This window comes from Ipomoea nil, unplaced genomic scaffold (assembly GCF_001879475.1).
Source record: "Ipomoea nil cultivar Tokyo-kokei standard unplaced genomic scaffold, Asagao_1.1 scaffold0146, whole genome shotgun sequence".
NCBI lineage: Eukaryota > Viridiplantae > Streptophyta > Magnoliopsida > Solanales > Convolvulaceae > Ipomoea > Ipomoea nil.
The window spans coordinates 122,322-194,057 of record NW_017616574.1 but is presented as its reverse complement, the minus strand read 5'-3'; the positions used below and the strand labels follow the sequence as shown (position 1 = coordinate 194,057).

Below are 71,736 nucleotides of genomic sequence, written 5' to 3'. Positions count from 1 at the left end.
TCCCGGAAGTTGCGGACCTATTGAACACCCACAGCTACCTTTTCCCGGAAGAAACCACGCCGGCAGCTCCGGTCTCGTCCGCCTTAATTGCTCAACAGTCGCCGTCCAGGAACAATCATGACGGTGGACGTGGGCGCGGGCGTAATCACAGGGGGAGCCGTGGTCGTGGTCAGAGAGGGCGCGGTGGTGTTCGCTGCCAAATTTGTGACATACCGGGTCATACCGCCCTCACGTGTTACCGGAGGTTTGATGATGCAGGTAATCACCGTCCAGGACAAGCTCAGGGTGTTCGACCGTCTCATGCGCAAGCTCACATGGCGTATGCTCCGAATGACCATGCGCCCGCCCCCTTTTCGAACGTCTGGCTGCCGGACACAGGTGCGAATGCTCACGCTGCACCGACTGTCGATGGCCTTACTGGAGTAGAGCAGTATACTGGCGGGGATTCTTTGCAAGTGGGAGATGGAAATGGTCTTCCAATTGAAAACATAGGATCAATGTCTTTAAATTCCTCGTCTCGGTCTCTGTTTCTAAAGCACGTATTACACGTCCCTGAATTACGTGCATCTTTACTTTCGGTCCAAAAATTTACCCAGGACAATGATGTATATTTTGAGTTTCACCCTCTTTATTTTGTTGTGAAGGACCGTACTACTCAGCGCACTCTACTTAAGGGTCCTAGCTCGGGCGGGATGTACACACTAAATTTGTCTAATCCGGTTGCCTTCCTGTCATCTAAAGCCTCCCCGAAGACTTTGCATGAACGTCTTGGGCATCCCCATGATCGTGTCCTGAGGCAAATCCTTCCCGTTTGTCCAGTAGTAGGTTCAGTTAGTTCGTTGAATAAATCATGTACACCGTGTCAGATGGGCAAGTCTGCGCGCTTCCCGTTGACACGAGTTCAAAGTTCCAGTCGTTGTGTTTTAGATTTAATTTTTTCGGACATTTGGGGTCCATCTTCCGTTCCTATGGTCGATGGGCATAAATATTTCATTTTGTTTGTCGACGACTTCTCCCGGTTCATGTGGATTTATCCCATGCGCCTCAAGTCCGACATTTACTCTATATTCACCAAGTTTCGTACTCTGGTAGAAAAGCAGTTTTCCCGTTCGATTAAATGTATCCAATCGGATATGGGAGCTGAATATGTCAAATTAGGTACGGTTTTTGCAGCCGCAGGCATTCAACACAAGACATCCTGCCCGCATACACACGAACAAAATGGCCGTGTGGAGCGCAGGAATCGTCATGTCGTAGAAACGGGCCTTGCCTTGTTGGCTCGTGGTCAGGTTCCCAAAAAATACTGGTTCTACGCCTTTGAGGCGGCTACTCACCTTATCAATTGTCTACCATCTCCAGTGTCTAATGGCACAAGTCCCTATTTCCGTCTGTATCAACAACATCCAAACTATACGTTATTGCGTGTGTTTGGGTGTGAATGTTTCCCACACTTACGCCCTTACAACTCACACAAAATGGATTATAGGTCCAAGTCCTGTGTTTTTCTTGGATATCCTGAATCTGTTTATGGCTACAGGTGTCTGGACATTCAATCTGGCCGAGTTTATATTTCCAGACATGTCAGGTTCAATGAGATGGTGTTCCCGTTTTCTCAGGTGCAACCCAAGAATGATGTGCCATCGGCATCCACTCATCCGTGGGCGTCTGCCCAGCTACGACCTCAGGGCACCCGAGCAGAATCTGCCATGAGTCCACCAACAAGTGGAAATAATCCGACTGCCATGGTGCCAACCTCTTCCTCCACGGCGGCTCATGCATCCTCTTCATATCATCCCACAACGTCTACCTCGACTACAACAAGGCGGCGACGTAAACGTCCCACCGTCCGAACTCATGTCATGAGGTTGCGGACTACTACGGATGCACAAAGAAAGCGTCCTACCGCTATGATTGCGTCAGTTGATGACAATGAGCCGACATGCCATTCTCAGGCGATTCGCCAACCCCAGTGGCGTGAGGCTATGAATACGGAGTTCAATGCCCTAATCCAAAACCAGACATGGCGTCTCGTCCCGCAACGCAATGACATGAATGTCATTGGCTGCAAGTGGGTCTATCGTATCAAGAGGAAGTCAGATGGCACGATTGAGCGTTACAAGGCTCGTCTGGTAGCCAAGGGGTTCAACCAGATCCCAGGACAGGACTATCTTGACACATACAGTCCAGTGGTTAAACCCACTACCATTCGGCTTCTGCTAGCCTATGTCGTGTCTAACAAGTGGGTCATGCGTCAACTTGACGTTCATAACGCCTTCTTAAATGGGCGCATCAACGAAGACATCTATATGCGTCAGCCCCCGGGTTATGCAAACCCAAACTACCCGGATTACGTATGCAAGTTGCAGCGTTCGTTATACGGCCTCAAACAGGCCCCGCGTGCTTGGTTTACCCGGCTTCATGACTTCCTGATCCAAATTGGGTTCAGGTCCTCCAAAACCGACGTCTCACTTTTTATTTATGACCCCGGGTCTGTTCATATCTATCTACTTGTGTACGTAGATGACATCTTACTGATGGGCAATGATCCAACGGTGATTAAAACGGTGCTTGACCGGCTGTCTACCGTGTTCCGCATTCGTGATCTTGGTAAGCCAAAATTCTTTTTGGGGATTGAGGCTGTTGACACAGCGGAGTCGATAGTTCTTTCCCAGAGACAGTATATGACTGAGCTACTCCGTAGAGCAGGTATGGAATCTGCAAGCCATTAGCAACACCTGCTTCACCGTCCACACAAGCTGCACTGCAGGACTCCGATCTCCTCGAAAATCCGACACCTTATCGCCAGCTAGTTGGGTCACTAATGTACTTGCTGATAACTCGACCCGACCTAGCCTACTCAGTCAATAGGCTCTGTCAGTTTATGCATAACCCAACTCAGGGTCATTGGGGTGCACTCAAGCGGGTGCTTCGCTATGTCAAAGGGTCACTAGACATTGGGCTACGTATCACTCCATCCGTTGCACCAGTTCTACATGCCTTCTCTGACTCCGACTGGGCCGGATGCTCTGTAGATCGAAAGTCCACATGAGGCTATGTTGTGTTCTTGGGTCCCAATCTTCTATCCTTGGTGTCTAGGAAACAACGCACGGTTGCCCGCTCGTCTACGGAAGCAGAATACAAAGCCCTTGCAGACGTTGCAGCAGAAGTAACATGGATCCAGTCCCTTCTCCGCGATCTAGGCCTGCTTCCGGCGGCTGTACCTGTCTTATGGTGTGACAATCTCGGGGCTACATACCTCTGCTCCAACCCTGTTTTTCATGCCAGAACCAAACACGTTGAGGTGGACTATCACTTTGTCCGGGACAAGGTCTCAACAGGTGCCTTGAAGGTTAACTTCGTCTCCACTCACGACCAACTGGCTGATATCTTCACCAAACCGCTATCTGCAGCTAGGTTTGTCGAGCTACGACACAAGCTTGGCGTTGTGCCCTGCCCTCCGTCAGCTTGAGAGGGAGTATTAGATCAGCTATATTATTAGTGGTTGTTATTATGTTTCTGTTAGAGTCTTTAGTCTTCCTAAGCTGCTCCACCTATTTAGGTGGTAGACTCTTGTATATAAGCGTGTACTTCTTTGTTCACAGTCAATGAATTAATTCCTTCACAAACTATATTTGTTATCATTATCTCCCTAATATAATGCTTAAGATTCCAATTGAATTATATCCATAATTAAACATATATCTACAATTACTATTTAATCCTTTTGATTTAAATATATCCTTAATTACTTTCACAATCTCTTATAATCTCAACCATTTATGGAAAATGAATAAATGGATATCATGAGATCTCATGATCTCATTTAATATAGGGGTTGCACCAGATTCGAAGCCTATATATATATATATATATATATATATATATATATATATATATCAAATCTATTAAAATATAATGTGTAAAAACTGTCAACCACCCCACTAAGCAATTAAAACATATCAAATCATAGTCATCCGCAACACCAATATCAAAGGACAAATTTAATTCTCACATACGTAGTAATGGTAAGAATGGTATTCATTGATCACATATATGTGTGTGTGAACAATGACTTTTTTTATTTTTTTTTTCATTTTTCTCACTTTTTAAAGAAAATGGTCGAATAGGCCCTTGAACTTTAATTGGAAAGTCAATTAGTCCCTAAACTTTTTAAATGTGCAATTACACCTATCAACAACTTATTTTGGTGCAATGAAGCCCAAAAACAGGTTAATAACATGTTATTACAGGTCATTAAGGTTCCGGCTACTCTTGGTCGAAATTTACGAAAAAAAAAGTGATCGGCGATCGACGAACGGTTGCCGATTACGGAGAAGACACCAAGGTTGCCTTCTCCGTGGAAAAGGCGACCACTGGTTCGCCTTCTCCGGCGAGAAACGACCCAAATCTAGGTAGACAAAAGTTGACAAATTGTAAGGTTAATGAGTTTTGTAATTACTAAAGAATTTGAAATATTTTGAATCAAATTTTAAGATAGCAAAAGTAGACAAACAAATATAATAATGAGTATCAAAATTCATAATAAGGTGCAAAATTCCAAACCAAACACAACCTAAAACTTGACTCTATTTTACTCTTACATTCTATTCTAATTGACGCACACCATTTACTCAGTTTTGTGATGGGTTTAGTCTGCAAAATCACCATACCTCATTGAGAAAATATCATTAAAAAAAATAGAATCTCTCAAATATACGAAATATATTCTAAGAGAATTTGAATATTTAGTTTTCAAAAAAAGAATTAGAATATTTAAGTTTTTATTAATATTTTTTTATTGCTTTTATAGGGTGTTTGGTTGGAGGGAATGAAATGACAATAGAGAGAAAACACAAGAGAGAAAACAATTGAAGAGATTGTAATTTTTTTTATTTATTTTTTTTCATCCAAAGAGGCAGAAGCTGTAGCCATACGCGAATCTCTATCCTGACTTAAAATCATTCACAGTCAACAAGATCATTGTTGAGACCGATTCTCTTCAAGTCGTCCAGAGCATCAATTCGGATGTTGGAGAGTCATCCTTTCATCTCATCTTAGAGGATATTAAACACCTTATGAGTTTGTTTACTCAATGTAGTTTAATCTTTACCAAACGATCTGTAAACCAGGCGGCTCATCTGTTAGCTATCTGTTTCCTTGTCAGGTTGTTCGGAGTGGTTCATGAATCCTCCCACTATCATTTATAATACTCTTCCGTTAATTTGAATTAATGAATTACCTTTGTTTTCAAAAAAAATAAAAATAAAAATAAAAAATTGTGATGTAATTACAATGCATGTGAACCAAATGTTAGTGTTACTTTTTGTTTCCTTTGGCACCCATAAAGGCGAGCGGCGAGCGGGAAACAAGTAGGAATATCGAGTCCTCGCCCTGCCTGTGTTTACTCTCTATTGCCATTTTTCACTATCTCTTCATTCCCTTAAACCCTGCCCTACATAAATTTTCTCAATAATGACCGAAGTAGCTCTACATCATCTCATCGAGAGAGATGCGAAGCCTGGAGATGTAATGACCGTCAAGGTCTCGACAGATCCGTAATCGCTCCGCCAACCGACCTACACCGCTAATGCTACTGCCAAGGTATCGGAATCTCAAATCCGTGCTGGTTGTGAGCTTTGTATCGGAGTATTGTATGTCTGCTTCTCGTTTGAATTGAATTTTGTGGAAATTACTGGTGGTTTCAGGCACTGGACACTGCTTAGAATCATGCGATGTTCGCGGCCAATCAGAGAATTGGCTAAGTTGGAGGAGGCGGCGGTTCTCATGCCTCTTCGATAGAGACCGGCACAAGCAAATCTGGAAAACGGCGAGTCTAACGAGGATTTTGAGGTACACTTCTAAGTTTTAGTCATAATTTCTGATGATAATTCTTCTTTACGCGATGTTTGATCTATGATGTTATTATTTTTTTAAATAAAATGTTAAGGAACTTGTCATGAAGTAATTGAATTGGTATCTGAGGTTCAAAAGTCTTTTTATCTCATAGATAAGACTGTTGGAGCTCTACAAACATTTTAGCAGCAATCATTCTTTCAAAAAGTTGTGAGGATTTTCTCACGAATTTACTATTATTTTTTTTTACTTGTACTTATTTCGTCATCAATGTGGTTACTATCAATTGCAGCACAACCAACATTTCTAATCTTGTGCAGTGTTACTTGCATCCTAGGGCGTAACTGAGTCAATTTACTCATTAACTAGTTGGGTTTTGGTTTGAGTTTAAGCTCAAGTTCAAGTAACTCAAGTAATGAATCAAGTTGAATTTGAGGTATGACATCAATTTCTATGTGTAAAATAAAAGAATTAATTTGGAGCTTAATTTATATATGATTATTTCTTAATTAGTACGAAAATTGTAAAAGGTTACATTTGTTAGAGTAGTACGTTTGAGTTTTGAAGTTGGTGAGATACGAAATGCTATGGAGTCCATTATGGTGGGAGTTGGGAGAGGAAGAGGAAGATCGAAGGTATTCATGTCTGTAAAAGAAATGATTTCCCCAAGGGACCGTACAAGTTATTTTCTCACGCTGACAAGATGCTTTAACAACTGTCAAAAGGTGGTGACAGGATAATGGTGTTGGCATCTGACCCGGATCATCAACAGGGTATTTGACCCAGCACCACATGGAAATCTAACGGGCAGAATACCAACAGGTGGTAACTTTACTGCCATTTATTGCCACCATTGAAGGGAGAGAATTAAAAGCCTCAGCTCCCTATTTATGTCCCACCATGTTGTTTCTCTTAGGACCCAGTATAAGTAGAACTCCCTTTGAAGGGAGAGAATTAAAGGCCTCAGCTCCCCATTTATGTCCCACTATGTTGTTACCGTTAGGACCCAGTATAAGTAGAACTCCCCTCAGCTAGCAGGAGACACACTCACTATTTTGTACTGAAACACTTGCAATACAACAACTCATTATTCTCATATTATATTACCGGTAACATACTTACCGTCATTGATGCTTTCATTGAGAGTCTGAAACCAATACTCAGGCAGGCAAATACACACAACTTTCTCTTTCAGCAACAAGCTTGGAAGAATGGTATGTGCAGGATCCGGCAGCTCCCAGAGTTCCCGCAACTTGAACAACGGCAATGCTTCAGGTGATCTTTGGAACCAACTCTCCAACAACCGTGGAGGAGACCCCTGAGAACAACTCAATGGCGGGAGGGCTGGGGATCCCCGAGAGCAACTCAATAATGGAGTAACAAACCAAGTCGTGAACCTCCAGGCGACCGCCGAAGCCATTCAACAGGCGGCGACGACACTAACCCAGGCGGTGGCGATGGCGGGATTGCAAGGCCAAGTGCTCCCGCCGCGGCCCTAGGAAATAGAGGTGGAGTCCCCATGAAGGGTAGAAACCCAGCAGCAATGCGACACAACCCACGCGGCAAGGGACGCGGGACGTCACACCAGGATAGGGGGCCCAGAGGAGCGGACCGTCGAGACGACGACCAGGACTTTCTCGGTCTGCCCTCGAACGATTGGGACATAGGGTCCCCGTGCGGCAAAGATTGGGATCACAGGCTGAGGGATCTTCCACTAGAGGCCCTCACCGACACGAAAGTAGGGCCGCGGAGAGATCACCCACAGAAAAAATGGGCAAATCTGATGAGCCGGCTCCACGTCAGCATTTGGATGAGTGACGCGTTGACGAGCCGACACCGGGAGGAACAGCACATTGATGAGTCGGCCCCGTGTCGACAAGTTGATGAGTCGGCTCCACGCCGACGCAGTAATGAATCGGCCCCGCGCCGGCACCATGACGAGTCGGCCTTGGTCAAAAGGCTGCAGAGAAGAATCGAAGAGTTAGCAAAGAGGGTGGAAGCGCGGGAGCAATCGCCGGAATGACAGTAAGTATGTTACCTAATGGGGTGTGAACCCCGTGGGCTCGGGGCCTAAGAAAAAGAGAGATCTAGCCCAGAAGAAGAGAGACCCAAAAGAGATATGGGCCAAATCAAGGGGTCGGCTCGACCCCGAAGTCAGCACGAGCGTGAGGTTAGCACGAGTAGGAGGTCGGTCCGAAGGTAGCCGTTAAGCATTTAAGAGGCCTATTAAAAGGCTCAATCAACAGATCGTTGGGAGGCCCGGTAACGGTAGCCCAACGGCTTCAGGAGTTAATAAGCCAATTTATGGCCTTAAATGTATACTTTTGAATGACCCAAGGGACAACCCACTATAAAAGGAGGCCCCTTAGGAGTGTAAGCGGGAGGGCGAGAACAGGCCAAGAATACACATATACATACAGCTATCATCCTTTTCACTTCTATTTTTGAAAGTTGAATCCACCAACTAAGGTTGTGTTGGACCTCCCTGGGCCCAAAAACCCTAAAACCAACACTGACACCGTCTGTGGGGACGTAACGAAAGGTTACGTTCGTTCTCTGCATCGAGGAAGGAGTCAGAAAGTAAAGAGTCGAGTAGGCAGTAACGGAAGGCTTCCAAATTCTTTCCTGCTTCTAAACCATATACTTTACTTTTTTATCACAGGTCTCTCTCCAATATAAACCCTGTCCTCAAAGTAGTTTGAGCACCTCTCCATCGGCTTCTATCACTATTCTGTAAGTTTCGGCAATTCTTTATTATTATTTATATTTATATTTTTTTTATTTTTTCGAGGTGGTCGACTACCTCGGCTAACCTTGGGCTGAGGCGGCAGCCAGGTTTGGATGAGGCGTCGCCCTTTGCCGAATTTATTTATTTTTAACAATGAGTCATATTTTTTTTTGACAGGCAATTTTGTATCCGAGTGTCGCAAGCCTATCTGTAACCGAGGTTAGTGTCTTTTTGTTTCTAATGGACATCGCGCACTTGATTGATGTCGAAGAACTTAATTCTGACGATTGTGATGAGGAATATCTTCCTCACTATGACTCTCCCCTCTTTGGAAATTTTTCCCCTCTTCCTTTTGCCGTTGACTCACCAACACCTAAGCCTCGACCGAAAAAGAGTAAAAAGCGCGTGGCCTCACACTCCCCTCTTGATAACTCTCTCATACTGTTCACACGACCTCAATTGGGGTCGCAGGATTGGGAAGACATTGGAGATCTCCTTGGTCCTAGCGTTCTGAGTCTCCACCCTGATCCCCATGGTAGTATCGTCAATCCTCCCTCCGACAAGTACTTTGGGGTCCACCTTTTGTCACTATAGCTTGGATTCTGGTTTCACCTTTCGTAATTTCCTAATAGGCTTCATGAATTACTATGAGATAGCTCCCGTCCAACTCGTTCCTAACGGTCACCAGGCGATTGTTGACTTTCTTTCGATATGCTAAGAAAGAAAGATATAGCCCACGTTAGATCTTTTCCAGGCTCTTTTCATAGTTGGTAGGGCATCTGGGGAGGGTAAGGGATTTGTCATTGTTTATGGTAGACAGCGTTACAAGCTCTTTGAGGACCACCCTTCCTTTAACAAAGGTATGGAAACTCAAGTTCGTCTTTGTCTCACTTATGGGTTCTCCGTCTCCTTTTCGTGTTAAGTGGGGATCCCAACTACGTTGCCTTCCTCCTCTGGACATGAGTCCTTATATGCGCCGAGATGTAGATGAGTTAATGAAGGATGGCCTTTTGTCGATCGTCGATTACACCACCGAGTGGAAGCTCGCGGGCTTAAGTTTCGTGAGGACTCGACCTGTTGCTCTTACATCGACGGGTATCCTACTGTTACCACCTAGTTTTATTCATCAACCACTAACTCTAACTTGCTTTCTTTTGTTGCAGGTACTATGTCTGCGTCTTTAAGAACCGGTCGATACTTGTCGCGGTCGCAAGATCTCCCATCCAAGAAGAGCAAGGTGGAGAAAGGTAAGATCGAGGACTCTACGGGTAAAGGAAAAAATAGCCAAGCCGAGGCTGAGGAGGTGATGCCGCCCCCGCCGGCTCGCACGCCTACTCCATCCAAGGCCGCCGCTACTGAGGGGGTGATGCAGCCCCCACCAACTGGCACGCCTACTTCATCCAAGGTCGTCGCCTCTTCTCCTCAACCATCCGAGAAGCGGGGAGAAACTTCCACTGATCCGAGTCTTCTCATGGTCCGACACTCGAGCTCGGATCAGTGGAAGTTTCTCCCCGCTTCTCGGAGGGTTGGGGAGAAAGGGCGACGACCTTGGATGAAGTAGGCATGCGAGTTGGTGGGGGCTGCATCACCCCCCCCCCCCCCTCCCCGGTAGCGGCGACCTTGGATGGAGTAGGCGTGCGAGTCGGCAGGGGCGGCATCACCTCCTCAGCCGCAGCGTGGCTATTTTTTCCTTTACCTCGAAAGTCCTCGATCTTACCTTTCTCCACCTTGCTCTTCTTGGATGGGGGATCTTGCGACCGCGACAAGTATCGACCAGTTCTTGAAGACGCAGACATGGTACTTGCAACAAAAGGAGGCAAGTTAGAATTAGTAGTTGATGAATAAAACTAGGTGATAACAGTAGGATACCCGTCGATGTAAGAGCAACAGGTCGAGTCCTCACGAAACCTAAGCCCGCGAGCTTCCACTCAATGGTGTAATCGACAATCAACAAAAGGCCATCCCTCATCTACATCTCGGCGGATAGAATGACTCATGTCCAGAGGAGGAGGGCAACGTAGTTGGGATCCCCACTTCACACGAAAAGGAGATGGGGAACCCATAAGTGAGACAAAGACGAACTTGGGTTTCCATACCTTGTTAAAGGAGGGGCGGTCCTCAAAGAGCCTGCAACGCGGTCTACCAAAAACAATGACAAATCCCTTACCCTCCTCAGAGGCTCTACCAACAATGAAAAGAGCCTGGAAAAGATCTAACGTGGGCTCTATCTTTCTTTCTTGGCATATTGAAAGAAAGCCAGCAATCGCCTGGTGACCGTTAGGAACGAGTTTGTCGGGGGCTATCTCATAGTAATTCATGAAGTCTATTAGGAAATTATGAAGGGGAAATCGCAATCCAAGCTATAGTGACAAAAGGTGGACCCCAAACTACTTGTCGGAGGGAGGATTGGCGATACTACCATGGGGATCAAGGGGAGGCTCAGAACGCTAGGACCAAGGAGATCTCCAATGTCCTCCCAATCCTGCGACCCCAATTGAGGCCGTGTATACAGGATGAGAGAGTTATCAAGAGCGGAGTGTGAGGCCCGCGCATTTTACACTTTTCGATCGAGGCTTAGGTGTTGGTGAGTCAACGACAAAAGGAAGAGGGGGGAAATTTTCAAATAGGGGAGAGTAATAGTGAGGAAGGTACTCCTCATCACCATCGTCAGAATTAAGTTCCTCGACATCAATCAAGTGTGCTATGTCCATTAGAAACAGAAAGACACTAACCTCGGTTACAGATAGGCTTGCGACACTCGGGTACAAAATCGCCTGTCAAGAAAAAAATATGACACATTGTCAAAAAAAAATCGGCTGAGGCTCGCCACAACGGCCGAGGCGTACGCCTCGACCGCGGGCTGAGGCGCCGCCTCAGTCCAAGGTCGGCCGAGGTAGTCGGCCGCTTCAAAAAAAAAAATTGCTGAGGCACGTCACGACCGTTGGCCGAGGCAGTCGGCCGCCTCGAAAAAAAATAAAAAGAAAATTAAAAATAATAAATAATAAAGAATTGTCAAAACTTACAGAGTAGTGACAGAAGCCGATGGAGGGGGTGCTCAAACTACTCTGAGGACAGGGTTTATATTGGAGAGAGACTCTTTGATAAAAAAGTAAAGTATATGTTTTAGAAGCAGGAAAGGATTTTGAAGCCTAATCATGGGTGATTTGGAAGATAAAATTATATATTCGGGATCAACTGGGATTCTACACAATATTAACTGCATATCTAAATTTATTATTATTCTGCCAAAAATATTATGTAGCGGAAATTAATGCCGTTTATCGTGGAGAGTATATTTATTAAAATCAATTAAGGGTCTCTGTGTGAACCCATAGGCTACAAACTCGCTTCATACCTTATCACCTCGTTATTCTTGTTTTCCTTCCACACCATTTGTAACCTACATGGTTAATACCTCAATGGTGTACATAAGGAATATATTAGCGAGTTGAGCTGTATATGCCTTTAATTGCTCTCTTTATACGTTAATCAATCTAGGTGCTTCTGGCACCTAGTTCTGGCTCCAGATTGTCATATAATTTGAGCAATTTGAAGGCAATTGTGTTGTCGACAACTTATAACATTTTTCAAGAATTTCTCCCATATTTATAATTGTTCATTGCAATATTTAAGTCAACCAGATTCTAGACATTTTCCACAACTATTCAGATCACATCTGGTTGTCCCGCATCCCTAGTATTATGTTTGTGTGGTGCACCTATGAATTGACTAGGGTTTCTCATCATCTGGACGAGCGTCTCCAGGACTAAATTATTCAAGCCTTTCCAAGAGTGACAATATTTATTTACTAGATCTAGTATAATGATTCTTATTTCATACACTGATGGATCTCCAACACTTTTAGTGTCATAAAGAGTATCGGTAAATATATTTGGTCCTAGTTGGGGAAGGTACACAGGACCTAGTCACTCTTTTATGATCATTATGATGTATTTGGCAGATTTATTTGCTAATATTGCAAATAGACTATCTTATGAACTTCCAGTCCAGTCTTAACTAGTACATGGATTTAAATAATGAAGATATTTTCATTTTATGAAATTTTTTGGCATTCTATTAAATTTGAATTCTTATCTCCCCCTAATGCCAAGAAACGATCTTCATTAATTAAGTATGCAGTCAACGTACCTAAGGATATGTATTGATCTCCTATCATATGCTCTTGATATTAATTAATCAAGAGACAGAGGCTTCTTTGGTAGCCTTTTTAGAGGTACGCTGTGGTGGTGATATATTGAAATAGACTGCGCACTATAAATAATAACACAGATAGGGAAATGTTTATTTTGAAACCATGTACTAGGCAAATGTTTAGATTTGGATTTAAAACAAAAGTATATCCCCAAAACAAATAATTCGATAATTTATCCTTCACACATGCTCTATAAAATACTCATGTGGATAAGAAATTATAATATCTAACTCATTATTTTTTGCCCTAAGTGGCCCAATTGCTCATGCCATAATTAAAAAATGAGTCTCTAAAAAGTAAAGATTATCGCAACACAATAAGTTCTCAAAAGTATATGAAATTTACCACAAGTGACGTATAAAATTAGATAGGGCAAGCATACACATTGAACAAAATGAGTGGAACATTTGACAATCTTAGGGAGATTAAAACGCCAAAAGAAGTATAGATGTTGAAATATTATCAAATATTAACAATTTGTTTGCTTCAAGCAAACCAACATGATGTGACTCACTTTTGGCGGTTAAGCACATAGCATTTTTGCATAGTAGCATAGCATTAAAAAATAGGAGTTCAGACTTCATTCACGAGTCAGGAATCGTTAATCACGCAAAGATATATTCAGAGTCTTTCCGACCTTATTAAAAAATAGTCCATTGACCAAAACACATTGTCAAGTGGGGAAGATTTAAAACTCAAAGTTTATATTCCCACAAAAATTAAGTTTTTGATGTCTTTTAAAACAATGACATTCAAAATACTTAGTATAAGTTCGTCATGCATGTACTACTACTGGAGTACAAGATGACTAGTTTAGAAAACAATGTGCACTATGTACAAAGTGCTTATAAAGATTCACTTGCGTAACGATATTATATTGTACTAGTCACATTCAGAGACGAAATAAACATCCTAAATTTTTAAATTTGGTCAAAGGAGGATCATAACAATTGACCAAAGCAATCCTTCAGGGATTAATATAATATGAAATATGTGACATAGAAAAATGGACATTCACTATTAAGGTTTGGTCTAAGGAGTGAAATAGTAAAATTAGAGCTCTTAATTTACTTTATGGGTAAATATATATTCAAAATTGAGAGCTTTACTTTTGAAATCATAGGCATTAACAAAGATCACCACATTTAGGACATAACATTTAAGGTTTAGCAACGACAGGTGCACCTTAACAAAACTATGTCACTGTTTTATGGTACACAACCCAAGAATAAGTTACCACATACTCTGATATGCTCTTAACAATATTTTCTAGAATGTAACTCTGGGTTGTAATGATCATATATAAGAGCTAGATAAGTCTCAACATATATGGCCTATAACAAATAATCGTTACCATTTAGATAGAACTTAATTAAATGGTCAAAAAATTTGTCAAAAGATGCCAAGAGACAATGATGTCAATATGATGGCTCATATTCAGACTAACACTTCATATTTTTATTGCATTGGTGAAGGTATTGAAATTAGCACAGTTATAAAGGAATGCCCAGTGTTATTTAAGCATGAACATTAAGTAAAAATCCTCTAAAGCTAGATATGAAGTTAATCTATAACAATTGAATATATTAGCTGTATAAGCCAAAAAAAAAAAAAAAAAAAAAAAAAAACAGCAATGCACAGAAAATCTGCTGACCAATTAAAAGATCAAGACTTTGTGAATTTCTAGCAGATATATATACAAGTAGCATGTATAATATGCACATAACATGGCCTGAAAAGATATATCTCATTATTAGAATATAATATGAGGAAAGTACTGTTCACCGGCCATAGCATGTCACTTGATCAATACCTCATGGTGCAATTGAGCCTTTGTGTCTGCTCTTGTTTGTTCAGCGTCCTATCAGGATTTTGCAGTAAGTGTTCACATTTCCGGTGGTCAATTCTGATGGCCTGGTGTCCTTGTTATGGCAGGATGAGAAACGTAACTAACAAAACATCCAGAAGAAAAATGAAACGAAAACAACACCTTAAAGGCATTACCGCTGATCTTGGACGAATCATTGCACCAGTGGAACTGATTATCTATATATATATATATATATATATATATATATATATATATATATATATATATATATATATATATATATATATATATATATATATATATATATATATATATATATATATATATATATATATATATATGCTTAACGTAGGCTCAAACCTTTAGCACACTGAATGTAGGTAAAAGGAGCTATCTGCTTGATGCAAATAGCACACTGAATGTATGACAATATAGCAATATTGACCACGTACTTTACTACATATTCATTAAAATATAAATGCATTTAGCACAGAAGCATATATGTCTTTCTTGCATGTATAGCATTACATCAATATATATGTCTTTCTTGCATGAACAAAGAGTGGTAAAATTTGTGTCATAATGCACTTCTGGTGGATATGAGTGATTGGAGAATAATAATACAGTTAGACATTAACACTGGGCAGATTACTCAAGTGTATGATCAGCATTTCAGAGCAATTAACACAATCATATTTGTAGATGATAATAGGAGGTTTGTAGGTTAGTGAACATTAGTCTTTCCGAACTGGTCGAGTCGCCGGAGAAAATCGAGGACATGATTGTAATTGCAGAGGGGAAGTGGGACCGGCGGCCGCTGGATCTTCAAGTACAGCCCGAACTTGTTCCAGTCGCGGCGCTTCTGCGCCTCGTAGCGGCTGAGCTGAACCGGCGGATGAGGCGGCGCCACCGCCGGTCTCCAAGGCGACGACCCCTCCCCTAACTCCCTCCCTTGATGATCGCCGGATGACATCATGGTTGAAGTGGTTGTTAATGGCGGAGATCAAATTATTTTCTTTAGGAAGGTTGAAGTGGTTGTTAATGGCGGAGATCAAATTATTTTCTTCTTCCTTAATGAAATTGGTTGTATCTATTATGTTTTTTTTTTATGTTATCCTTTGCTTGAATTCGAGCAAATAATTGCCCAATTATCTGTGCAGTGTGCGTGCGATGCACGAATAATTTTTTTTTGTTATATATTTAGATAATAAAATTACGGTATTAGTTTTATAGATTTTAATTTTGGTAGAGCCTTATTTATTTATTCGAACGGAGCCACAAAAATCTAAAAGCCGGCCATGTTGCCATCAGATTGCGAACAGTACCGTTTAATTTCACAAATCAATTTCCTTTTTCTCTCACTATTGTTAACTGAGGTCTACTTCTTTTTATGGTAAATGACACTTTTTTCCTCTGAGTTATATACTTACAACATTTTTTCTCTTAGAATTATTTAAGTGGTTATTTTTCTCTTGAAATATTAAATGGATACATTTATCTTTAAAATAGATATTTCATTTATTTTTCTTCTCCAACAAATTATGACCACAATTTGATTCAAACCAAACAGACACTATAGCAACCAAATCAAAATATTCTAATTACAATTTAGAATCGAAACTTAATATTTAGAGTTTATTAAAATCGCGAATCGGGACGGTTGGTTCATGTTTGGAACTGAAAAAAATAAAATACTTTTATTGTTGAATTTAGACTATTCTAAAATTAAAAAAAAAAATAAAATGAAGACAGTTCAAAATCGCGAATCAGTTTTTTTGATTCATAATTTTAATAAATTGAAATTCAAATATTGAGTTCTGTATTTGAATCATAACCGGAAACTTTTAATTCAATTGCTATAGTGTACGGTTAAATTCGAATCGAACAGTAGTAATCCCTATGTACACGCACTAATTTGTTAGTGAATAAAAATAAATAAAATGTTTATTTTAAAGGTAGAAATGTCAATTTAAAACATCAGCGAGAAAAATCGACACTTTTAAAATAATTAAGGAAGCTAATGTGTTTACATGAATAATTCAGGGAAGAAAAGTGCTATAAGTATATAACTCGGGGGAAAAAAATGTCATTTTTCCCAGATATTATGCATTTTATGGATATATAGTTGACTAATTCTGAATTTATAGTTCATTAATTCTGAATATATAGTTCATTATTCTGAATATACAAACACATCGAACTGTCATAAGTCAAAACAAAGTACCAATAATTAGTGTGGAGATATAGTTCACTAATTTTGGATATATAATTCATTAATTCTGGATATATAATTCATTAATTCTGAATACACAGACGTAGCGAATTGCTATAAGCCAAAACAAAAAACCAATAACTGGTGTTGATATATAGTTTATTAATGCTGGATATATAGTTCAAATTATGTACAACATAACAACGTTAACGACAATCAAAAATAATTTTTTTTTAAGTCGAACCGTATCATTTTTAATCAAAACGACTGTTATATAACTATGTGCACCATACATGGTGTATACAGTTACACGGCATAATTTGCGATTAGACAAGCAATAGACTTATAGACCTCGTGTATACCGCTAATGAGAGTGGTGCTAGCAAATACTCCGTAGTATTCAATCCAGATAACATAATGATTCACGCTTAGTTAAGAAAAGTATTTAATAAAATTAATTGTTGAAAAGTTAACTAAAAATATTTAATAAAATTAATAAATTAATTGTTGAAAAGTTAACTAAAAGTATTTAATAAAATTAATCGTTGAAAAGTTAACTGAAAATATTTAATATTTATTGGAGTAGCAGATAAGTATATAAAGATATAAACAGATAAATTAAGATATTAAGATTTTGATTAATAAATGGTAGATAGTGTTATTTTTGTAAATTAATAAAGATAAAAGTTAAAAAATTATGAGTTCTAAAATAAATTCTACTAGGTTTTATTTTTTCAAAACAAATATAGGTTCTATTTAATAACATAGTTAATTTATTAATCAATTTTGACTTATTTGATCACTATTAACTGTTTGACTTGATTAAACAACTAATATAAGTGTTTGATTAATTAGTATTTTGTTATCTCTAAAATACTAAAATTTTATTAGCTTTTTGAAAAAATTATTTTGTATGTAATCTGTTAACAATTAATTTATCAAACATCTCTCTACAAGCAGCTAATACTATCAACTAGGCAAATTCAACAACACAATCAACTAAGTGACTAACTGTTGTAAAATCTAATTATGGACATTATTCTAACATTAATGATATGATGGTATGATCTTGTAATAGTTGTTATATATATATATTTATGTAGTGATGTACACAGGGCCGGATTTTAAGTTTTTGTGGCTCTGCTCTGGTAAATAACTGAGGCCCTCCAAAATCTTAATTTTTAAAACTAAGATATGCGAGTTTCGAACCTTTTTTAACCTCCAAGTTAAAATATAATAAATACACATTTTTACCATCTCTTCATACAACCTTTTAAGATTAATTGTAAACTTTTAATTTTTATTTCCAAACTAGCTAGGTAAATATTAAATATTAGGCCTCTAAAATTTGGGGCCCTCTAAAATTGGGGACCCTATGCGGTAGCCCAGCTTGCACAGCCTAAAATCTGGCTCTGGATGGCAATTGTGTACACCTGCATGGTGCACACTATTTATATTCACAATTATTGAGTTATATGTTCATAATTATAAAGTTATATATTCATAATTATTGAACTTTATATTCACAATTATAGAATTTTATGTTCATAATTTTCGATGTTCATATTTTCAATTGTTGAACTCTGTATTCACAAATCACATAACTATATTTGTTCATAATTTAATAACTATACAGTTACAAAATTATGAACTTACAACATAAAAATTATAAATTTACAGTATAAAAATTATAAATTTACTGTATTTAAATTATGAATTTAAAGTTTAAAAATTATAAATTTATAATATAAAGATTATGAATTGCACTTTGCATAGTGCAAGACCTAAGTTCCTTGTCTGATATGGATTTGTTTATTATGTCGGATTTAAACAGTGTACAAGGGTGGAGCTTCAGAAGGGCACATGGTGGTGGGGGAAGAGGAAAGCGCATTTCACGGAGGTTTAGGTTAGGTTATGAAGGTGGTAAGTGGTAACTAAATAATTCTTTCTTAAACTCAATAAAGGCAACGACAAATGAAATGAGCATGACACTGTCTTGGTTGATATATAGCATCAGATGATAAGGTGATATAAAGACAAGATACAATGTGACTTCAAAATTGTTTATCTATCTTTCTTTTAACTTATCCCTACTGGAGAAAATTAATCTTAATACCGAATAAAATAATGCCACAACGCACCACTTAATGAAGTTCCAGAAAGAAGATGGCCAGTACCATGGATATAGCAACCGGAAGAATATACTTATAAGGTGCCGTGGATATCGCCCAACCTGAACCAAACAATCAACTGCCTCAGTTTACCAGTACATACCAAATTTAACTTGTCAAAAAGGTCACTGAACTTTTAAACAATATGAATTGAACCATTGAACAAATAATTGTACCATTTGAATCAACCTCAACCTAGCACTTAGGCTGCCATATCTTATGTTGAAGAGTAAGATCTAAGCAAAAATTTATTGTTTGGGAGAATGGTACGGTTGGGAAAAAATATATTGATTTTTCATTTGTTACCAAATTTAAATGAATGACAAAAATGGTTTTTTTTCTTCTTTTAATTGTTTAAAAATTAAAACAATAAGTTGACATTATGACATCATATTTAAAGAATACTTGAAAGTAACCTATAAAAATTGTTATTTGCAAAATTTTAATAGTTCAATTGCACTTTTTTTTTCAATAGTTCAATTGAACAATGTGTAACAGTTTAGCAATCATTTAAGCTGCCAACCCATCAACAAATAAAATGATTTGAATTTTGAAAGATCACTCACAGGAAAAAGAAAATCTAGCGCATCCCATGCTGCGTGACGGACGGCTCTTGTTGGGTACATTGGAGCGCCCGGGCTGGTGAAGCTATACAAGCAAGTCCTTAGTCTTGTACTTGTTGTCATTCTCAATTCTAACCCTGTACACGCGAAGCTCCTTAATACAATTGCAACCTAACAAACATGATAGACTTAATCAAATCAATCCAGGCAGCTGCACTTACTGCTGAGTACTTTCACCTGGGAGAGGTAATGCAATAGTACAGGCTCAACTTTCAGTTTTTGAAGCTGATTGAAAACACCAAAGTGTCAACAAAGAAGTTGAAAAGATGCAAACCGACTCAAAGCTATATATAGTGGAATGTCCCTCACCTGATCAGCTACTTCAGTAACAAAAAAATCAGCCGGACCACCCATAAACACAGCATTTGGAAAATCAGGAAACTGACTTAAGAAGATTTCTAGCTTGTCAACTGAAAGTAAATGCAAGTAAGCACTTATAATAAACAAGTTCAATGTCTATATTATGCTGTATAGAGCTGAGATCTGCTCTGTGGCTCACCTAAGTCGTAAAAAAAGATGAACCGTGAAAGGAGGAGGAACAAATTCCGTTGGGCCTGTTTTAGGGTCAGAAAGAGTCAATAATACTCCATAGTAAAACACTCTTTAGGCATGCCCGCCTACTTTTTAATAAAAATAGAATACATATTGGCAGAGAAAATAGTAAGAATGATAAACCTGAAATGGTATCTTCTTTAACCGTTCTGGAACAAGTGAAACTTCCTCGAAGAGATACTTCAGTGGGTTGAAAAAGATAAGGAAATGTTAGAATATATACTTACATGTGACAAAAACATATATGTATTTTACTAGTTGTATCTCACCCTAAAGAGACTTTGAAAGCACTTTGTGTTTGAATGGACATCAATCCTGTAAAAAGGCATCGCCATAAAAAGTCATTTTCCAGCCCAATGGTAAATTTAGCATCACTAACAAAAGCTGTAAATGTGGCATGGGAAGTTACACAGCAGGTATTTATAGAGGCCATAAACCATAAAGGTGATTAAAACCCATACCAGAAAACATCGGTAGCACCTTGAACAAGGGCTGAAGAGTACCGAAGCAGAGATTCAGATTTGTCAAGCTCAACCTCAAATAGCTGCAAAAAAAGGATTGGTCAGAATTAGTGAATGGTAGAAGACAGACATATCAACTGGAGTTTGTTTCATCAAGTTCCAACTACATTCAATGGAATGTAAAAGTACATATGATGTATAATAGCTAATAGGCCATGAAATTGTAAAACCATCAAGTTGTGAGTTAAATGCAAGCTCACGTACCCACTTGTGAAACAAGAGGGAAAATATATGGCAAGCAAAGGACTGCTGGCTCCAAAGCTGAACAATTAAACTAAGGATTGGTTTCCCACTGTCGGCCACATGAACGAAATGATCAGCAAGCACATCAAAGTAACATATTGGGCCTTTGATCTTTTCCACACTGGCAGATCTCAAATTTTCACTGCTGAAAAGTATTTCTGTTCAATTTCAACAGATATATTGAACATGAGTGTCATAGATTAGCATATTCTAGAAACCACAGCAGTGACAGCACCTACTAAGATTTGTAAAAATTCTGAATAACACCAATTATTATGAGTATTTACTAACACACTAAAAGGAACATTAGTATAGGACTAAGAAGCAAAAATACATACTAGCAGCAGAATAGCCTTAAAAGACAAAAAAAAGAGCACAGAATCATCATCCACTGCAGTTTTGCAAAGCCAAATGACCTTGGGAGCTCATGCCAAAACCACCCAAACCAGAGGCCAAGAAGCTCAAGCCTAAAAACTAGATTGGCATCATAAAATTTGAATTCATCAAGAAATCTTACACTAAAAAGGGAGACATTAATGACAATGTAAAAATATCTGCAAAATTTCCAATTCTAAAGCACCTTCAAGGCCAGCATAGTAAAAATCAAAACCAATTACCGATGAACAGTTTACTATCAACATAGAAAACAAAAAACAAAAAAAAAAAATCAAAATCTATTGCAAAATGCGTACAAATCTAAACTCACAAAATCCGTTTCAAGTCTTAAAAGCAGTGTAGTCACCTTTCGCTCGATCGTCAACTTCTAAAGCTATATCAGCAAATAGCTCTTGCAACAAATCGCGCCTCTGCGTCGGCAGAGCTAATGCCTGTAATGAAATTTACACATTTTATCAACTTATGCTGAAACCGTAACCTCTTAACCAGAGAAAAAAAAATAGTAAAAACAAAAGCCGTATATGATGAGTCCGATGCATATATATCAAACACACAGAGAGACGCATACACGTTGAAGCTTTCTCTCGATTTCTAGCGTGAGAGCTGTAAGGTAAGCTGAGCTCGGAGGCGACGGCATTTCCAACGAAGCTAGATTTCTCCTCCTCTTCGAAATACTTGAATGCGCCCTAATTCCGTTTAAATCCAAACTGGAGTTTACATAGAGGGAGGGGGAATAGGAGACAAGGATAGGAGATATCTGAAATCTGAAAGAGGCAGTAGAAGATGAGAATCTAATGATGCATTTATTTATTATATTAGAAGAGAATTGAAAGCAAGTTCCACGAGGTGCTGTAATGGATAAATCATTTATAGAGAGTAGCCGACTAGGATACCCACCCATTTGCTACGTGGCGGTTTTGGGGGAATCACACCGCCCACCTGCTTAACCTCTCTTCTCCCACGTGGTGTTAATACCAGCAAAAGCCAACAAGGCAATTCAAGTTACAAGTTCGACTTTTCCGGCCAAGTTAATTAGGAAATCAAAGTTATGAGTTTGACCCCTCTAGTCAAATCCGTCAAACAATATGATTTGAACCCGTAAACTATGAACAATAATGCAATTAAAAGTACAATCCTTTCGACTAATCAAGTCAATCAGATAATCAAAAATAGAAGTTATATATAGTACAAAAGTACAATCTTTTCATCCAACCAAGTCACTCAGACAATCAATATTACAAGTTCAACCTAAACAAAAACAGTTTATAATTTAAATCAATCAGTTATTGATAATAGTGAGCAACTTATGAGTTGAGCCCATCACTTATGAAGAACATTGCATACTTGAGTAGTGACTACTAGTTTAAAAAAAAAAAAAAAAAAAAAAAAATTGCTTTGTCATATTTATATATCAATTAGTTTTAACTTCAAACTTTCAATGTTTTTAAAAATTTCGGAAGTATTGACTGAGACTTATGTTTGAAGAGTGGAAAAACGTCGACCGTACATAATTGATTAATTCAACCCAAATAGTATAGTGTGACCATAGGCCAATAGATATAGGAGAGATTAATGATAAAATCCCAAGAGTGCAGACCAAGAGCAAAAAGGTTCAAATCGAATGCAGGAAGGGAGGATAAAAATAACTTCAACAATTTTGCACTAACAGTGTACCAAAGATATAGAAGAGATTAAATGATAAAATCCCATCAAAAGCCAAAAAATGTATCTAGTTGCTATAAAACACTTGCCAAAAAGAGATGCTAACACAACATTAGGATCAGAGGATGAAAGCAATCAACAACCAATCTGAACAAATGCAAACAAGCAACATGAAAATCAAATCAAAACACATTGAACACAATCGAATTATACGCCCTAACGCAAAAACACCGCTTGAAACATCCATCCAATCACGCGTCATTGCATGAAAACTCTGCAATTAAATATATATAATCATATACTCTAAAAACTGGCTATCCAATTTAGAACGAAATTCAATTTTCATAGAGCAGATAACGTTGTATTGATTCACAAAATCAGAACAGAAGGTATTAGTGATGCTTTAACTGCAACAGGATATTACATTCACGAAACAAGCAGACAATCGCTACCTACAACCTAAAAACATAACTAAAAACTAAACGGAAATAGTCCAACAGATCTGCAATTACACAGACGAACATCCAATAGCGCATCCCAACATCCTAGCCTCCGAAACCGTACAGAGTCCTGCCCTGCCTCTTGAGGGCGTAGACGACGTCCATCGCCGTCACGGTCTTCCTCCGAGCGTGCTCAGTGTATGTCACGGCGTCTCTGATCACATTCTCGAGGAAGATCTTGAGGACTCCCCTGGTCTCCTCGTAGATGAGGCCGGAGATACGCTTCACGCCTCCTCTACGAGCCAGACGGCGAATGGCCGGCTTCGTGATCCCCTGGATGTTGTCGCGAAGCACCTTCCTGTGACGCTTGGCTCCTCCCTTGCCCAATCCCTTGCCTCCCTTTCCACGGCCGGACATTTTTGCAGAGAGAAAGAAGAAATCTAGGGTTTTGAATTGGTGGAGTGAGAGGTAAATTGGACAAGTAGATTTTGATTTGGAAGTGAGCTGGACGTGGGACGGGGTGCGCCATTTATTGTCCGAAATGTAGAATAGAATCAATCTTGACCGTTAGATTGAAATGGTTAATCGACGGTCGAAACTGGAGATCCGCGTGACTAGATGAAATTGAATGGGAATCGTTGATTAAAGATGAATCGACGGATGGTTGGGGTTTTTCTATGCTTAGTTGTGGATTGTGCTTTTTCTGTGAATACACGAAAAGTGTACTTTGGGCGCGGTCCCAAAATGAGCGGAAAGAGATTGAAATTTTAGAATTGGAGTGATATTTCGTTTATTCACTATTTTGATTTAAAATTTTAACAGAAAATTATACTTTTGTCCCTTCAATTATATGTCCATAGCATTCTTTTCTTCATAATTACTAGTATTTTCATTCATGCGTTGCACGCAATAAATTTATTGTAATATTTTAAAAATATTTGGATCGATATACAATTATATAAATTATAACATTGAATATTATATAGTGCAATTGAAGAACTGAGTTGGATTGATTATGTTTTATAATGTTACCATTGCTTGAATTCGAGTAAATAATTATCTGATTAATAGCTAACGTGAAGATATACGAATTCGATGCTGAAACTTTAGAGATTTTATATATCAGTATTTTGGATTTGTATTGATTGGGCTAATTAGCTCGTTGTCTAGCAACTTAGATATAGAAATTATTTGTACGGAAGATATATATTTTCTATGTATATCTATAGCAATTTTGCCATCTTTGTATAAAAAGAAAACATATTATCAATTGTTTGAATTACACATTATTGAAAACCTCTTTATAAACGACATTGGTAGTAGTAACAAAATTTTGTCCATCATCGTCTAGAGCTAAAACCTTTAGGCCATCATAATGGGTGACTCGGGAAAAAAGTCATGTACACCGAAGGGAAATCTAGTATAGAGATATTTGTGGGATAAGAAATTTGGTTCCTTGATGTGTCTCATTAACTACTATTCTTGCTTCAACAATGTGATTTGACAGTCTTGTGACAAGAGGCGCATACCATTGCAAAGATTAAGAGAGTGGTCTATGTTCCACAATAACATAACAGGTGGACCAACCTTTAATGTCAATGAATGATTAGGAAGTCCAGACAATCTCAAACTATTTAAGAATTCAGGAGTGTGTAGTTATGGTAGATTTTCCTGTCCAATTCTGCCTTACACAAAGAGTCACAACTTAAATATGTTCGATATTCCGTAATGTTCATGTCGCATATGTACTGATTAATTTGATCAACGACATCTAAAGCCAGTGAGATTATCGCTCGGCCTTCTAGGTGCGACTCATCAAGCATGTCATATCCTGCGCTTTGGAAGGTGCTTTCCACTATAGTTGCTATTAGATCGTGTCCACACTTCAACAGAAACCTGTCGGAAATCTCAGACAAATCGTCATTAACAACCCCTGTAATCCCATATTCAATGTCTGCAATCCATATTGAAAACCAATCAACCGCCTGTCTATCTTCCTCTGAAGCTAAGCTCTGTAGTCTCAAGTTATTCGTGAGCCTCAATACCTTGCAGTTTGTCCAGAGGTAGGAAGAATTAATAGTGGCTCCGACAACTATTGGCCGTGTTGCTTTCAAAATAATGGGAAGAATCTTTCTTAAATCGCCGTCCAAAACTAATGTTTTTCACCAAATGTCTTTTCAGCTCTACCCGATATGGCGAACTTCAATAGATCCCTCATGTTTTTCTCAAAAGCCTCAAAATAGTATTTGTAGTTCATCGGTGCTTCGTCCCATACTATCAATTTGCTCGTTATTATAAGCCCAGCAAGGTCATTGTCTTGCGATACATTGCACGTGGAATCTTCATTCAAAGAGAGTGGTATACCAAATCTGGAATGCCCCGCCCTGCCTCCCGGCAAGAGCAAAAATGTTATTTTACTTGAAGCAACGTTGAGAACAATATCATTGTGGCTCATATCTTTGACAATAACGTTCTCCACATGAATGTCTTGTGTGTTCCTCTGTAACCATACACAAAGAACATTACACCTCCATTAGAATCAATGTCATTCAATCATTCATCACAGAGTCGAAGACATTCTTTTGCTCGTCCGTCAATTGTGTTACCAACGTTTCATGCTCTGTCTTCAACGATTCCTTGTCATATGTCAACTCTTCGGCTGCCAACATGTTTTCCATCAAAACTCATGATATTTTCGTCTGGAATGACATTTCTAGAAAGTCCCTCATGTTCTTCCCCACAAATATAGTAACTTCTCCAACTCCACCAAAGGTAATTGTTTCTTATCCGAATCCGATAACACCAACTTTTATTAATAGTATAGATTAATTAATATTCATATTAGTTTGGTTGGAAAAAGTTGAGGAGTATTTTATTTTTATTAATAGTATAGGGTACATATTAATTAATATTCATATTAGTTTGGGCGGAAAAGTTGAAGAGGAGGATTTTACTTTTATTAATAGTATAGATAGAATGCTGTAAAATCAGTTTTTGAATTATTATTATTGTTGTAAATAATAATTAATAAATCATTATTGCCTTACAAAATTATATAATAATTAATAAATCATTATTTCCTTATAAAATTGCGTTATTACGCAGAATTGCAAAGAATATTACAAATTAATAGATATTAGTTAATTTTCATATACATTTTGTTACCAATTAAACTTTATTAATTTTTTTATTAATAAATTAATTAATTAATGTTAAGAAAATTTTGTACGGGGAAGTTGGAGAGGACGATTTTACTTTTATTCTTTCCATAAAGGTCTCATCACACCACCCTGGCATAAGGCTAGATGTAACAATCCAAAATTTCATTTTATAAATCCGGTATTTAGAAATCCCAAAATAGTCTTTTTCACTCCATTAAAAATTTTGCGATCAATCGGTGTTTTAATAAAATATTTTCGTCACATTTCAAATTAATTTGACACCAAAATTGATTCTATTTCAAAAATTCCTAAATTTTCGGGTACTTCGCGTACCAAGATTTTAATCGAGAAATTTATTTGAGTGAGACCAGGAGTGTCCAAAAAGATTTTAAACAAGGATTCATCTAAATAGCTTTTTGAGAAAATTCATTTTCAACCCCAAAGTATTTAAAATAGCATTTCTAGTCTATGGTTCATGTTGCAAGGTGGACCACAAAGAAATTTAACCTTGTCTGATCTTTGCTAGAACCACTCTAAATTACCATTTTGCCCTCATCCAATCATTGGCCTTCTACCTAGGGTTGTGGACCCTATATAAACTCCATGATTCCATCTTGATTCCCTGATCTCTTTCTTTGCCTCTCCACACAAATTATCTGCCAAGTAGAGCTGTCAAAACGGGCCAGCCCGACCCATATGGGCTGGCCCGTCTCGGGTTCAACTGGAAACGGGACGGGACGGGCCGTCCCGTTTTCCCAGGGGTTGGGAAAATCCCAACCCAACCCGTGTAGGACGGGCTAAACGGGCCAGCCCGTCAGCCCTTTTTTTTTTTTTTTTTAATAATTTACATGATTAAAATATTTATTATCGTATTGCTTAAAAATTGAACCCATGACCTCGAAGTTACTAACCAAGACTATTTTCAATCAACCACATTAACCATGGTGAAAAAATATGTATATTTATATATATACACATATAACATATACACATATATACATAGGACATATACACATGTGACATATACACATATAAAATTAGATTTTAGTTTTTAATATGTAATTATAATTTATTTAATTTATATTTAATAATAATATACTTTACATGTAATATTTTTTTATTTTGTAATTATAATATATACTATTAAGTTATAAAGTTTATAAAATATATAATTTATTACTTTATGTAGTTTATATAATAAATAAATTTTAAATTAATATCAATTAATTGAATTAATTAATATAGATATATATTTAATAATGCTTGTGAATGATGTAAATAGATATATAATTATATTAATATATTTAACATGTGTTTTTAGTGTAATTGGTTTCAATAGTAATAATTTGATAACTTAAGTAAAAGGTTAAGGGTACAAGTCTTGTTAGTAACAATATTTTTAAATATTAATAAAATACCCAATTATACAACACATTTGGAGATGGGTGGGGATACGGGTTATACGGGCCGGCCCGTGGGTCCGTATAACCCGTATCCCTCACGGGTTACACAGAACGGGTTGGAAACGGGACAGGCTGAAAATCTTCCAACCCAGCCCGTATAAAATACGGGTTAAATGGGCCCAACCCGACGGGTTGGGCCCGTTTTGACAGCTCTACTGCCAAGAGAAAGGGAGAAAACAACATCACAGTAAACTCTTTTCCCTCTTCAAACCTAGCCTTCATTTCTCTTCTAGTTTCTTCTAATCTTTGAGGTTCTACGCTAAGGTTGTAGGGTGTTTGGGATGTATGGTGGTGAAGGAGGCACAATCTAGATAGAGAGGAAGAAGAGATCCAAGCTAGAAGAAGGTCTACAAGAGGTATAACCTCATGGATTCCTCTTTAAAATTTGGCTCTGTGAAGCCTTAGCTTTGAGTATAAATGAGTAGAAACTATAAGATTTTGTTGTGTTTATGCTTAGAAGTGACTTAGTATTTGTTTGTGAATTGTTGAGATTGTTTTGGACTTGTTTGGATTGGATTTTGCATATGAGAAACCTTCTGGTGCACAACACAGTGTACACCAGATCAGAGTCACGGGCCTAGCCACGGTCCATCAAGAGGGCCGCCGGCTAGAGCCGTGCTTGCACGGGACCAGAGCACGGCCCTAGAGGAGGGCTGTCGCCTAGTCCCGGTGAAGTGACGGGATATAAGTCCCGCCGTAGAATTATAGTACGAATAAGATAGGAATTTTAATGTAGAATTATAGTATGAATCGAAAAGTATGAAACAATATATTCTATTATGAATATTACACTATTTTACAATATTAGAATAGGAATTTTAATGTAGAATTATAGTACGAATATTCCTACCAAAAAAAAAAAAAAATAGTACGAATAGGAAAGTAAAAAAAAAAATATTCTATTAGAAATTGTATTATACTATTTTATAATATTACGCAAATCTTAATAGTATAAGACTATTTTGGGCGAGAAATTAAAGTTGAGGATTTTGTTTTTTATATATAGTATAGATAGATTCGTGTATTCACATTATTTTTTTCTATTATTTTAAAAGTGATGATGTTCTCTAGCTTTATTAATTAGGCGTTTGGACTGTTAAAAATAATGACAAAAATAGATATTTAAAGCCACTCTCATTATCCAACAAATTATTACTTATGTATAATAATAATTAAAATAAATGTGAAAAATGACATACACTTACCGGTGATTAACTTTTTATGTTGCATAATGGGGAGCAATGGTACACACCCCTAATTTATTTTCCTTAAACTTTGTACCTCCTAACTTTGGGCTTTAAATTTTTAATTAGTAGTTGGTTAGCAAATTCATAAACACCCAATTATTATGAGCTACATAGGAAGTGATGGGGATTATACCCCGAAGTTACCGACCAGTACATACCAATCACATGATCGGACTCGACTCCATTCATTGTGAGGTCCTCTTCCCGACCAGGTCCGACATGTCGAGCATAGTATTGGGCTCTTCCTTTAGTTTAATCAGTTTCTACCATGAATCCTTTAGGCTTAATCGTTATGTTATGGAACCGTGTCCACCTTGCAAGGTGGACACGGTGTTCATAATTACTGAACTATGTGTTCATAATTATAAATCTATATATTCATAAATTTTTAACTTCATATTCATAATTATTGAACTCTATATTCACAATTACAGAACTCTATGTTCATAATTACTGAACTATATGTTCATAATTATAAAGCTATATATTCATAATTTTTGAACTTCATATTCACAATTATTGAATCTCTATATTTATAATTACAGAACTATATGTTCACAACTCTATGTTCATAATTATAGAACTATATGTTCATAATTTTTGAATTATATATTCCTAATTATGAATAGTTTTGAAACCGTGTCTACCTAGCAAGGTGGACACAGTTCCACAACATAATTTGCCCTTTAGGCTCGGCCCCGACCCCATATACTCGGTTTGGGGCCCGATCCCAAATGCCCGTACTTAAAGATGAATATATATAGTGACGTTCGAAACGAGTACAATAGCTATTGGTCAGTTAGATATATCTGCTACACGTATACACCCCTCATTGGCCGCCGAGACCGCTGAGTGCATGAATGACATGTAATAAGTTTTACTTACACATATTTAACATAATAGGATTTTTACTTACATATTCACAAAAGCTTTTGTTGGAAATATAGCATTAAAATGGCATTTTAAGTGGCTATTTTTTGGTACAATTATCAGTGGGGTCCACTTCCGATTTGGGTCGGGTCAAAGTGAATTCGGGTTCTTCGTAGTGAGACGAAGAGATTGATATATTGTACGCCAAAACGGATAATGGGTGAATGAGATATTGATTCTCAAAGTAGACCCACTTGAGTTGGAAAATGAAGGGAAAAAATGAGTTTTTTGTCCCACATTGGTTTGGAAAGAGGATTTGACCCCCCTTTTATACAAGAGCTCTTTTGGAGCTTTTAGAATTGTATAGCATAGAGGCTCTCTCGTGCGGGGGGGGGGGGGGGGGGGGTGCAAATCAAATTTCTAACCAGAAACGAGATCTGTTCGATTCAAGCCCGAGCTCGTGTGTGCGGGCACGAATGTCGGTATCAGTTTTCCAACACATTAGCCACTTGGGTTCGTCCGAGACCGGTAATTATGCCATGGAACCCGTGTTCACCATGGTGTTAATGCACCGTTATTTTTTTCCCCCTTAATTAATTGCGTAATTTTTTCTTCTTCATTTTCACATTTCGCGGTTTCACTTTAATTTGAGAACCCGTGTTCACCATGGTGTTAATGCAGCGTTATTTTTTTTCCCCCTTAATTAATTGCGTAATTTTTTCTTCTTCATTTTCACATTTCGCGGTTTCACTTTAATTTGAGGTGAGCAATGATTTCGGACATTCATAAATTATGAATCCATGCCTGCACATTCACTTTGGAACCATGCCTACACATTCACGTCCGAAACCATGGCTGCTCCTCTGTAGCGCAAGCTTCTTCAACATTCATAGATTATGAATTTTCTGTTATGAGATTATGAATTTTCTGTTATGAGATTATGAATTTTCTGTTATGAGATTATGAATTTTCTGTTATGAGATTATGAATTTTCTGTTATGAGATTATGAATTTTCTGTTATGAGATTATGAATTTTCTGTTATGAGATTATGAATTTTCAGTAAATTCATAATCTCATAACAGAAAATTCATAATTTAATAAATATTTTTCTTTTATGCGATTATGAATTTTCTGTTATGAGATTATGAATTTATAGTACATTCATAATCTCATAACAGAAAATTCATAATCTGACCAAACGCGCGCGTTAACACCAGATTCGCGATTTTTTTTAACGTAAAAACGGCGTCGTTTGGACCCGTGTTCACCATTCATGATGAATACGTTTCCAGGGCATAATTTGCCGACCGAGACGAGCTCGATCCAGGCCGAACTGAACCAACTTGGCAAAGCTGAAAGTTTCGGCCCTAGGCCGAAGACCAACAGTCCATTAACTCCAGTTTTGAATTTTGAATTTAATTCTGTTAATGGGAGGCCGAAACCTGGATAGTTTCGGCCAGACCGAAACAGAACGCAGCAATGTTTCGGCCTTGGGCCGAAACTTGGCAAAGCTGAATGTTTCGGCCTTGGGCCGAAACTTGGCAAAGCTGAAAGTTTCGGCCCTAGGTCGAAGACCAACAGTCCATTAACTCCAGTTTTGAATTTTAAATTTAATTCTGTTAATGGGGTTGCTGTTTCAGATGTTACACAACGTGTAATTAATGCCATGATGAATGCTATTAAGTACTCCCCCCTATATAAGAAGGGTTAGAAGGCAGAAGCTTTACACAACAAGAACAAGCACAAGAGCTCTACACGAAATTTTGTTTTCAAGCTTCAAAATACTTCTGCTTCTACTCCTTTCTTAAGCCTAACTGTGTTCAAGGCTTTGCTCTAGTTCGCCGGGTTCGTTCGTTTGGGTGCTTAAACGTCGAACCGTAGCGCGTTTTATCCTGGGAAACCTAGGTCACGACGCTCCTAGCACTTTTGGGAGGTGGCAAATAAGGTTTTAAGGAAAGAGTGGTCTCTTGACTCACGCTAAAAACCCTTACCCACACACGAGTCATCTTTCCTTCTTTCGGTTTTGGATTATGCTTCTAAGCAAAAATCCTTCTATCTATTTGATTTAGTTGTGGATTGGATTTATAATCTGAGGATTATTAGTTCCAATTTCGGTTGATATATATATTGGTATATCTTTTTCGTAGATATATATGTATATATAACCGTTGGTTCCGTTATATATATATATATATATTTGTGTGTATATATATATTTCGGATATATATCCAATAATATTTTATATATATTTCGTGTGTATATATATAAATATTATTTTAGGGATATTAAATCGATTTTGGTTCATTATCACCAACAACTTTGACATCAAGGGTGCACTCACATTTCAAAGGATCCAATACATACACGGTTCTTGAACGTGTGAAGATCACGATAAATAACCAATGATTACTACATTTACAAAATATACATATATTAAAATTCTAATATCAAACACTTCAAATAAAGTTATTAAGTTATATATATTAGCAAAGTAAAAGACTTACTCTTGATGATATAGTGCTAATATGATTTGTTGATCATTGTGTTCGTCTAGGACGTGAATGAGACATTATGTAACAGCAGGACAATTTATATTAATCATATATCCGCTGAAATTTGAGTTGGACAAGCAAACCCGATAGATGTGACTCCAAACTGTTTACACAACTTATTCAAATACCTAAAAATAACAAATAAGAAATTTCAATAAACATAAAAAAACAAATGTATATAAATCACAAGAGCAATTTGAAACTTACAGCATAAACACTCGTATAATTGAGACATTAACACAATTCATTGTCAACAAATCATGTATATTCCCCATTATCACATAAACTCCCTCACGTGTCCATGATGAAAGACTGTATAATCTATATCTAAATCAATATATTATTTATCAATAGGGAATGTTGTCAACAAATTGACCAACCACTTGCAATAATTCCCCAAGAGCATAAAGACATTATCTCCAACAATTTAAGGTCGTGTACTAATAGGAGATAACTCATCAAAATCAATATAAGTAATCGAAATACATAACTCATCAAAATACCATATCAAATTAATGAATCTAAAATCTAAAATATATAAATAACTATTTAATCAAGTACCTAAATCATCAAAATATGCATTTCATACAAAATTTATTATATCCCAAAAGTAAATATTTAACATATCAAAATTTGAAATAAAATAATAATAATTTTGTCTGATAGGTAAACACACATTAACTTTTAATCACAATAACTTCTATTAAATAACTACAAATCAACAAAAATTTCAAATAAAATAATAATATAGTACTAATTTTGTCCTATAGACATACACATATTAACTTTTAATCAGAATAAGTCTTCAACAAAATTATCAAAATTTGAAATTAAATAAAAATAAAAATAAAAATTCAAAAATCATTAGTATATAATATCAAAAAATAAACTTAAATTCATATACATATTCACCAACATTCATATTTTTATACATAATATACCACAAAAGTAACCACAAATCAACAAAGTTTTGAAATTAAATAAAACTAAAAATTCAAAAATAATCATAAATAAACATGTTAATATATTACAACAAAAATTTGAAATAAATAACCCAAAATTCGAAATAAATAACAACAATTCGAAATAAATAACCACAAATATGAAATAAATAAATAAACAATCAAAGTGAGACTTATCGGCAGTGGGGATGCTAACTGTGGCAGCGGCGGCAGGTCGAGGCGAAGCTCTATTCGCCAAGGGCGACATCGACGGTGGCATTTACTGCAGATCGCGACGGTGGCCGTGGCTGTTCGCGACGTCAGCATCGGAGGAGATGGCAGCGTCGGTGGCGGATGTGAGAAGATGGGGGCGTCGGAGGCCTTCGTCGTAGAGATGAGAGTGAAAGAGAGAAAATGAGATATGATCTACTGTTTGCGTTCCCTCCCGTTTATTTTAGCCGCGACAACCTTTGAAAAGTGTGTCGTGGAAAATTTTATAATTTTTTTTATTACGCACTTACTTCCCACGACACGTTATTGAAGAATGTGTCCCATAAAGTAGCTCCGTTTTTTTTTAAAAAAAATTACTACACTTTTAAAATAAAAGTGTAGTGTTTTCTTTTGTATTTATTTACGCTTTTGTTATCACATTTTTTTCAACTATACACTACAGTTTTATTAAAAAGTGTAGTAAAAAATTATATTTCTATGTTCATTTTTCTAGTAATGAATACATATTACATATTTTTTTTATTTAAATTAATAAGAGGGGACATACCTCAAAAAGCTAGGAAGGCACTAATTCATTGGTCCCTAAACATCATGAAACAGCACTATCATAAGGGAATGAGGAGGATCATTAACCACTTCCACACCTTGATAATGAGGAAGGGGGAGCATCACCTTCATCTAAGCATTGCATATTTGCATTGCGGATTCCGGTGAACAATGGAAAACATGAAGTTGATATTGTTTAAGAATTTTTAACTAGAAGTTTGTAACAACATGTGGCTGTAGTTTAGTGGTAAGAATTCTACGTTGTGGCCGTAGAGACCTGGGCTCGAATCCCAGCAGCCACAATATATCCCTTTTATGGCCATCTAGTATTGCATATTCCTCAGTTTTATATTTTAACTAGAACTCTCTATCAACATGTGGCTGTAGTTTAGTGGTAAGAATTCCACGTTGTGGCCGTGTAGACCTGGGCTCGAATCCCAGCAGCCACAATATTATCTCTTTATGGCCATCTAGTATTCGTGAGTTTTATATTTTAACTAGAACTCATGTGGCTGTAGTTTAGTGGTAAGAATTCCACGTTGTGACCGTGGAGATCTGGGCTCGAACCCCAGCAGCCACAAATTTGCCTTTTTCCATATGCCCATTCGAGTATTGTATATTCCTGAGTTTTACCTTTTTACACACATCCCACCAGATTAGAGGGTCATTTAGGGCACACTATTACTTACTATTTAGGGCAAATATGCCCATTTATTACAACGTACAATATATTGTGTTGTGTTGTGTTGTTAGAACCCTTAATTACCTAGAAGAAGAAATAATAAATGAAAACAGAGAGCTAAGAAAACTAAATAAATAAAAACAAGAAGACATTACATTGCAACTAAACAATTGCCTTAGGCCTTAGCTTGTTAATGGGTACTCCTAGTGGCAGAAAATGATCTTGAGCTCACGCGCCGCCGAGCACTCGTGCATGAGGGATGACGGGGTGTCGTGGGCGTAGGTGAAAGTAGAGGGACATGCATGCTTGAAGAAGTCCGAGTACCTGGACGCCTTGCACATTAGCGGGTTGTTATAATTGTTTCGACAACAAAGCTCGTCCGTCTTGAAGGCGGCGCAACCGCTGTTGCACCCCACTACCGGCCCACGGCCGCGGCGAGCCCGCAGACGGACCTGGAGTTGGCGCGGACACGCGGGCAATAGGTTGGCCCTACACCCCACCACCGGACAATGCCCTTTCCCGTCGTGAGGGGTGAGCGTCATGGGCAGGTTGAACCCATCCACGAGGCTGAGGCCGTAGGTTGAGAAGTCGGCGTGGCCTTGGTGGAGTTCGAATTGGGCTAGCGTTGCCGGGGCCGCCCCGCCTCTCCCGTTGCACTCCAGGCGGCCGTCGCAGTCCCCGGTGGCGCAAGTGAAGCGGCCGTGGTTCAAGACGCAACCGGTGCGAGCCCAGATGCGGCCAGACCAGCGGGCGCGAGGAGCCACGAAAGAGCGGTGTGTGAGTTTGTAGAGCGCAAAGCCGCCGCGCTCCAGGACAGGGTAGCCGGTGTTGGGCTGGATTGCTGGCCAGATGGTGTGAGGGCAGTTGTTCACTATCGTTATAATCAGTCCTGCTGGTAGTGAAGCTGTGGTGAAGGCGCAGAGGGAAATGAAGAGAGTCACAGAGAGGATTGTGGCTGGAAAAGCCATAGCCATTTGTTCAGTTGAAGTGGTGGCAATATAATGGGTGTTTAGACTTTAGGATTGAAGTATGTATCTTGGTCTGCTATTTTGTTTGTTTTTATTATTGGTTTTCCTAATGTTATCCGGTAATGCATTTGATTTGAATGAGTTACCTTATCGCAGATTCCTAGTCACGCAAAAATGCTCCTGTGGTTTCTATCTCAAGCTTTATGATACTTCCCACCTACATCTTTTATTTCTATTTGTAAATATGATTTGGTTAATTCATCCCAAATTACTTCAATGCTTATATCTTGGAACCTCCAAAATCGACCATTAATGGTCGTTTTTACTATATTATAAATTCATTTTTAACATATTACAAGTGTATTTTAATTTGCAATACATTGAATAACACATGTTGTGATCTAATGACATGAATTAACTCTCTCAAATATTGTACTTCAATTGGTACTGACATTGTAATAGAGTTTGTATGAGTTTATATTATTGCGCACAAGAGATCTAACTACTTTAGACATAATTCTCACACTATAGCTAAATTGCGATTAAGACCTTATTCATTAATATCCATTTGGAGATCATTCAAGCTATATAATATATTCAAGTGTAGAAATATTTCAATTTGAAGTGACAGATGGAATATTCTCCATCCCTAGCAAACATTTAAACCCATCATGCCTTGTATAAAACTTGTTAGAGATTCGACCAATTCCATTAAGGGGATTTTACTTGATTTTTTTAGATATTTTTGTCACATGGAAGAGAGAGAGGGAGGAAAGAAATGAAGTGAGGTGCTCCGTCAAAGACTCAAGATTTGACAGTTTGTGGCCTTGTGGGTCCATCTTGGAAAGAGAGTGTGAGGCGCAACTCTCGCGGCCAAGCTAATGCGTGCAGTAAATCTGTTTTTTTTTTTTTTTTCCTCCCCTCCCATTTTCTTTTTCCTAATCACATCTGTCAAAACTCATCAAAAACCTCACACTATTGAGGATGCCCTAAGAGCAACCCAATTGAGGGATATTTGACTTGCCAAACCAACTATCCTATGCAATTGTGCGGACACATTGCAATATCCGAACATTTGCAGGTAAAAGAAAATATCAAAAGACTGAATTGCACGCTAAGCCCCCAGGCTGAATGTTGAGCACAGTAAAGTGGCAGGGCACACATTACTGTTTTTTAAAATAATATATACGGAGTAATATAAATAATTATTGAGTGATAGACGTAAAAATAATCAATATTAGACAATGTAGAGGGGAAAATTCCTAACCATTGTGGATGCCCTAACATTGCTGATATTATGGTCGAAGGTCAACAGGCTTGGAAATTTGGAATGCACAACTGCTTGGAAGTGAACTGTGTCCCGAGGATAAAGTGTAATTGTACAAATACTGAACATGAAATTAAGCAACTTGTCTGTTAGTGAAGGCGCTTTGAAAAAGCAGGAAAGCTCTCAGTTAGAACTTAGAAGTGGCTACAACTCCACAAGCCCACAAGGTGATTATTGTCTTATTGATATAGATGTGTTTTAACTATTTTTAAATGTTCAAAGGGAGAAGAAAAGAGGCTGCTGCCAATACATTCAGAGTATGTTGAATAGGAAAATAAAAAGATTCAACAATGCAGCTGCGTGTAGAGACAACATTGAACAAAGCACAGAATCATGCAAAATCACTAGCACGACAACATTGAACAAAACACAAAATCATGCTAAAATGTCGTGCAAAATCAGTCAGGCTGCACCCCACAAAGGCTTATCAGTGGTGAAGATGCAAGGGGCACGGGGAAAAATGCAGATAGACTGAAGTGGTGTATAGGAACAGGGGGGGACTGAGTGAGTAGAAAACAGAACTACTATGCAGTGCCATAAAAATATAAAAACCAAGCAGAAATAATAATTGAGTTGGGGGCAGATGATGAAAATGCCTAATGAAAGCAAAGATGCAGTGTGGAGTTGAGGGTCCACTTCCATGTAAAATACACGATTTGAGCACTCAAAAGGACAATCATGCTTAACTTAACAGTTGATCATGGATACAATGATGAGAGAGTAGAAGTCAACTCACAATGAGGGTAGCTGATCTTTATCACTTGCACAATACGGCATCGGATACCCAGCATTCAGCAACTTTAGCATGCATTCTACATTTTCAATCAATCATGATTACCAATGATATCCAAATAAATTTCCTCACATACATGACATGAGCCCACACTTCTCATCTTCTATAATCAAGCATTCAACATCCAGGATGCTCATAGTTAAGATGAAGACAATGCAGCAGCTTCTCCATCTGCTGTTCATATGGCTTCTATTGGCAGCAATCCCACGCCTTTACAGCCCTATTTCAACTGCTAAAGCCATATATACAGGCAAGCTACATGTGCACTACAGTATACCTCCACATACCACAATCAACATTTTCTTGAGAGTGAGGGTTGGGAGGGTTTACTGCTTGTTCACTTGTTCGGTATTCGTATTTCTAAAAGTTCACTTTCTGATATTCTATTGCAGTTAGTTCCCAGAGTAGCACCTTAAGCAACAACATTAGGACAACAGACGTAAATGTTCTTCCTACTTTGGTAAGCTTATATATCAATAGCAATCTTTATTTCAGCATGAAAAACTAATTTCATCTCTTATGAAGTTTTTCATAGAATAACTCAATAAGACTGACAATGAACAATCTGTTATCAGGGCAAAGAGATGATTCATAAGAAACAATCTGGACCAAACCCAATTGGAAATCAACAGCCACCAAGAAGGCCTTGAATACACTAGCTTATTTAAGAATTTTATTTTTATTAGACATGTCTTAGTTGGAAAAATGTTATGTTGGGTTCTGTATCTGTAAAATATTACTCCGTAATCACTAAAAACATCATAGTCATGCTCAAGTAACTTTTGCAAGAAAAACTATATTTGCTGCAATGTACCCATGGCATGTACACAGGAAAATTGCAAGCACTGAATAACCGTTACAGAATGCAGAAAAGAACATGAAGATTTTGTCCACAAGAACATCCTTTTGTGAACAAGTCTGCAGTGTAGATTTTGATATGGACCATCAATACTATATATTACTTCATCAATATTTTACCTGATTTGAATCTCCGGCAGGAACCTCTGACTCAATGCTCAGAAGCAATAAAACTATCATGAAGAAATATCATACAATAGAATGTTTTAAGGCTATGAAAACTTTCGTTTTCATCTTTGTTGAAGAGCAGAAAGATACTACTAAATAAGAGATGGATGTAGGATATGCCCTACAGACAGATGAGTTCGATGAATGGTAGCTATATCACAAATAGATGACCGATGTGAAAATGGCCGCTATAACTAGGATACAATCTGTTCAAGTATACTAGTAAAAATCTGAGTTAAAAAAAAAGTGACTATATCATTTTCATACCGCACGCTTTCTCTTTGATCGTTTGCTCCTCCTTGGCCCAGAGTAGTCTGGAACTTTTTTACTGTTGCCAGAAGTGTAAGCCTCTTCAAGAACCTCCTCATCCTGCAGTGAAATGTAGACTCAGTCTCTAAACTCACATTTGAATACTTGATGCATAACAAATTTTCTTATTGAGCCCAAATCCATGTTTGACCCATTCAAATTGTCTATGCACAATTCAAGAAGGCATATGAATACATATATGGTAGCTGCTTTTTATTTAAGCTTGACATTTTTTGGTAGATTTCCATTTTTATTTTACTTCATTTCATTTTATGGAAGATAAAATTTTAGGTTCCTTAATTTGGCAAACAAAGAAGGAAAGTTGCCACGTTTATGTAGAATAACTAGTTTTTGTGAAAAACAGTTTTACCTGGAGGTGTTCTACAGCCATGGAAGATCAATAGCCAGCATAAACAACTAAAACTAATAAATAAAATCAAGTTTACTGACGACCCCACAAATTCACATCCATGCCCGTACTGTAGTTTAAGTTTATAGGTAACATGAATAATATCAGGTTTTTTATTCACCATTTTCACTAAAAGTATTTGGGGAAGTTTGAGCTCTAACTGCACATAGAAGAAAATTCAAAAAAGACATCAGAGATGCCCCCAATGCACTGGTAAAATCAATATTCGTTTCCAACCATCATACATCAAATCTTTTTCCAATTCCTTTTTCCTGGGAAAGAGGGCGTGGAGGGGAAGTTAAGGGCACAAATCTGTCTAATCTTGAATATTCTTGACCAAGAATTATGAAAAGAAACACTCAGCATATTTTTTAATACCAGGTAGAATACGTTGACATGGAGCAAAATTAAGTTGTACTTCCAGGCAAAAAACTAAAAAACATTGTTGCAATGCAACAAATTAGTGAAATGATGCCTCTACCTGCCATGTGCAGTGTGTAACATTTAGGGGAAAACTAAAGCAGTCACTGTTTCTCCATTAACTAAGGAACTAGTCAAACATAAGATAGCAAAGAAGAGTTAATCCTAAATTTAAAGTGACAACTACACTCTTTTTATGTAAACAGCTAAAATGTCTAAGTATACCTTTGAATCGCTTTCCTCTGACTCATCCTCTGAATCAGATGCAGAAGCTGATATCTGTCCTTGCGCTGCAGATAGTGCCTTACTTGACTTTTTCTTCTCTTCTTCCTTCAACTGCCTAAATCTGTTACAATTTTCAGTAAGATAAGTACTGAAGCAGCTGAGTTTATCAAAAACTATACCAACCTACCTATCCCCAGTCTGCGATGGTTGAACAGCTGTTCTTTTTGCTTTCCCAGCACTGATTATGCCACTTGCATTTTCAGTCACAACAGGTTTTGCACCACCTAATTTGCGCAACCAAACCTGCTGTGCGGTGCTCAGCACATTATTAGTGAGCCTTGAATCAAGAAGAAACACAACATATTAATAAGGAAAACTGAACTATATATTTTTTTCACAAGTGCAAGAAAATCAGGTTATTACCAAATATTTTCATGCATTAACATATTATGGTTGCATTTACTCCATGTAGTATCTGTATCTAGAGTTGTACCAAAATTGTCAAATGCTCAACAATGTGAATATATTCTAATTTTATGCCAATAGTCACTCGACAAAATGAAGAAAACCACTCAGCATTTACCTTCTTTTTAGTAACATAATAAAAGAAGACTGGTTGATGAAAGGAAAAATAATAACACAAGTATTCATATATTAATCATATTTATTTTGTTAACAGTAGAATACTTGCAGATGCATAGTATGAGATCTAGTTCAGAATAACAATAATATTTTCATGGTTTCCATTATTTCCTCTCCGGACAGTTAGCCAAATATATGTGTACCCATCATCAAGTAAGAGATGAATGATCTGTTGAAAGTAACAATATCTAGAGACAAACTTTGTATAGGAAGATATAACAGATAAAATCAAGGCTTAAGAGCTCACCAGTAAATTGTTAAACCAGATGGGACAGAGAGAGAAAAGTAACCAATCATGAGTGGAAGAAACTTGAAGACAAGAAGTGTGTTCTTTTGATTTGGATCATCTGTCTACAAAGAACACATAACAGTCTCAGGCAATGCAACACAAGAAATAGAAGCAGAAAAATAGATACTTAAGATAAAATCAATTCTTACTTCGGGAGGCTTCATTATCTCCATTGAAACAAACTGAGAGACCACCAAGAGTACAGGTAATACAAGGTAAGCTGCAGTTTCCTGCCAACCTAGAGGTGGATGCCCATCCTGAGTGAAGGATATTCCACATTAATATCAAACTAGTTTTATGCCCTCATGAAATGAGCACAATGGGTGAAAACTTGCATAGTTAAAAGAATAAAGGACATGAACTTTAAGAGAAAAATAAACCCTCCATCCACAAACAACTGTACTCTAAGAAAAAACACGTGGATTTAGGAGAGTATGCTCAATGCAGTTTGGAGAATTAATTAAGTGGGTGGAATTTCAACTTTGCCACATGATAAATGAATTAAACACATAATTCTTTCTATTTCAAGTTCAATTCAAAAGGATTTTTTGGTAAGAGGCTATAAATATTATTAAATTTATGGTAGACAACAGTTTTTGTTAGACATCTTAAAATTGTAAGAAGGACAATTATTTGTGGATATGAGTATATTGATTAGCATATCACTTTGGTTGTGAGAACTATAGTCATTACCACAAAAGGAAAGAGCCAAGAGATTCCAGATCCACTCTGTCGAGCAGCTATTGTAGTTGGGCCTCCCAAAGAGGGTATCCAAAAGAAACCTTCTGTCAGCAGTCCCTTTTCAGGTTGAAAATAATACATTAATGATTAGTCCATGCTACATAAATGCAAATGTTTTTGGAAGCTAGCAACAATAAAGAATTATATCAACTTCTTTCAATACCTCATTTGCCACATTTGATAAAGCTTGATACAAACCTATCCACACTGGTATTGTAGCCAATGTTGGGAAGCATCCTGTTAGAGAAAGAAACAGTCCGGTTAAAATGCATAAGGTGTCCTAATAGTTGAGGCTGGATGCAGATCAATATACTGTAGAATGATTCCTAAGAAAGCAGAAAACGTATTTGCCATGTAGAAGTTTACCTGCCAGAGGATTAACACCTGCCTGTCGATACAAGCGTGAAGTCTCAAGTTGTATTCTTTCCTAAAGAGAAAATATAAGTATGTCAATTTCCCTGACTTTAACCAAAAGGCAATGCCATCAGAGTTCCAGAATTTAGTCTTCAACTAACACAAGTTAGGGTACAAAGAATTCTTCTAGTCTATTCTTTATATGTAATCTAGTCTAGAAATATAAACTTACGGAAACACTATAATCAAATAATTTCAACAGTATCACACGTCTCATGAAAAATTAATACTTAATAGCTTCAAGAGAACACACCAGCACCAACAAACTCCATAAAATTGAAAAGCATACTATAAGATAAATAACTGACCTGGTTTCCAGCATATCTTTGTTGGATTGCTTTGATTTTTGGTTGGAGATTTTGCATTGCCAGTGTTGATTCAACCTTTCAGAAATGGTAGACATAATATTTAATAGTTACTACCCACTTTCAGTTGTCATTGATATTAGAAAACTAGTCTAGGTTGGACTGTATAAGCCAATAAGTATATGCTCCTTGAAACTCAGCATATTTCAGATTAAGGAATTACTGGATTTAATAGCAGCAGCAACAAAAGCACACCTGTTGCTTTGTCAAAGGAAGTGTGGCGACTTTTACTATAATCGTAAGCAATATAATGGCAAATCCGTAAGAATATGGAATGTGCACAGCTTCGAGTCCACTCTTCAGTATCTGATAAGAGTAAGGCAGGTGTATCACCATATGTTCACTGACATCTGTATCTTGTATATACGTGCATGTGAGGAACAACAGCAAGTGAAGAAAAAGTAAAATTAATGTGAAAACTCTCTTTTATACACTAATAATACACCAACTATTTTGTTTTGTAGGTTAGAGAAATTTTCTCAAATGCCACATGAAACTACTTGCTTCAATTTGAGACTTCAACACTTGTACCGTTATCAAATTTCCCATGTCACCAATATGTTGAACTGCAAGCAGAATGACTATGAATTGGTGTTTCCATAATTAGTTTAATAGCTTAGCACCCATAATATGAACTCAATTTATGATGGACAGCCATAAAATGCAAAATTAAATTTGCATTGAGCAATTAAATAGCCGGTTCTAAAGAGTTGCAACAATTTAAAAGCCATGTTCGTAGCACAAGTGCTAAAAAAAAGTTGAAATTCAATCAGAAACTGGCATAATACCCGCTAAAATGTATAGAAAATAAGCACGAAGTATTGAACTAGTAGCGCTCATAAGCTAGAATGGACAGTATGATTGAAATATTTACTGGAGCCGGAACTGAATTTAAATTTTCTCCATACAAAGTTTCATAATTCCAAAACCAAACAAGGAGTCGAGGACTATAGATTCTTAGACAACATATCCATCATGTAACTGTGATCATAATTAGTCAAAAGTTATAAAAGTATTGCAATTATTTAAAAGATATATTGACTTAACTAAATTGAGAAGTCACCTTTAGTACAAATTCCATGGAGTCGGAAATGAATCCGAACCAACCGTTATTTTTCTGAGGAACAGCGGCGGGGTCTCCTGAAGCAGCGCCACCGGTGGCAGCGTCAGTAGCGACGGCGGCATCGGCAATTGTATACAGAAGACTCTCCGCTCGAGTTAAAATAGCGCCGAAGTCGACAGCAGAGTTGAGGGAGTGAATAGGAGGGAGGTCATGGAAGCTGAATTTCACTCTGGTGGAGACGAGTCGACGGTGCGGAAAGCTGCCATGGCGGGAGAAAGACGGCAACGGTGTTCCGAGAAACGACGGCGAAGAAATTAACGTTTTCGCCATGGATTCGTCCGGGAGAGTTGAGAGTTCAGTTCAGCTTTCGCATGAGTGGAGACGGAGAAATCTGGAGGATGAGGAGGAGAGAGCTAGAGAGGGAATATACTATCTTTAGTGTGTTATCCGTATTTAGATTTTTACAACTTTTTTTTATTGGGTTAGGAATTACTAATTTCAATAAGAAATCATTTTTTTGGGAGGGTCAAAGGCATACAAAATTAGATAATTTATTTTGAAAGGACAAAATTAGATTATTTATATAACTAATTATTCAAATATTATTTTTAATATACTCTAACTTATTAAAACTCAAAAATGCATTGACTAAGACTCGAATTTGAGACATAAAAAATAATAATGATGTTATCAAACAAATAAGATACATATTAAGAATATATTTGAAAATCAATTATTACAAACCCAAAAAAAAAAAAAACATAATTAGTCCAAAAATACAAGCATTCGTTCGAAAATATGAAAATTTTAGGCTAATTTCTTTTGAAAAGTGTTGTGTTCACCCTTGGAGTACGTGGTGTCATGGCAGCTTTTCATTTCTTGTGGGTACTGGGGAGGTGATGTGTGTGTTTCTTTTAATTGCATCATTAACATAACTCGGAATATAAAATGTCAATGATAAATGAGGGAAGGATCGGTTAACCGTGTGCATCATGCAAAAATGATGTCATTTTAATGTCCGACTTTAAAAAAATAATAATTCAGTTTCAATTGCCGTTAACGGCGTTATGTTGTGCATAATTTGAACTATACATCCATAACTTCATAACTATACATTCAGAATTGCATAACTACACATCCATAACTTCATAACTATACATTCAGAACGTCAAATTATAACTTCATAATTATACATTCAGAATTATATGCATAGCTACACATCCATAACTTCATAACTATACATTCAGAATGTGAAATTATAACTTCATAATTATACATTCAGAATTATATGCATAGCTACACATCCATAACTTCATAACTATACATTCAGAATTGCATAACTACTTATCCATAACTTCATAACTATAAAATTATGAACAACGCCATTTTTGCAACCGTGTGCACCATGCACACCATAATTTGTCGAAGGATTGCATTCTACTCCTCATGGTCAGACAAAGAAATGAATTCCGTTATTAAAATCGTGGATAATCTTATTTGCAGACCGTTTAACAAAAGAGATACTCACATACGAAAAGTAACACAACATATCTTTAATATAACTAAACAGTAAATCAAAAGAGGATGAAGAGCTATATAGACAACTAAGACCTTGAAGAATATTAAGCGCATTGTCTCAACCAACGAAACTTCATTATGATAAAAATAAATTCGAAATACAAGCTGGTGGAGTAATAACCCACGACCCTAAGATTGACAAGAAAATAGTTATCTTAGCAAAATTTAAATTTACATCTTACAAATTTTAAAACTGACATCTTTTTTTTTTTTTTTTCTTTTCTAAATATAATTCTCTCAATTATTATTCATATTGGTAAAATTATAATATATATAAAATTTAGCACCAATATTATAAATATAGAAAATTTAGCTTGTGTACATTTTCAACCACTCCGAATGTCCAATGACGCCCTCAAAATAATTGTTGAAAATTAAAAACTAGAGATTTACTTTGATGCAACATTATTCATTAGAAATAACAACTAACATATTTTAAAATTAATGCAACAGATGATGTTGTATTATTACAAAACAACGTCGTACTACTACTTCTTATTGCATTCATGACAACATATATGGTGAACTTAACATCTCGACAATATGAACAGGGTAACATTATACTATAATCCATAAACTGTTACAAAATATATTTATTATGGACATTATGTCCCTTTATTATGATTAATTTGTCATTATGTAGTGATTTGTAACCTACAGCTCTTTGTACTATAAAAGGTTGTTTTCTTGATAAAGCAAGGACAATCTTTTCCTGGTGTTCTCATACTCTCTCTACTTCATATCATAGTCTATTTACATTTTGCATTGTCCCTGCAAATCCACCGGCTAAGAGCTAACGGGCATCAAACATTTAACACGTTATCAGCACGATCCCAATTTTCTCCGGTGAACGGTATTGCTTTTCCCATAGTTGCTATAAACTATCTCATCCGTTGTGCTTTTGTGCTTTGCTTAAGTACCTGTATATGAATTTTTTTTACTGCTTATTTCTCACTATGTTTGTCATTACTATGTGAGGATTTCATATGGAAGAAAAATTCAAAACATGTATGTCTCTATCTGTTTTATGCATCTGTTCAAACATATAATTTACATAATTTGTTTTGTTTTGCTACGTAGATCAATTGCATGATCAATTCAAAATAAATTGGTACTCCGTAGTTTAGTTTTGTTAACAATTACATGGTGTTGTTAAATAAACTTTGAGATATGATTATCCTTTTATTCATATATGTGAAATTTGGGCATAAGATTATTGTTTTACTGGAAATACACATATATGCATAAATAGTATATTTTAATACTGTGATCCTATCTGATTTATATATATATATATATATATATATATATATATATATATATATATATATATATATATATATATATATATATATGTATGCAGTGATTTGTAAAGAGTGATTTGTTTACTGCTTATACTGTGATCCTATCTTAAATATCCTGATTTCAGTATATATGCTGTGATCCTATCTGATTTCAAATGATTCCCTTTGAGTTTTGTTTACTGCTTTTTTCAAAATCAAATTAAAATAAAAAAATCAAAACTATATACGAACCGTATAATATAGAGTTCCTTTCAATAATAGAGTTTTGTTCTCTCCCTTGAATCTTTGAACCGTATAAAATCAAAATATATATACGAACCAAAATCTTGTGATGGTGTGATCTGCGATCGGCGTCCGAAAGTGTGTCGGTGGCGACGATCGGTGCATGGCGGCGAGGTGGTACGCTGGACGGCACCTGTGCTGCTGATCGATGAAAACCGTTGGCCTATTTATCAGTTTTTTTTCCTCTTTATGGCCTAGGGTTTTCTATTAAAGCCCTCCTTTTCTTGCATATTTCTATTTGGACCAGTGTTTTCATTTTTGGACCACCATCATTCATGGGCTATTTTTTTCTCATTCAAGCCCCTAATTTTTTTGGACCATTTTTTTGGGGCATGATATATAATATTTTCTTTGGGCTTTTCGTTTATTGAAATAAACTAGGCCACACATTCCATTTTTTTTATGGTCCTCATTCAAATATTTTCTGTAGAAATGGCTGCTCTCGCAAAACGAGAATTCGCTGAACTCGCCCTCGATGGAAGCAATTTCCTTACTTGGGCACTTGATGTTGAGATATATCTCCAATCTACAGAACTGCTGGACACCATTGAAGAGACATCTACGAGCACTGCAGCCCAGAAGGCAAAAGCGCTCATTTTCCTCCACCACCATCTCAACCACGACCTCAAGAATGAATACTTAACAGAAAAAGACCCCTATGTCCTCTGGAAATCTCTTAATGCACGCTTTGACCAACAGACGTCATTGGTCCAACCCCAGGCCCAACATGATTGGCTTAACCTCCGATTTCAAGACTTTAAGTCTGTGACTGAATACAACTCCGCCCTACACAAAATTGTGTCACAATTGAAGCTCTGTAAGCAAACAATTACGGACGAGGATCTGATTGAAAAAACTCTATCCACGTTCCATCCAAATGACCTTGTGCTCCAGAAGCAGTACAGGAATACAAAATATGATACGCATCCAGAGCTCATTACGGATTTACTAGTGGCGGAAAAGCATAGCCAGTTATTGATGCAAAATCACAATGCGCGTCCAACTGGCGCTGCACCTGTGCCTGAAGCACACACTGTTGCCCAGCAGAGCGACAATCGGCGGGGTCGAGGCCGGGGAAGGGGGAGAGGTCGTGGCAGGGGCCCAAAGCGAGGTGGCAGAGGGGGAGCTAGCGGTAGTAACTCCCGTCCTCAGAACAAGCAAACTCAAAGAAATGGACCAAACAAGTCACAACAGAACTCTGGTCAGTCGCAACCATGTTATAAATGTGGTTGCAAAGGACATTGGTCTAGAACATGCAGGACTCCTAAACATCTGGTCGAGGCTTACCAAAAGATGCTTCAGCAAGAAGGAGGACAAAAGAAGAAAGATTCTGGGCAATCATCTTTGCCTGAAGCAAATGCCCTCATCTTAGGGAATGATGACCTGCTAGGCGATGAACTAGCTGATTATGGAGATCAGGAGTGATACTCCTATTCTTTTCTCTCCTTTTTCTTATGGACATCCATTTTACTTCATGCCTGTGTGCATGTTTATATTTGAACTCCTTTGTCCTATATGAATAATGGATCCCTTATCTTTGAACTCTTTTGTTTTTTTTTGAATAAATACAATGGATTCTTCTTAGACATTATCTTGATACCCATTCCTTTTCTTTAGAGATATGGGAGATGAATCAACCCTATGCTTGGTTGATTGTGCGACTACGCACACTATTCTGACAGACCGGAGATTTTTCCAAACGTTCAAGGAACATAAAGGCAACCTTTCAACCATAGCGAATGATGACATCCCTATTGTGGGCTCCGGCAGAGCGTCACTTATTCTTCCTAAAGGAACAAAGTTGATCATTGATTCAGCCCTCCTATATCCTCAATCAAAAAGAACTTTGCTCAGTTTCAGGGATATTCGGTCCAACGGTTTCCACATAGAAACTAAAACTAAAAACAATACCGAATTCCTTGTTTTGACCAAAACGGTCAATAACCAGAAAAAGGAAATTGAAGAACTTCCTTCCTTTTCTTCAGGCCTGTATTATTCATATATCAGGCCCCAGCACTCCTGCGTTGCACTCGCAGTAAAGTTTAAAGATACACATTCTTTCAGTCTATGGCATGACCGCTTAGGTCACCCTGGGCAAACAATGATAGGCCGGATTCTTTCAAATTCAACTGGACATAACCTTCTTAGGACAAATATTCTTTCTACAAAAGATTACACATGTGTTCCATGTGCACAGGGAAAACTTATTGTTCGTCCCTCGCGTCCTAAGATTGGTTTTGAGTCACCTGTCTTCCTGCAGAGGCTACAGGGTGATATTTGTGGACCAATTAATCCTTCATCCGGACCATTTCGATATTTTATGGTCCTTATTGATGCTTCCACCCGATGGACACATGTGTGTTTGTTGTCCACTCGAAATATGGCATTCGCAAAATTCATAAGCCAAATCATTAGGTTGAATGCCCAATTTCCCGATTATCCTATTAAGAACATAAGAATGGATAATGCTGGTGAATTCACTTCGTCAGCTTTTGACGATTATTGTATGGCCATGGGGATTAAGGTGGAACATCCTGTACCATACGTCCACACCCAGAATGGTTTAGCTGAATCTCTTATCAAAAGAATTAAACTAATAGCTAGACCATTACTACAACGGTCCAGTCTACCAGTAAATTGTTGGGGACACGCAGTGTTGCATGCTGCAAACCTAATTCAACTCCGGCCAACTGCATATCACGATTATTCCCCTCTACAACTTGTACGTGGTAATGAGCCAGACATTTCTCATTTGCGTGTCTTTGGCTGTGCGGTTTACGTACCTATACCACCTCCGCATCGTTCTTCAATGGGCTCGCAACGTCGATTAGGTATTTATGTTGGGTATGAATCCCCTTCTATCATTAAATACCTTGAGCCTATGACAGCAGATCAGTTTACTGCACGGTTTGCTGACTGCATTTTTGATGAAAATCATTTCCCGGCATTAGGGGGAGAGAAAAGCCCAGCTTTGAAAAAATGCCACGAAATTTCATGGGATGAAAAAGATCTTCAATATCTTGACCCACGTACTAGTCAAACTGAACTTGAAGTTCAGAAAATAATAAATTTGCAAAAACTAGCAAATAATCTGCCAGATGCGTTTAATGATTATAAAAGAGTAACTAAGTCCTATATTCCTGCAGAAAATGCTCCATCAAGGATAATTGTCCCCAAAGGACCAAATACTAACGCCGACACTGTCCGACGCCAGAAGCGTGGAAGACCAGTTGGTGCAAAAGATGTAAATCCGCGGAAAATTAAAAACAATAAACAATCACAGTTACTCCAAAATCGTCCTGAAGACGAAATACCCAGTGTAAATGCACGTGCTACAAATAAACCTAACACTGGGAACACGGAATACCTTCACCAAGATATGATAGCAAATGAGAAAGACTTGGTTGAAGTAAATATAGAATCTGCCATAAACTTTTTCAAAACAGGAGAAAATCTTAATAGAAATGTAACAGTCGTCGACGACCAATTCGCCTCTACAATTGCTCTTCACATTTCTTTCAATAATCTGGATCCAGAACCAAAAACTATAATGGAGTGCTGGAAGCGCTCTGATTGGTTGAAATGGAAAGAAGCAATTGAGGCTGAGCTCAACTCGCTAAATAAAAGAAAAGTGTTTAGTCCTCCTGTACTTACCCCTAAAGGCGTGATCCCAGTAGGATCCAAATGGGTATTTGTACGAAAGAGGAATGAACAAAATGAGGTGGTCAGATACAAAGCGAGACTGGTAGCTCAAGGGTTCTCACAGAGACCCGGAATAGATTTTGAACAAACTTACTCTCCTGTCTTAGATGGCACATCGTTCCGTTATCTAATATCGCTGGCAGTAAAAATGAATTTAAAAATGCAGTTAATGGATGTTGTGACCGCATATTTATATGGGTCACTAGACGCTGACATATATATGAAAGTACCTGAGGGCATCCAAAATCCTTTATGTAAAGGAAATACAAATAAAAATATGTTCAGCGTAAAGCTACAAAAGTCATTGTATGGCTTAAAACAATCAGGAAGAATGTGGTATTGTCGATTGAGTGAATTCCTCTTAAAACAAGGATATGAAAATAAAGATATTAGTCCTTGCATCTTTACAAAGAAATCAACTGATGGTTTCTGCATTATATCAATCTATGTAGATGATATAAACATCATAGGGACAGGCAAGGATGTCAAGAGGGCATGCTTGTGCTTAAAAGAGGAATTCGAAATGAAAGACTTGGGAAAAACCAAGTTCTGTCTCGGCCTGCAGATCGAGCACCTCCCTGAAGGGATATTCATACACCAATCCAAATACACAAACAAGTTATTGGAGAAATTCTACATGGATAAGTCCCATCCACTTAGTACTCCAATGGTAGTCCGATCACTTGAAGTTGAGAAGGACCCGTACAGACCTAAAGAAGATAATGAGGATATTCTGGGACCAGAAGTTCCTTACTTAAGTGCCATTGGAGCACTTTTATATCTTGCCAACTGCACTAGACCTGATATTGCATTTTCAGTAAACATGCTAGCTCGTTTTAGTGCTGCTCCAACCAGAAGGCATTGGAATGGCATAAAACATATCTTCAGATATTTACAAGGTACAAATGATCTTGGCCTTCTATTTAAAAGAAACCAAGACACCACATTAGTGGGATACGCGGATGCTGGCTTTATGTCTGATCCGCATAATGCTAGATCTCAGACTGGATATGTGTTTCTTTCTGGAGGTACTGCTATTTCATGGAAATCAGTTAAACAAACATTAGTAGCTACCTCCTCAAACCATTCTGAGATTATTGCCTTATACGAGACCTCCAAAGAATGTGTATGGTTGAGGTCATTAATACACAATATTCAAGACTCGTGTGGAATAATGAATAATGGAAAGATCCCCACTGTCCTGTTCGAGGACAATGCAGCATGTGTTGCACAAATGAGTAATGGATATGTTAAAGGTAATCTCACCAAGCATATTACACCAAAATTCTTTTATCCACATGAACTCCAGAAGAGCGGTGAAATACGAGTCCAAAAGATCCAGTCAAGTGAGAATCTGGCAGATTTATTTACTAAGTCCTTACCTACATCTACTTTTGAAAAGTATGTATACAAAATTGGTATGCGTAGATTAGGAAGGCTGTTGTCCTCAGGGGGAGCAACAACATCTTGAATGTAACAAAATTATTAATCTAGAAGATCAATTTATTCACTTTGATCCAGAAGATCAAGACTTGTCCTTATGTTTTATACCTAAACCCAGAAGGTTTACAGTTGTACTCTTTTTCCCTTTGCTGAGTTTTTTTCCCACAGGGTTTTCTCAGTGTAAGGTTTTTAATGAGGCAACCAAAGCAACACATGCATTATCCATATATCATGTACTCTTTTCTCGACTAGGTTTTTCCCACAGGGTTTTTCTAGCGAGTTTTTAACGAGGCATGATTATGGCAAAATAATGTCCAAGGGGGAGTGTTACAAAATATATTTATTATGGACATTATGTCCCTTTATTATGATTAATTTGTCATTATGTAGTGATTTGTAACCTACATCTCTTTGTACTATAAAAGGTTGTTTTCTTGATAATGCAAGGACAATCTTTTCCTGGTGTTCTCATACTCTCTCTACTTCATATCATAGTCTATTTACATTTTGCATTGTCCCTGCAAATCCACCGGCTAAGAGCTAACGGGCATCAAACATTTAACATAAACTATATATTATACATTTAACTACATATATTAATTCATTTTTCATTATATTTTAGACCAAATTCGTGTCAAGACGATGTCCGCTATTCCACCCATTGGAGATTCATAATCAATATCATAAAACAATCATCATACGTATTATATTATGATACGTATATAAAAATATAATATATAGTTTTGATACTAGTATAATACCACTTTTATTCTCTTTATTATTTTTTGGAATAAAGGTCAAATAAGCCACCGAAATACACACGAAAATACAATTAGACCATTGAACTCATACAAAATACAATTGAGTCTTTGAACAACGCAAAATGATGCAATTGAATCAAAAGTGACCCGTTTACTTGTTAATTTGCTGACGTAGAGGTTATCATATTAAAAAATAACTTTTTATTTTATTTTAATAATTTTTAAAATAACAAATTTTGTAAAAATAAATCCGCTCTTCGTCTCCAAATTGTCAAAAACGAAAAATCCGTATTTGTCTCCGACAGCCTGAAGACGAAGAGATCCACGAAGAACCTTCTTCGTCTCCGACATCGAGACGAAGGGACATGAATGGGGAAAGCTAAAGCTGTCTGAAAATCCTTAAGTGTGCCCAGTGATGGAGCTACCTTAGGGGTAGGGGCCCTGGCCCCCCTAACCCCTCCCCGCCTCTACTCGTACCCTAAATTTTTTTAGTAAATAATATATATATATATATATATATATATATATATATATATATATATATTAACGTTAAAACTCATTAAATAAAAAGAAATAAATTAAATAATTACACTCACCATTTTTCTTTTTTATGTTATTTCTTGTATCAAGATTTTAATAATGGACGACATCAATTATCAATTTTATTTTAAAAAATCTCCAAATTGAGATATATGCTTTAGTTTCATTAGTTATGTTGACTAATTAATTAGTGATTTATTGTGTATTTTAATTATTTATTTATACTTTGAATATGTAAATTTGCTAATTTAAATGATTAGTTTTGAAATTGACAAAAATTAATATTGATTATTTAATTCGAGATCTTGGTTTTTATCTTTTTTTCTCAAATTTTGAAATATTTAATTAATCAGTAAAATGAATATCAATTAATTATGAAAAAATTAGCGACAAAATAATTGACAAAACTTTTTATTTAATAAAAATGGACAATCTATATTTAAATAAATGGTGGTGTTGTTATTTTATTATTATTATTATTATTATTATTATTATTATTGTTGTTGTTGTTGTTGTTGTTGTTGTTGTTGTTGTGTTGTTGTTGTTGTTGATGATGATTTTAGGGTTTTTGAGCTCAAGGAGGTCCAACACAACCGTGGTTGGTGGATTCACCTTTCAATTAAAACTGCTAAAAATATGGGCTCGATGTTTTTTTACGTGGAAACCGAAAGGTGAAAACCACGGGCCTTTTTGGGCGATGCCAAGCCTAAATTCACTATATATTTTGTAGGTATTTTTGTACATATTGTAGAGCTACTTTGTGTATGTGATGTTGTGTAGAGATGAAGCTACTTTGTACATTGAGAGGGAATATTCTTCTTGATCTTCTTTGTTGAAAGAGTGTGGATGATGAGGCCTTCTTGTTGATAGGAAAGATGGTGGAGTCTTCTCCCCTTGGAAGAGTGATGAGTCTTTTCATGTGTGTATGTGAATGGAGTCTTCTTGGGAGAGTGGTGTAGAAAGAATAACATGTCTTTCTATGGGAGAAAGAATAGTGAGTGGGGGAATAGTGCTTGGGAGAATCCTCCCATGTGTAGATGAATGAGATCCCCCTCTTGTGCTCTTGAACCTTCTTTTATAGTAGTAGGATGAGATTATAGCCGTTGGGTAATTTAATTAGTAGGGTATTTAATATGATATTTACTTTGGGAGGTTATGGATAATAATATTAATAATTAGGTAATTAACTAATGGTAATAAGTGGGGTAATAATATGGTAGTAAATAGGTTTCATGGGTGCTAATGTAAGAATAACGACTACTTCCAGGCCGACCTACTACTCGTGTCGACCTCGCGCTCGTCCCGACCTTCAACTCGAGCCGACTACTTGTGTTGACCCGGGTCTATATTTGAGCCTCTTCTTCCATGGGCTTTGACCCTTTTCCCTTCTTGGGCCCTAAGCCCGTTGGGTCCACACCCCATCAATTATTATTATTGTTATTATTATTATTATTATTATTATTATTATTATTATTATTATTATTATTATTATATTTTGTGTTATGTGAAAGAATTCTAAAGTAATGATCACAATAATGTATGGTATATCTACAAATCTACAAATTTAATAAAAGTCAATAATGTTAGGTCCTTAACTGGAACAAAAAAATATAGGTGTAATTGTTTCTTAAAATGAATAGTTCATATTATTTTGATTTTAGTATTATTTAATGATTTTTCTTATTTAATGATTTTGGTCCACTGACTATTGGAGTTGTGTTAATTGTAACACTTGAGTTTAAAAAATATTAATTTAGTACCTTGACTATGCAATTCTTATCAATTTTGGTCACACCGGCCAAATGTGACCGAAAAATTTAAAAGTAACAATTAGTCTTAAATGGGAGGGGCAAAATCGTCATTTCATGTGACTTTCTCTTCTTATTCCATTCCTTGCACTGACCGGTCGAAATTGCAGCACCACGAACAGTATTCCTCCTGGACGATGATGTACAGATTACTTCTTCCTTGCACCATTTCCGGAATTGCAGCGCCGGCAATGATCGGGAATTGCAGGCCGGCGATGAACAATTTAGTTAATGACCAGATTCCTCTTTCCACCTTCGCACTTACTTCGAAACAACTAGAAGAAATCCTAGAACAGCGAAACAATAATGGACTCCTCAGCCTCTGGCAAGTACTTGATGGCTTACAAACCAGTATTACTTCCGGCATAGCCGGAGACGAGGCGGATATCCTCCGCCGGCGAACAGCGTTTGGGACCAACAACGTTGTCGTCTCCGAACATCAACCGCCTAGTGCCTGCACCTGGTCTGGGAAGCGCTGAGAAACTCGACGTTTGTTCTCCTTGTTTGTTGCGCCGTGCTTTCTATTGCCATTGGGGTTCGGAGAAATGGGGCTACACAAGGAATGGAAGAAGAATATTGCATATTCATTTAAAATGAATTTTATGAATTGCATATTCATTTAAAATGAATTTTATTTATTCGGCTGTTCTTTTAATATTGTTTGCTTAATGCTAGTACTTTGAACGTCGCCGGAAATGGAAGAGAACGTCACCGGAAATGGAGAAGCGCATCGGAGAAGAAAGAAAATGGGTAAAATGACTAAAATATCCTTATTTTTTGATCTATTAAATTTTTTCGGTGATATTTGGCCGACAATTTAGCCGGCGTGACCAAAATTAATAGAAATTGCATAGTCAAGGTACTAAATTAATATTTTTGAAAGTCAAGTGTTGCAATTAACACAACTTCAATAGTCAGTGGACCAAAATTAAAATTTTCTCTGCTAAAGAATTACATCTGCCTTGTAATGGTTCGGAATTACATCTGTGCCCCTAAACACCGTTCTCAGTTCTCACTTCAGTCTTCAGGTGTATGCCTGTGTACTTCAGTGTATTCGGAATTACATCCGCTCCGGTCAGATCTGTCTACTGTCGGCGAGTTCACTCCAAAGACGGAGTCACCAAAGTTGGGTTGTGCCTATCGCCTCGTTCCAGGGTAAGCCATCTTCATCTCAAAGAATACCACTTCAGTTAGTTTAATTTATGATGTGCATTTTTACTTGAAAATATTTGGTGCCCTTGCAGAATGAAGATTTCTGTTTGTATTTATCTGTGTTTTTTTCCCCTATTTGTTTTATCATTTAATCATTTATGGGTTTGAGTAATTGTTTGTGAATCCTGGATATAAACAATGCTCAAAGATGAAATCTGGGTTTGAGTAATTTCTGGTGTTTATTTTATTTGAGGGTAGGTGTTAGGTTCTGCTTTTGAATGATGTGGATTTGTAAATGTATATAATTTTTACTTTTGGAAACCTTCTTATGGCTTATTTTATTTCCCTTCCCAGAATGTCTTTTTGCTTTCAGTTCTAATGGCCTCTGTAAGTAAGGGCAGTGTTTGGTTTAGGTTTAGGTTGTTTCTTGCCCAATGTATTTAAGGATTGTGCATTTTGTCAGTTCACTTGATGCTATTTCTTATTCCTTTTCATTTTCTTGGTTTTTTTTTTTTTTTTTTTTTTTTTTTTTAAAGGTTTTGACATAGAATGAAGTACTGGGCCTGGATGTTTTAAATGAAGTTGTAGTGGAAGTTAATGGGTAGGAGAGTTTTAATTATAGCTTTGGGAAATTAGTGCAAATAATCCATGGTGAAGAAAATGGAGACTTTCTTTCATTCTTACAAGTTTAGTTCTGGTTGGTTTAAGTTTGAAGTTGAAATGGAACAAATTGAAGCCCAGAAGTTGTAGGTGTCTGAAGAATGAAGCATATTTAATTGGGTTCAGTTCTCTTTGATCATTCATATGAAACACATTTATTCTTCTAATTATGTAAGACCATAATATGTTAGAATAATAGTCCTGTGTAATTTACCAGGAGAAAAAGTTACAAGTAAGGAAAAGGGTTTTTCTACTAGTCTAAGCACAAACCTTTCTGTTTGTTTCTTCCTACTTTCGGTCTAGCAGCTTAAGTTTCTTCACGGCCGTCTGCTGCCAGATCTCCAGTAATGTCTCATTTTTCAAGTGGGTAAAAATTGACTGGGGTGTTGCTAGATTCAATCAATAATTATTCAGTGAATTCCTTTGTTTTTAAAAATGAAAAAAAAAAAAAAACAAAAATTATCCAGAGAAACATGTGAAGATTAAAGTGGCATTCTGATAAAAGATCAAGAAAGATTCCGCACAGATTTATTCCTGTTCCTTTGCAATCTATCACTCATCTATCTAATTCTAATTTTAATATTTATTAAAGCAACAGATTAAAGCCCTAATTTTTTTTTATTAAATTAAATTGTTTTTAGACATCAGTTACTGTCTTCAACAGGGTAGAAAGATTGGTTGTGGTTTTCTTTTGAGAGATCTGGTGCTGAAGAGTGAAGAGAAGCATTTGATGTATAATCAAAATTAAGTCTTGATATAGAAATGGCTTGAAATATCTGTGAAATGGATAATTCGGGATTGGAAGTTCGAATCCGGAACTGAAAGATTTCCAGATAGGCAGTTGGGTTCCAGCAAAGCCTGGCTTGCTGGCATTGGAGCTGATCTGCAAAACAGTGCAGGAAAATGAGCAGATTAGAGCAAATTGGTCAGGCTTGCAAACAATTCCACAAGATTTTTGCATAGGCCAAATGAAGCAATTAGAAGCAGGAGCGTTCTTGCAGGGAAACGATGCTCTTACCAGGGATGATAGGTATGCAAGAGGGAGCTCTGAACTTGTCTATTGATCATGCAGACAACTGGAACAATGTTTCATTTGGGAACCTCTTGGCACTGGTGCATGCTGCAGGAGCAGTTGAGAAATTCCCTCGTCAGTTCACAGAATGCAGGTATCAGTTTCTGGAAATATTATCTCTTTCAATTCAATTTGCCCCGAATACAAAACTGAAGCTTACGTTTCATAGCATGAATGTCACTTAACCTGCTTCCCTTGCCACTCTAATTTCTATCACATGTGATTGTTGAGACCTGTTAAGACATAAAATGTACTCTGTAAATAGATAATAGTTGCCCCTGAAGGGTAGATAATATTTTGTCCCAAGCATAAATGATGGCCTGGGTTGGAGTTCTCCCACATTAATCTGATAAATGTAGGCAGTAAAGATATAAGAATTTCCGGTGAAGGTTGCAATCATTATTGTGTGGACCATGGACTATATTATCAAATAATGTACGTTCAGTACACAAATAATGTATTTTTTGTGTACATAGTATTCAGGGAAAATACATTATTTGAGTACTGAAAGTACATTATTTTGTATAATGTACATTCAGTACACGAATAATGTACTTTTAGTATATTTGAAATGTATTTTTTGTTATGGTCCACACAAAAATTTGCCCTGTAATAGTAAACTCTAACTTGCATTGCTTTTGGACCTATTATTTACACCTGCAAATTAGAATTGTTTTTGGACCACCACCTATTATTCCCTTTTCTACTACTATATATATAATTTGGTAAGGATTAGAGGTCTACCTATAGTAATAATTGCAGTGTAGAAAACTCAATAAGTTTAATGTTCTTTCTAATTTTCAACCTATTTGTCTCTTAAAACTGATGTAACATATTGTATTACTATATTTTCTTTCACCAATATATTCCTCAAACTAATATAATGCAAAATGCATATATGTGCAGATGGAAGTTCTGTTAGTTCCAGAATCTCTTTCGAACTGAATTATCCACCTGGTTAAATCTAAACCTTAATGAGATACCGATACTAGAAGATGTAGAGGAAAATGTTGAAGAAAGTGACATCCAAGGGAACAAAGAGCAGTCAGTGGTGGTGAGAGAACTATCAGAAATGATGGAGACCACAAGCCAGGCGAACTAGTTGCTGAAGCAAATAAGACACCTTAACAGAAACGAAGAAGAAAAAAGTCCAGGCCAAAGGGGGTTGTTGAAGGCCAGACACCGGAACAGAAACCGAGAAGAAAAGGGCACCGGGCAAAAAAACCAAGAGGGCCTGGTACAGTAGCTCCCAATACGCAAGCTCAACACCAATTGGTATGTAAAATGCAATCTCAAGTTTTAGAGAAATAACTTAACTGCATTTGGCTCACTTTTTCTTGTAACATCTGATTCAGGTTTAACGTCGGTGTGGCGCTTAGGCTTTAATCTAATTGACGAAATGGTGGAGCAGTTCACCTATCTTAATATAAATGCTGATGGTCCAAGTCAGTATTTTGAAACTGCATGCTGTTGCCCTTTTTATCAAAGAGATGGAGAAAAGGAAATCACGGCCACAAAATCAATATTTGTAGACTTAATTGACCAAAAATGATAGTCTGAGGACTAATTTGGTACTTTCGCCATAGTTGAGGGACCAAAACGGTAATTAACTCATGTCCATTTTAGCTTAGATTAAGAGACAACTTTTGTGCCAGTAAGCAAAAGATGAATGAAAAATAATACTCAAACCCTTTCCTCTTCATTAAATAGCAAGATATTGTAGTTGTACATAAGAAGAGGAAAAAATGGTTGGGAAGTGGTATAACTCGTTTACCAAGTGTCAAATCCTCTCATTTATACTAGGCATTAGGCAATACATACATGTGATTGTGATGAATAATTGACAAACCAAATCAAAATGATGGAAGTTGATGGTTGCCACATCAATTTGGAGGCTATTTTATTCTTCTCCTAAAAGGTTGACATGGTGACTCAACAGACAGGGTCAAATGTTGGAATGCAAAAAGGATCTGTCCACTATAAGCATAATTTCCACACTTTCACCATTGAAGTTTGAATTTTAGTCTCTTCTCTCAAATATTACTTATTAAACTTTTTGGAGACTCAGGAGGTTATTTTATTACATCATGGTGTGGTTGATATGATCTCAGCTAAAGAGTCAAAACCCCGATTGGTCAAGTTATACAAATAAGTAATTCTGCCATGTTATCCAACTTATATTCCCAAGTTGTCCACAACCTTACTGGCTTCTGTTTTAAACTACTACTTTTTTTTTTTTTTGTTTTTGAACTACTCTTAACAAGTTAGATCCATCGTCCTTCGATTCGAGTAAATATATTTAACTGTCTCAAAAGGAGTGATGTCATGCTGAGCAATTGTTATACCATTTTCCATGGATCATGGTCGGCATTGCATTTGTGGACCTTGGTAAAAAATTGTTAAGGGTGAATCAACGATTTGGTCCCTCAGTTATTTACGATTTGTCAATGTTGTTCCTTAATCGTGTATTCATCGATTTAGTCCCCGAAAATAATTGTTTTTCGTCAATTTAGTCCCTATGGCCGTATTCCGTCAAGACTCAGGCGAGAGCTCCGATTTGCCCTGGGCATTTTGGTCTTTTCACGCCTTCTTCTTCATTAACTCTGACCAAGCTTCGCCGGAGAAGCTCAAGCTCACCGGAGGGAAGGTTCGTCGCTGCTGACTTGCTGCTCCTCGTTGCCGTCAGACGAGAAGGATGGACCACGGCCCGTAGCTGTTGTTCTTGTTTGCCGTTGCAGAAACTGCCACTGAGCACAGCCACCGAACCACCACCGTTGAGCTCTATCACGCTGGAGAAATAGGGGACGAAGGAGATGAAGGTCTCTGTCCTGCCACCGTCGTGCCACTCCAAAGTCCACCGTCGAAGCTCCCACCCCGCTCGCAACCGCCATTATTGATGAGAGGGAGAGCCACCACCGGACCTCGTCGCCACTTTGATCTGCTACTGCCCAGTCGTTGTTCTGTTCACCGGAGATGGATGACACTGTTGTTGGTCCCGCTGCTGCTCCGTCGGAGTTTCTTGCTAACAGAAGTTCGCAAGTCCGCCGGTGTTGCCGTTGGTGCACCGCAGCTACTGCCTAGCCGTTGTTGACAAAGAGGGAGGGAGGAGTAACGGTTGCTGACACATGCAGAGGGAAAAAGAGAGAGATGAAGCTGATGGAAGAGACTAAAGACATGAAATGACTAAAGCTGATGGAGCTCCCTCCGGCGAGCTTGAGCTTCTCCGGCAAAGCTTGATCAGAGTTAATGAAGAAGAAGGCGTGAAAAGACCAAAATGCTCAGGACAAATCGGAGCTCTCGCCTGAGTCTTGACGGAATACGGCCATAGGGACTAAATTGACGAAAAACAATTATTTTCGGAGACTAAATCGATGAATACACGATTGAGGGGCAACATTGACAAGTCGCAAATAACTGAGGGACCAAATCGTTGATTCACCCAATTGTTAACTACATACATGCACATAATATGTAATTAAATTTTTTCTGTTAACTAAATGCACATAATATGTTAAGTTGTTAACTAAAGACACATAATATGTTAATTGCATATTATGCGTATGCAGTTAATATATAATGTGTATGTACTTAACATATTATGTCTCTTCAATTTATTTATATGTACATAATGTGTTAACTGTTGTCATTTTGGACCAGAGTCCGCAAATGCAAGGTAGACCTTGACCCATGGTATAATTTATTGATACCGAGTGAGTACAATCGTTATGCTATGCATTCGTATGCACCATGCATGGTGCATACGGATGCAAAAACGACGTAGTTTTGACGTTTAACTTAAAAAAAAAAAAATCAGAATTGCATAACTACACATTCATAATTTCATAACTATACATCCAGAATTGCATAACTACACATCCATAACTTCATAACTATACATCCAGAATTGCATAACTACATATCCATAACTTCATAACTATAAATCCAGAATTGCATAACTACACATCCATAACTTTATAACTACATATCTAGAATTACATAACTATACATCCAGAATTTCATAACTAAAAATTCAGAATGAATGAACTAAAAAATGAATAATATAATGTTGTTGCTGGGAATCGAAACTGATTTTTTCTTTTTTAAGTAAGACGCGCGTTTTGATGCAAAACGACGTCGTTTTTGCATCCGTATGCACCATGCATGGTGCATGGTGCATACGGATGCACGACATAATTTGCCGAGTGAGTATAACACTACAACATACTCTTTATATTAAAAAGGAGTTAATATCCAAAATGATCATCGACTATAATGGTTTTTTCTCAATTTCGTCATAAACGACTTTGATGACCTAATGTAGTCCCAGACTTTTGTGTTTTTGCTCAATTTAGTCTCATAAAATGTTGTTGATGCGTGCGAAATCCTTTTCTTTTTTTAAAAAAATTTTTTTTTTTACGAATTACTATCAGAGTTACTCTCAAACCTACGAATATAAAATTTGATTCGCAGGTTTAGGGATAATTCTAGAAGTAATTCGTAAAAGAAAAAGAGATTTCACACTGCACGCAGTGCTGAGAGTAAAGAGATGTCAATATTGAGACTACTGAATTGTCCATTTATTTAACACTAATTTGACGGAATAACAAACGGATGACTAAATTGAGCGAAATACAAAAATTTGAGACTATATTAAATCACCAAAATCGTTTAAGACGAAATTGAAAAAAATTACTATAGTCGAGGATCATTTTAAATATTACCTCCAATAAAGTTGCTAATTCAATTGTTAGATATATATTTTTAATCAAACCCACCCCATAGAATCCGACCCTAAGAAAATCTCCACTTCCCCTTTCAAGCTCCTTAAATACTTTTGTTTCTTTTGATCAATGCATGCAAAGCTTTTGCCAACCCATGTGAGCTATCTCCAGACGGATGTGACCCCTCCAAGGCTCCAACCATTCTGCACGCATCAACAACATTTTTTTCACTTTATAACTTCACTCCAACCAATAATTTCACACCTTTGAATTTCAAACCAGTTTCCCTTCACTCCTCTCTTTGTTGCTGTTTCTTGAATTCTATCCGGGGTCTCGCAGAGGGATAGAAAAAAGTCTTCTTTTTTTTTTTCTCCCCACGCAGTAAATTCCTTCCGATTTCCTGTTTGCGTGTCTTTAAGGCAACACATAGGAAAGCTTTTGTACGAAGTATCATTGCTGGCCTTTTCAGGATGTAAACATCAGAGGAAGCTATGAAAGGCGTTCGTGTTTCAGTGTTTCTTAGGAATTCGAGGGCGGAGTGTTTATGGGTTTCGTGACTTTTTGACACCCTTTTCTACTTTCCTGGGAGATATCATTTCGTTTTGGAGTTTACCCAAAGTTTAGTGTTGAGTACAATATGCACATGAGGTGTTTGTTGCTATGCTTAACTGAGAGAATCACAAGGAGAGTGGCTTGTTTAAGTTTACAGTTTTAGATGGCATCTTTTAGTGGTTTAGGAATTGGTTTGAGTTTTGTGTTTGGGTGTATCCTTATGGGACTGGTTGCAGAGCTGTATTACTTGTTATGGGTGAGGAGAAGAATCAGAGACAGAGAAACTGAGGGGGAATACACCAGTATTGGGAGTGATATTGCTTACTTGTTTTGTTGCAAGAAATCAAATTCTGTGGTGACTAGAACCAGCACCCAAGCCCTAACAACCTCAGAATTGAATGGATATAGCCAAGATTTGGAGGTGGGAACAGGGAAGGATTCACTGTTGAAAGGGTTTGGGGAAGATGATGGGGTGGAATCAGAGCTGATGAGGCTGCATAACCTTTGTGGGCCTCCTAGGTTTCTGTTCACAATCAAAGAGGAAACCAAGGAGGATTTGGAGTCTGAGGATGGGAAATCTAGGAAGGGTTCCAGAACTAGGAGCTTGAGCCATGACCTTATGATTGGTGTTGAAACACCATTGCTTTCCCCCCTGTCTTCACCTCCATTAAAGCCTCTGGCTTTGGAGTCTTACAGCCACCATGGGCACTTCAACCCTCTGTTTGAGTCCTCAACAGAAGCAGCCCTGAACAGGATGAGATCCTCTCCTCCTCCCAAGCTGAAGTTCCTGAGAGATGCTGAGGAGAAGCTGATTAAGAGGCTGGTTCAAGAAGCTGAGAAAAGGGCCCTCAGGAATGGTGGCTCAGTCCAAGATTCTGCACCCAAGCCTTCTCCAAACTCAAATGGGGTCACTGAAGTGAAAGATGGCTCCTTTATGTCTTTTCTTGATAGTAGCAAAGCAACAGAGGTTTGAGACAAACAGTTTCCTGGTACCACCCATCTCCTTCACAGGTACTCCCATTGCCTTCTTCTCCCCCAACATTCCTACCACTTGACAGCAATTCTGGCATTCTGCTATGCACTAGATCTCCAACATGGCTTAGATCATCCTCTTGTTTCTTCCATTAACCAAAGTTACAGAAATCTAGATTACACCCCCTTTCTTTTTTCCTTCTTTTTAATTTATTGAATTGCTTGTAGGCCTTATTAGCAATTGTTTATGTTTTTCCTCTTCTGCTTCTAAATTTCTAAATCAAAATCCTTGTACAAAGTATCATGAGTTCCATTTTATGCATGCTTTTGGCTTATTGGTGAAAAAAAACTTGTCGATTTAATACTAATTTAAACCTTTGTGTTTTTATGATTTATATAAGTACAAAGAACACAACTCACCACCAAACATTTACATAAAATTACATTATAATTTAAATAAGACCAGCTTTTGGCCTATTGACTAGTGATCTGTTTACCTATTCAATTAACAATATGGCCTCTGTTTGTTGAAGCTTGAAGTAATTATTCGTATGAATCATAATGTTTTATGCCAGGGACACAGCATATATATATATATATATATATATATATATATATATAGACACACACCCTAAAAGGCTCTTTCTTTCTCTGATCTCGGACTGTTGGTGCACATGCATGATATCATGCCACATTACTATGTCCCAATTATTTTCCCTTTTTCCTTTTGCTGGCATATCATTGCTTTGGCCATTGTTAATTTTTAAAATCACCAGGTTAAGAATACAGTTCCTGTGACCATTTTTTTAAAATAAAGAAAATAACAAATTTAGTCCTTAAGTTATACATATACTGGTGAGTCAATCATTAAATTATTGCAGTAACCACTTTTAGTGCCCAAGTCATTATTTAAGTGGTGACTAGAGGCATCTTCTTAATTGACCCTACTATGTTTTGACCTGACCTAATGATCAAGAGTAACGTCTTTGTTAATGTTTAGGACAAAACCTCCTTAAAAAATAATGCAAGACTAGAAGAAGTTACGACAATAGTTTAAGAAATGAGTCAATAATATCCGTATAAGACTAAATCTATAAATTTTAGTTTTACAATGCTTAAGAGAGTGATTAAACTAAAGTCATATGATACTATGATTTTGGACATGCTGCTTTAGCTAATGCCCAATCATGTCTGGTAAGAAACACCAAAGTCATTTGCACCTATCTGCCAGTTGTACACTTGATAATGTCTTGCCAAATGTCATATTAATCATGGTTGTTATTTCTAAAAAAAAAAAAAAAAAATCATGGTTGTTAATTCTTCATCCAAATCAGGAACATTAAACAGTGATTTTGTTCCTCCCCCTCCCCATTCTTTGTTAAGGATGAAGAAGGCATTCTGCAACCACATGAAAAGATGCCAACCAGTTTTTGTTGTCAGGGCCCAGGGGACAGTACCTGGAAACAGTTGGGATTTTACCCTCAATGGATGTGTTCCAAACCATGACATATGTCTTGCATGGTGCTGGTTTTTATATTAAATTGAATGATGCGTTCCGTCTCAATTAAATGTTTAAAATTGATAGTTAGACTGTACATTTATATTTATATATTATATATGCTCGACAAAACAAAACACATGCTTCAACCGTGGCTTCAGTTAGTTGTAAATCGACACTTTGAATATGCCAAAATAATTTTTTTAAAATAGATAATTTTTTTTTTCTTAACTTGAGTTTCGATTGAATCTTGTACAGAGAAACTTTTCAATACGCCTCCCCCATCCCTTATATATAGTGGGACCATGTATATATATATAGTAAATGTTTACATATAAGTAGATAATATAGATATAAACAACTCAAAAATGAAGTAGTTTAGATAGTTATGTGTTATTGTTGTAGGGGTGAAGATGTCAAATCTCCTTTACTCCCACTAGATAAAATTTTTGGCTCCAACGAGTTGGAATTCAAAACATTTAAAGAGAGAAAATTTGTATAGGATAAGAAGATGGATGATTAATACGCTCAAATGACCACCTTTAATAAGGAGGAAATCTTGATCATAAAAAACATTTGGAAGTCTATAATTGTGTTTTGTGAGTACAGTTGAACTTTTACCTTTTCCAACCAGAAAGGTCATAGATATCATGCCATCTGGCTAAAAAGTTCTCCAACAATTCATTTACGAACTTAAAGTGCCATTATTTCTTTCTTTGTATAATAATTGACATTCTTATTATTGGACATTGTAAAATTTTTCATAAATATAAATTTTATGTCTAATATATTCCCATGGATGAGACTAATCTACCTCAATTTGCATCCCAGGGATAAGTTTAATATAATTGAATTTCGGTTGAGATCCGTTTAATACAGCTCTCTCAAGAATGTTACTACATACATATGAGTTCAAACTTCTGAACCCACCGTTTAAGAAACTCTCACAAAAACATTACTACATACACATGAGTTCAAACTTCTGAACCCATATTTAAGCGATGAAACCCTTTCAGCTTCAATTCAACACCTTTTCTCCCAGGTGTATGAGTTTGAAAATTCAAATGAAGATGCTTCTGGACTCCATGGTGGAGACTTGAAGCCTAGGTTAGTTGAGGATAAAGGGAAAATGATTTGGCATGAGACTTGGGACCTTTCTGGTGGTCCATGGGCAGGGTGGGTGTGGGTAGCCAGGGCCCATCATAATTACTCTTGTAAGTTATAGTAACAGATTATATATAAGAAAAAATTTCACAGGGACCACTGCATATATAACTTACCTGGCATTCACAAGAAGCAATTTACCTAATTTGAATTTGAATCTGTGAGGTGCAGGAACAGAGTTTTAACATTTGGGGATTTTGAGTTTTCTGACAAAATCTGGACCAGTTTCATGCCTGCCCCAAACCCAATTTAAAAACAGTGTCTTTTCCTGGATTTAGACTTGTGAACACAGCTGCTTTTCCAGCAGTAATGTTTGTCTCTCTTGTTTTTTATGTTGTTGTTTTGGGTAGAGAAATCTTTGGAGCTTCTATTTCTGAGTTGGGTGGTATCTCTTGTTGGTAGCCACAATAGTGGTTTTTTGGTAGGTTTTTGAGGTGAAAATGCTTATGTAGAGGAGAGAGAAGAATTCAACTCTCCCGCAAGGAGCTGGTTTTTAGTCTATGAAGTGGATCCCACCATGTGTAAATATTGGTTGCACTTAGTCGCGTGTGGTGCAACCATAACGCCTAGCCCATGCCTGCATGCGCCCAGCTAGGCGCGTTAAGATGGAGTGTTTTTTTTTTTGTTTTTTTTTTTTTAGTCAGACTTGCAAAAAATTACAACTAATAATGATGCTCTTAGAGTGTTAGGCATTTTGGCATGACTTTAGTTTAGTATTCATACCCTTTTGTTAGGGAATAGTAGTTATGGAGTACAATGTAATTACATCAAAGTAACAATTTGATTAAATGTTGGGCCATTACCTAGTTTAATTACCCAAATTCAATAATATTAACTGGTCCGGTCTAGACTTGGTGGCAAATTATGCTGTGCAACCATGTGCATCAAGCATGGTGCACATGAAATTGGATCCATAATTTCTATACTATAAATTCATAATTATTAAACTCTATATTCACAATTACAAAATTCTATGTTCATAATTTTCAATGTTCATATTCCTAATTGTTGAACTCTGTATTCACAAATCACTGAACTATATGTTCATAATTTGATAACTATACAGTATAGAAATTATGAATCTATACTTCTATAGTATAGAAATTATGAATCTACAGTTTAGAAATTATGAATTTACAATATAGAAACTATGAATCTATAGTATAGAAATTATGGATCTATAGTATAAATATTATGGATCCAATTCCGTGTGCACCTTGTATGGTGCACACGGTTGCACAACATAACGCTCCAGACTTAGTAGTCCAAGCTTGTTAGCATGCATATCACGTGAACATTTAATACAAATAGCTAGCACCCCCAAACATGAAGTTATTGACATTGCATATAGGAGACGAGACATCATATCGATTCTATTGATCCCAAGGTTATGCTTGATTAGACTCTTGTATTATGAGATAGCATAATGAAATATCAACTCTTCACATTACACTCAACATTAATATTCGAATCTAGAACCTGGAGGATGTGGATGAGTGGAAATGACTTATCAATCCTTAACCAAAGGTCAACAGTTCGATCATTAGTTTGAGTATGGAGTAATTTTAAATTTTCAGGCCAGTTGTCCCACTCAATAGATGTGCCTATAATTCAACGACGAAATTATTAATGATTGTATCCGACGATCGAAAAAAAAAAAAAATCCAAACAACGTATTCTTACCTTACTATTCTAGCTATAGGCATTTGTACTTGGATAATATTCCAAACACGTAAGAATTAATACTAATAACTAAACACCAATGATCTATTACATACTTAATCTTAATACCCAAGTTGATTAAACCTACAACAATTATAATTACATGCCACTAAATAATGAAACATTAAAAATTTCATATAACTAAAGGTACACTTATACGGAGTATAATATATCTCAATGAAACTCGGACTTTTAACCTAAAGTTGAGTGTAAGTTATGCAGATAGAAGATGAATTTGACACTTTAAAGAGAGGTGTTGCCTTGCGGAAAAGTAAAGGCTTTTGTTTTAGGTTGCTTAGAGGGTTAGGCTGGGAAATGAGCTTTAGCGTTTTGCGGTTTTTAAAGAGGAGAGAATATTTCTTTCTAGGAATTGAGCTATCATCTTTTGCGTGGAATTATTAGTCACTAGCTTTCCCACTTTTTTTTTTTTTTTTTTAAAAAAAAAAAAATCTAGTTTCATTGCATTAAGCAAAACAATACCAATTTTTCTTTATGGGAGCAAACTCCACTGACCTGTTCAAATTAAGAATATCAATAAACAACACTATAAATTATCCGTATGAACAGCTCAATTGGTCACAGAGGTGAAACTTTGAAAGAAAATCATGTTTCATGATTTACATCTTCCCAAATGCTTTGTCGGTAAACATGTTTTGTGGATCAATTCTTGCTTTCTTTAGAGGGTGTTTGGTTGGAAGGAAGGAATTAGGGTAGAAATGAATTGTAATTCGGTGGGAAAAGAATAAGGTAGGAATAAAGTAGGAATTCAAATTACAGTGTTTGGTATGTAAGAATAAGGCATGAAATTGAAAGGGAATAAGTGATACAATGATTGAAATGCCCTTATGTAATAATAATAATAATAATAATAATAATAATAACAACGAAAGGAAAACAAAAATAAAAGGACGAAAGGAAAACAAAAATAAGAGGACGAAAGGAAAACAAAAAAAATGGGGAAGAAAGTAAAACAAAAAGAATGGGGAAGAAACAACATGCCGATAGAAAGGAAAGGAAAAGAAAAAAGAAAGGAACGAATGATGAATAGGGAAGAAACAGGGAAAGAAGGAAGTACAGCTAATAAGACAGAAGGGTAAAATGGTCCTCACATACATTTTCTTCTCCCATCAAAACAATGAACTCCAATTCATAGAGGGGGGGGGGGGGGGGGGGGGGGGAGGTATGAATTAGAATTCAGCATTTGGAGGAAATTGCAATTCGGTGGAATTGCAATTCCCTCCAACCAAACGGCGTAATTGGACAATTCGGTGGAATTGCAATTCCCTCCAACCAAACGGCATAATTGGACCTTGCACAGAATTGCAATTCAATTACATCCAAATTACATCCAACCAAACACCCCCTTACTTCTTTTGATTTTTTTTTTTTTTTTTTTGAATTTCTTTAAGGGAGGAGGAGTTTTGACAATTGTTATACTATGGAACATGGTCCATCTTGCATTGTAGACTCTAGTACAAAAATTATGTGTTTGCATTTAATATATGATGTACCTGCGGCTAATTGTTTGTGCCTATAAATAAATTGAAGACACATGGCATGTTAACTACAAACACAAACTATTAACTGTATGTACAAAATAATTTAACTGCAGACACATAATATGGTAACATATTGGGTGTGTTTTGTTCAAACATTAGAATCGAAATAGTAATAGAATCAAATATTTGGTAATGATAATGAGTTTAAGTAAAAATGAGTTACTTTATTTGATAGTAAATAGGAATTCGAATCAAAACAAACAAATAATTAATTAATTAAAATAAAAATATATAATAAAGATATATACACATACATATGTGTGTATATAACTATATTAAAATTCTATATCTAATGCATATACAATGACTTTTTATTTTTATTTTTCATTTTTTTCTCTATTTTTTATTCCATTGTTTAAAAGTAGATCAGTCATGAGTTTTGCCATTACTATAGAATTTGATTCCAATAGTAAATAACAAAAGTAGGAAAATGTATATCAAAACCCATAGTATGATGCAAAAGTCTCCAACCAAACACATCAATTATGTGTCTGCAGATAACATAGCTTGTACCTACAGTTAATAGTTTGTGTCTGTAGTTAATATGTAAGTGCCTTCAATTTATTTACATGGACATAAACTATTAACTAGAATTACAAAATATGTCAACTGCAGACACATAATCAGAAGGTTATTTTGGAGTTTGGACCAGGGTCCAGAATGCAAAGTAGACCATGGCCTACAGTATAATTTGTCGTGCTGTGATATCTCTAATCTCTAAAATTTAATAAGAGTTCAATGATGTTAGTAATCCTTCATTGGAATACAAATTGTGTTTGTAGTATAAGTTGTATTAAGTGTTTATTTTGTGTTGTTCCATTGCACTTTTTTTTTATATAAAAAAAAAAAAACAAAAACAAAAATTATCCTCCACATTTTTCTTTTGACATTTTTTAAATATTAGTTCTTTAACTAAAATTAAAAATTTGTTAGTGATATAAGTGGCACTAAATACTTTTGTTTTGTGCTATGTGTGTTGCACAATTATAACTTTTACCAAGTTTATCCTCAATTGTTTTTCTTTTGTAAATTATATTATGTAAAGTACAATTGTACAAACACGCATGTGTGTATATGTAGTTTCTATAAACATAGTTTAATTTATTAATGAATAA

General features: G+C 36.8%; 7 protein-coding genes, 2 long non-coding RNA genes and 3 other non-coding genes across 14 annotated transcripts; 7 read left to right on the top strand and 5 right to left on the bottom strand.

The window, feature by feature from the left end:
- Window positions 1-18,814: 18,814 nt before the first annotated feature.
- Window positions 18,815-22,422, bottom strand: LOC109172590. The gene is made up of 11 exons (XM_019321776.1): window positions 21,912-22,422; window positions 21,690-21,774; window positions 20,909-21,105; window positions 20,645-20,727; window positions 20,453-20,498; window positions 20,307-20,363; window positions 20,131-20,185; window positions 19,941-20,041; window positions 19,793-19,856; window positions 19,575-19,708; window positions 18,815-19,070 (listed from the first exon to the last, which is right to left on the bottom strand). Exons 1-11 carry the CDS (start codon window positions 22,242-22,244, stop codon window positions 18,906-18,908), a joined length of 1,320 nt encoding a protein of 439 aa, XP_019177321.1. The 5' UTR covers window positions 22,245-22,422; the 3' UTR covers window positions 18,815-18,905.
- A 905-nt stretch (window positions 22,423-23,327) lies between these two features.
- Window positions 23,328-23,966, bottom strand: LOC109172580 (histone H4). Its single transcript, XM_019321765.1, has one exon. The coding sequence runs from the start codon at window positions 23,860-23,862 to the stop codon at window positions 23,551-23,553; it is 312 nt and encodes a 103-aa protein (XP_019177310.1). The 5' UTR covers window positions 23,863-23,966; the 3' UTR covers window positions 23,328-23,550.
- Window positions 23,967-25,079: 1,113 nt separating this feature from the next.
- LOC109173689 lies at window positions 25,080-26,114 on the bottom strand. The gene is made up of 3 exons (XM_019322973.1): window positions 26,052-26,114; window positions 25,864-25,945; window positions 25,080-25,597 (listed from the first exon to the last, which is right to left on the bottom strand). The coding sequence occupies exons 1-3, from the start codon at window positions 26,112-26,114 to the stop codon at window positions 25,080-25,082; spliced, it is 663 nt and encodes a 220-aa protein (XP_019178518.1).
- Window positions 26,115-34,688: 8,574 nt separating this feature from the next.
- TRNAH-GUG lies at window positions 34,689-34,760 on the top strand. The gene has a single exon. It is a non-coding gene; the product is annotated as a tRNA-His (tRNA).
- A 75-nt stretch (window positions 34,761-34,835) lies between these two features.
- TRNAH-GUG lies at window positions 34,836-34,907 on the top strand. The gene has a single exon. It is a non-coding gene; the product is annotated as a tRNA-His (tRNA).
- A 59-nt stretch (window positions 34,908-34,966) lies between these two features.
- On the top strand, window positions 34,967-35,038 carry TRNAH-GUG. The gene has a single exon. It is a non-coding gene; the product is annotated as a tRNA-His (tRNA).
- Window positions 35,039-35,125: 87 nt separating this feature from the next.
- On the bottom strand, window positions 35,126-36,178 carry LOC109174614 (osmotin-like protein). Its single transcript, XM_019323861.1, has one exon. The coding sequence runs from the start codon at window positions 36,112-36,114 to the stop codon at window positions 35,344-35,346; it is 771 nt and encodes a 256-aa protein (XP_019179406.1). The 5' UTR covers window positions 36,115-36,178; the 3' UTR covers window positions 35,126-35,343.
- Window positions 36,179-37,315: 1,137 nt separating this feature from the next.
- Window positions 37,316-39,003, top strand: LOC109172573. Its single transcript, XR_002052764.1, has 2 exons — window positions 37,316-38,688; window positions 38,804-39,003. It is a non-coding gene; the product is annotated as an uncharacterized LOC109172573 (long non-coding RNA).
- Window positions 39,004-39,166: 163 nt separating this feature from the next.
- Window positions 39,167-44,596, bottom strand: LOC109172548 (inner membrane protein PPF-1, chloroplastic). The gene is made up of 11 exons (XM_019321721.1): window positions 44,132-44,596; window positions 43,264-43,374; window positions 43,012-43,086; window positions 42,656-42,716; window positions 42,453-42,526; window positions 42,242-42,346; window positions 41,698-41,805; window positions 41,507-41,610; window positions 40,805-40,954; window positions 40,618-40,738; window positions 39,167-39,623 (listed from the first exon to the last, which is right to left on the bottom strand). The coding sequence occupies exons 1-11, from the start codon at window positions 44,459-44,461 to the stop codon at window positions 39,516-39,518; spliced, it is 1,347 nt and encodes a 448-aa protein (XP_019177266.1). The 5' UTR covers window positions 44,462-44,596; the 3' UTR covers window positions 39,167-39,515.
- Window positions 44,597-47,727: 3,131 nt separating this feature from the next.
- Window positions 47,728-48,720, top strand: LOC109173682. The gene has a single exon (XM_019322962.1). The coding sequence runs from the start codon at window positions 47,728-47,730 to the stop codon at window positions 48,718-48,720; it is 993 nt and encodes a 330-aa protein (XP_019178507.1).
- Window positions 48,721-56,496: 7,776 nt separating this feature from the next.
- LOC109172564 lies at window positions 56,497-60,329 on the top strand. Of its 3 annotated transcripts, none has more exons than XR_002052760.1 (4): window positions 56,497-56,704; window positions 58,026-58,527; window positions 59,340-59,708; window positions 59,789-60,329. It is a non-coding gene; the product is annotated as an uncharacterized LOC109172564 (long non-coding RNA). The 3 variants fall into 3 exon arrangements; XR_002052763.1 differs by having other exon boundaries at window positions 58,003-58,527; XR_002052759.1 differs by lacking the exon at window positions 56,497-56,704 and having other exon boundaries at window positions 57,664-58,527.
- Window positions 60,330-63,250: 2,921 nt separating this feature from the next.
- Window positions 63,251-65,046, top strand: LOC109172556. Its single transcript, XM_019321732.1, has one exon. It carries the CDS (start codon window positions 63,870-63,872, stop codon window positions 64,677-64,679), a length of 810 nt encoding a protein of 269 aa, XP_019177277.1. The 5' UTR covers window positions 63,251-63,869; the 3' UTR covers window positions 64,680-65,046.
- The last annotated feature ends 6,690 nt before the right edge of the window (window positions 65,047-71,736 follow it).

Coding starts and splice junctions, on each gene's coding strand:
- LOC109172590 (XM_019321776.1), bottom strand. CDS start 22,244: ATGGGTGGGTATCCTAGTCGGCTACTCTCTATAAATGATTTATCCATT. Junction 21,775..21,911: donor TCGAGAGAAAGCTTCAACGT/GTATGCGTCTCT, acceptor ATTTCATTACAG/GCATTAGCTCTGCCGACGCA. Junction 21,106..21,689: donor AGTTGACGATCGAGCGAAAG/GTGACTACACTG, acceptor GAAATTGAACAG/AAATACTTTTCAGCAGTGAA.
- LOC109172580 (XM_019321765.1), bottom strand. CDS start 23,862: ATGTCCGGCCGTGGAAAGGGAGGCAAGGGATTGGGCAAGGGAGGAGCC.
- LOC109173689 (XM_019322973.1), bottom strand. CDS start 26,114: ATGTTGGCAGCCGAAGAGTTGACATATGACAAGGAATCGTTGAAGACA. Junction 25,946..26,051: donor AGACAGAGCATGAAACGTTG/GTAACACAATTG, acceptor GTATGGTTACAG/AGGAACACACAAGACATTCA. Junction 25,598..25,863: donor TGTTCTCAACGTTGCTTCAA/GTAAAATAACAT, acceptor GAAAAACATTAG/TTTTGGACGGCGATTTAAGA.
- LOC109174614 (XM_019323861.1), bottom strand. CDS start 36,114: ATGGCTATGGCTTTTCCAGCCACAATCCTCTCTGTGACTCTCTTCATT.
- LOC109172548 (XM_019321721.1), bottom strand. CDS start 44,461: ATGGCGAAAACGTTAATTTCTTCGCCGTCGTTTCTCGGAACACCGTTG. Junction 42,527..42,655: donor AGGTGTTAATCCTCTGGCAG/GTAAACTTCTAC, acceptor TTTCTCTAACAG/GATGCTTCCCAACATTGGCT. Junction 40,955..41,506: donor TCTGGTTTAACAATTTACTG/GTGAGCTCTTAA, acceptor TCTTGATTCAAG/GCTCACTAATAATGTGCTGA.
- LOC109173682 (XM_019322962.1), top strand. CDS start 47,728: ATGGCTGCTCTCGCAAAACGAGAATTCGCTGAACTCGCCCTCGATGGA.
- LOC109172556 (XM_019321732.1), top strand. CDS start 63,870: ATGGCATCTTTTAGTGGTTTAGGAATTGGTTTGAGTTTTGTGTTTGGG.